At 47.4% G+C, this 71738-nt stretch overlaps 1 protein-coding gene across 1 annotated transcript; it reads left to right on the top strand.

The window, feature by feature from the left end:
- Positions 1–20429: 20429 nt before the first annotated feature.
- On the top strand, positions 20430–66180 carry LOC140468554 (uncharacterized). The gene is made up of 9 exons (XM_072564644.1): positions 20430–23537; positions 23810–23945; positions 25774–25902; positions 40312–40476; positions 45811–45924; positions 46805–46861; positions 50777–50890; positions 56076–56201; positions 65556–66180. The coding sequence occupies exons 1-9, from the start codon at positions 23488–23490 to the stop codon at positions 65610–65612; spliced, it is 948 nt and encodes a 315-aa protein (XP_072420745.1). The 5' UTR covers positions 20430–23487; the 3' UTR covers positions 65613–66180.
- The last annotated feature ends 5558 nt before the right edge of the window (positions 66181–71738 follow it).

The following is a 71738-nucleotide window of genomic DNA, read 5'->3' as shown; positions in this document are numbered from 1 at the left end:
AACGAATAAATCAAAATTCCACAACAAACCTTGAAAGTATAAGTCAGAAATGTGTACTTTTTAAAATGTTTTCTTTTCTGGTCATTAGAGTGACGCCAGGTCAGTGTTTAACCACTGCTCAAATCCCATTGCTCCACACCAACACTGGTTGAGTAGATGCAGCTGAATCGTGTTCAGGAATGGACAGAGGACGGGCGACTTACTGATGGGGGGGTTCAACAAAGAACAGCAACTCTGGGAAAGGGTGCCTCTGGATCTTAAACACGGTCAAAAAGGATGATTGTAACTGGTTAACAAAGAGGAATCTGTTTCCTGGAAAACAGCAGGTCAAAGGTTACATGATTTGCCTGTATTTTTCCAGTTTGCAGCTGATGACCACACACTGACTGACCAGAACATGAACTGTCAAACTCCCACACCTTTCTGGAACACAGAGAGAGGGGGAGAGGGGAGAGAGAGAGGGAGAGGTGGGGGGGAGAGAGAGAGGGAGAGGGGGGGGGAGAGAGAGAGGGAGGGGGGGGGAGAGAGAGAGGGAGAGGGGGGGAGAGAGAGAGGGAGAGGGGGGGAGAGAGAGAGGGAGGGGGGGGAGAGAGAGAGGGAGGGGGGGGGGAGAGAGAGAGGGAGGGGGGGGGAGAGAGGGGGAGGGAGGGAGAGGGGAGGGGGGGAGAGGGGAGGGGGGGGAGAGGGGAGGGGGTGGGAGGAGAGGGGGGGGAGAGAGAGAGGGAGGGGGGGGAGAGAGAGAGGGAGGGGGGGAGAGAGGGGGAGGGGGGGAGAGGGGAGGGGGGAGAGAGGGGAGGGGGGGGAGAGGGGAGGGGGGGAGAGGTGAGGGGGGGGAGAGGGGAGGGGGGGAGAGGGGAGGGGGGGGAGAGGGGAGGGGGGGAGAGGGGAGGGGGGGATAGGGGGGGGAAGGGGGGGGAGAGGGGGGGAGAGGGGGGGGGATAGGGGGGGGAAGGGGGGGGAGAGGGGGGGAGAGGGGGGGATAGGGGGGGAGATGGGGGGGAGGGAGGGGAGAGGGAGAGGGGGGGGAGAGGGGAGGGGGGAGAGGGGGGGAGAGAGGGGGCGGAGAGAGGGGGGAGAGGGGGGGGGAGAGAGGGAGAGGGAGGGGGGAGAGAGGGGGCGGAGAGAGGGGGGAGAGGGGGGGGGGGAGAGAGGGGGGAGAGGGGGGGGAGAGAGGGAGAGGGAGGGGGGGGGGAGAGAGGGAGAGGGGAGGGAGAGGGGAGGGGGAGGGAGGGGAGGGGGAGGGAGGGAGAGGGAGGGGGGAGAGGGAGGGAGAGGGATGGAGGGAGAGGGAGGGAGAGGGTGGGAGGGAGAGGGAGGGAGGGAGAGGGAGGGAGGGAGTGGGAGGGAGAGGGAGGGAGGAGGGAGGAGGGAGGGGGGAGAGGGAGGAGGGAGGGGGGGAGTGGGGAGGAGGGAGGGGGGGAGGGGGGAGGGAGGGGGGAGAGAGAGAGGGAGGGAGGGGGGAGGGAGGGGGGGAGAGAGAGAGGGAGGGAGGGGGAGAGAGAGAGAGGGAGGGAGGGGGGGGAGAGAGAGAGGGAGGGAGGGGGGGGGAGAGAGGGAGGGAGGGAGGGGAGAGAGAGAGAGGGAGGGAGGGAGGGGGGGAGAGAGGGAGGGAGGGAGGGGGGAGAGAGAGAGAGAGGGAGGGAGGGAGGGGGTAGCGAGAGAGGGTGGGGGGAGAGAGTGGGAGGGAGGGGGGGTGTGAGTGTGTGGGAGGGTGGGGGGGGGAGTGAGAGTGAGGGAGGGAGGGGGGGGAGAGAGAGGGTGGGAGGGTGGGGGGAGAGGTGTGGGGAGGGGGGGGGGTGAGGAGTGGGTGGGTGGGGGGGAGAGAGAGTGGGTGGGGGGGTGGGTGAGTGTGGGTGGGTGGGGGGTAGAGAGTGGGTGGGTGGGGGGGTGTGTGAGGGAGGGTGGGGGGGTGAGTGGGGGGGTGGGTGGGTGGGGGGGAGAGTGGTGGAGGGTGGGGGGTGAGAGAGGGTGGGTGGGGGGAGAGAGAGGGTGGGTGGGGGGAGGGTGGGGGGTGTGAGTGGGGAGGGAGGGTGGGGGGTGTGTGTGGGTGGGAGGGTGGGGGGGGGTGAGAGTGGGAGGGTGGGGGGGGAGAGGTGTGTGGGTGGGAGGGGGGGTGAGAGAGAGAGGGTGGGGGGGTGTGAGTGTGGGAGGGAGGGAGGGGGGGAGAGAGAGGGAGGGTGGGGGGGAGAGTGAGTGGGAGGGAGGGGGGGAGAGAGAGAGAGAGAGAGAGAGAGAGAGGGGGGAGAGGGAGAGGGAGAGACAGCGACAGCGACAGCGACCCAATAGAACAGCTGTCAGGCAGAATGAGGCGTGTCTCGTGGCTGACGCTGGTCACAGAGATAGGGAGGGGGCCTGGGGGGGTTATAGAGATAGGGAGGGGGTGTAGGGGATGGAGGGGGCTATAGAGATAGGGAGGGGGTGTAGGGGCCAGAGGGGGTTACAGAGATAGGGAGGGGGTGTAGGGGGTTACAGAGATAGGGAGGGGGTGTAGGGGCTGGAGGGGGTTACAGAGATAGGGAGGGGGTGTAGGGGCTGGAGGGGGTTACAGAGATAGGGAGGGGGTGTAGGGGCTGGAGGGGGGTTACAGAGATAGGGAGGGGGTGTAGGGGCTGGAGGGGGGTTACAGAGATAGGGAGGGGTGTAGGGGCTGGAGGGGGGTTACAGAGATAGGGAGGGGGTGTAGGGGCTGGAGGGGGTTACAGAGATAGGGAGGGGGTGTAGGGGCTGGAGGGGGGTTACAGAGATAGGGAGGGGGTGTAGGGGCTGGAGGGAGGTTACAGAGATAGGGAGGGGGTGTAGGGGCTGGAGGGGGTTACAGAGATAGGGAGGGGGTGTAGGGGCTGGAGGGGGGTTACAGAGATAGGGAGGGGGTGTAGGGGCTGGAGGGGGGTTACAGAGATAGGGAGGGGGTGTAGGGGCTGGAGGGGGTTACAGAGATAGGGAGGGGGTGTAGGGGCTGGAGGGGTTACAGAGATAGGGAGGGGGGTGTAGGGGCTGGAGGGGGTTACAGAGATAGGGAGGGGGTGTAGGGGCTGGAGGGGGGTTACAGAGATAGGGAGGGGGTGTAGGGGCTGGAGGGGGGTTACAGAGATAGGGAGGGGGTGTAGGGGCTGGAGGGGGTTACAGAGATAGGGAGGGGGTGTAGGGGCTGGAGGGGGGTTACAGAGATAGGGAGGGGGTGTAGAGGCTGGAGGGGGGTTACAGAGATAGGGAGGGGGTGTAGGGGCTGGAGGGGGTTACAGAGATAGGGAGGGGTGTAGGGGCTGGAGGGGGGGTTACAGAGATAGGGAGGGGGTGTAGGGGCTGGAGGGGGGTTACAGAGATAGGGAGGGGGTGTAGGGCTGGAGGGGGTTACAGAGATAGGGAGGGGGTGTAGGGGCTGGAGGGGGGTTACAGAGATAGGGAGGGGGTGTAGGGGGGGTTACAGAGATAGGGAGGGGGTGTAGGGGCTGGAGGGGGTTACAGAGATAGGGAGGGGGTGTAGGGGCTGGAGGGGGTTACAGAGATAGGGAGGGGGTGTAGGGCTGGAGGGGGTTACAGAGATAGGGAGGGGGTGTAGGGGCTGGAGGGGGGGTTACAGAGATAGGGAAGGGTTAAGTGAAAGAGGATCGAACACAGGTGCTGGTAGGCCTCAGAGGATTGTTGGAGGGAGAGGGAAGCATAGTTGGATGTCAGTTTATGGTCTAAGATAAATAGATTCTAATATCAGCTGAAGTTTATTCGGGGTAGGTGTTGACAAGTGGGCCCACCCTACTGGGTACAACGTGGTTTTCAAGAAACTCACCGTCAATTCCCTGGAGCACCAGACAAACACCATCTGCTGGTCAACCAGCTGAGAAAGCTTGTCAAGTTTTTGTGGCAATTCATGGAAACATATGTGTAACTGAGCATCAGATGTCAGACACTAACTGCAAACATTGTCTCAGGCTTTAATATATCGTCGCAATCAAAGAATCGCAGTTCAATCAATTCAATTAACCCTCAGCACAGCTCACTGTCGGAGGGTCAGTGCTGAGGGAGGGCCGCGCTGTCGGAGGGTCAGTGCTGAGGGAGGGCCGCACTGTCGGAGGGTCAGGACTGAGGGAGGGCCGCACTGTCGGAGGGTCAGTGCTGAGGGAGGGCCGCACTGTCGGAGGGTCAGTGCTGAGGGAGAGTCGCACTGTCGGAGGGTCAGTACTGAGGGAGGGCCGCACTGTGGGAGGGTCAGTGCTGAGGGAGGGCCGCACTGTGGGAGGGTCAGTGCTGAGGGAGGGCCGCACTGTCGGATGGTCAGTGCTGAGGGAGTGTCGCACTGTCGGAGGGTCAGTGCTGAGGGAGGGCCGCACTGTCGGAGGGTCAGTACTGAGGGAGAGCCGCATTGTCGGACGGTCAGTGCTGAGGGAGGGCCGCACTGTCGGAGGGTCAGTGCTGAGGGAGGGCCGCACTGTCAGAGGGTCAGTGCAGGGGGAGGGCCGCACTGTCGGAGGGTCAGTGCTGAGGGAGGGCCGCACTGTCGGAGGGCCAGTGCTGAGGGAGGGCCGCACTGTCGGAGGGTCAGTGCTGAGGGAGGGCCGCACTGTGGGAGGGTCAGTGCTGAGGGAGGCCCGCACTGTGGGAGGGTCAGTACTGAGGGAGGGCTGCACTGTCGGAGGGTCAGTGCTGAGGGAGGGCCGGACTGTCGGAGGGTCAGTGCTGAGGGAGGGCCGCACTGTGGGAGGGTCAGTGCTGAGGGAGGCCCGCACTGTCCGAGGGTCAGTGCTGAGGGAGAGCCGCACTGTCGGAGCGTCAGTGCTGAGGGAGGGCCGCACTGTCGGAGGGTCAGTGCTGAGGGAGGGCCGCACTGTGGGAGGGTCAGTGCTGAGGGAGCGCCGCACTGTCAGAGGGTCAGTGCTGAGGGAGCGCCGCACTGTTGGAGGGTCAGTGCTGAGAGAGGGCCGCACTGTCGGAGGGTCAGTGCTGAAGGAGGGCCGCGATGTTGGAGGGTCAGTGCTGAGGGAGCGCCGCACTGTCGGAGGGTCAGTGCTGAGGGAGGGCCGCACTGTGGGAAGGTCAGTGCTGAGGGAGCGCCGCACTGTTGGAGGGTCAGTGCTGAGGGAGCGCCGCACTGTCGGAGGGTCAGTGCTGAGGGAGGGCCGCACTGTGGGAGGGTCAGTGCTGACGGTGGCCCGCACTGTCGGAGGGTCAGTACTGAGGGAGGGCTGCACTGTCGGAGTGTCAGTGCTGAGGGAGGGCCGCACTGTCGGAGGGTCAGTACTGAGGGAGGGCTGCACTGTCGGAGGGCCAGTGCTGAGGGACAGCCGCACTGTCGGAGGGTCAGTACTGAGGGACAGCTGCACTGTCGAACGGTCAGTGCTGAGGGAGAGCCGCAATGTCGGAAGGTCAGTACTGAGGGAGCACCGCACTGTCAGAGGGTCAGTGCTGAGGGAGGGCCGTACTGTCGGAGAGTCAGTACTGAGGGAGGGCCGCACTGTCGGAGGGTCAGTACTGAGGGAGTGCCGCACTGCCAGAGGGTCAGTGCTGAGGGAGGGCCGCACTGTCGGAGGGTCAGTACTGTGGGAGTGCCGCACTGCCAGAGGGTCAGTGCTGAGGGAGGGCCGCACTGTTGGAGGGTCAGTTCTGAGGGTGGCCCGCACTGTCGGAGGGTCAGTACTGAGGGACAGCCGCACTGTCGGAGGGTCAGTGCTGAGGGAGCGCAGCACTGTCGGAGGGTCAGTGCTGAGGGAGCGCCGCACTGTCGGAGGGTCAGTACTGAGGGAGCGCCGCACTGTTGGAGGATCAGTGCTGAAGGAGGGCCGCACTGTCGGAGTATCAGTGCTGAGGGAGCGCTGCACTGTCGGAGGGTCATTGCTGAGGGAGGGCCGCACTGTTGGAGGATCAGTGCTGAAGGAGGGCCGCACTGTCGGAGGGTCAGTGCTGATGGAGCGCTGCACTGTCGGAGTGTCAGTGCTGAGGGAGGGCCGCACTGTCGGAGGGTCAGTACTGAGGGAGCGCCGCACTGTTGGAGGATCAGTGCTGAAGGAGGGCCACACTGTCGGAGGGTCAGTGCTGATGGAGCGTCGCACTGTCGGAGGGTCAGTGCTGAGGGAGGGCCGCACTGTCGGAGGGTCAGTGCTGAGGGAGGGCCGCACTGTCGGAGGGTCAGTGTTGAGGGAGGGCCGCACTGTCGGAGGATCAGTACTGGGGGAGGGCCGCACTGTCGGAGGGTCAGTGCTGAGGGAGGGCCGCACTGTCGGAGGGTCAGTACTGAGGGAGCGCCGCACTGTCAGAGGGTCAGTGCTGAGGGAGGGCTGCAATGTCGGAGAGTCAGTACTGAAGGAGTGCCGCACTGTGGGAGGGTCAGTACTGAGGGAGGGCTGCACTGTCAGAGGGTCAGTGCTGAGGGAGGGCCGCACTGTCAGAGGGTCAGTGCTGAGGGAGGCCCGCACTGTCGGAGGGTCAGTGCTGAGGGAACGCTGCACTGTGGGAGGGTCAGTGCTGAGGGAGGGCCGCACTGTCAGAGGGTCAGTGCTGAGGGAGGGCCGCACTGTGGGAGGGTCAGTGCTGAGGGAGCGCCGAACTGTCGGAGGGTCAGTGCTGAGGGAGGCCGCACTGTCGGAGGGTCAGTGCTGAGGGAGCGCCGCACTGTCGGAGGGTCAGTGCTGAGGGAGGGCCGCACTGTCGGTGGGTCAGTACTGAGGGAGGGCCGCACTGTCGGAGGGTCAGTGCTGAGGGAGGGCCGCACTGTCGGAGGGTCAGTGCTGAGGGAGGGCCGCACTGTCGGTGGGTCAGTACTGAGGGAGGGCCGCACTGTCGGAGGGTCAGTACTGAGGGAGCGCCGCACTGTCAGAGGGTCAGTGCTGAGGGAGGGCCGTACTGTCGGAGGGTCAGTACTGAGGGAGGGCCGTACTGTCAGAGGGTCAGTGCTGAGGGAGGGCTGCACTGTCGGAGAGTCAGTACTGAGGGAGGGCCGCACTGTGGGAGGGTCAGTACTGAGGGAGGGCCGCACTGTCAGACGGTCAGTGCTGAGGGAGGGCCGCACTGTCAGAAGGTCAGTGCTGAGGGAGGCCCGCACTGTCGGAGGGTCAGTGCTGAGGGAACGCTGCACTGTGGGAGGGTCAGTGCTGAGGGAGGGCCGCACTGTCAGAGGGTCAGTGCTGAGGGAGGGCTGCACTGTGGGAGGGTCAGTGCTGAGGGAGGGCCGCACTGTCGGAGGGTCAGTGCTGAGGGAGGGCCGCACTGTCGGATGGTCAGTGCTGAGGGAGGGCCGCACTGTCGGAGGGTCAGTGCTGAGGGAGTGTCGCACTGTCGGAGGGTCAGTGCTGAGGGAGAGCTGCACTGTTGGAGGGTCAGTGCTGAGGGAGGGCCGCACTGTCGGAGGGCCAGTACTGAGGGAGAGCCGCACTGTCGGACGGTCAGTGCTGAGGGAGGGCCGCACTGTCGGAGGGTCAGTGCTGAGGGAGGGCCGCACTGTCGGAGGGTCGGTGCTGAGGGAGGGCCGCACTGTGGGAGGGTCAGTGCTGAGGGAGGGCCGCACTGTCGGAGGGTCAGTGCTGAGGGAGGGCCGCACTGTCGGATGGTCAGTGCTGAGGGAGTGTCGCACTGTCGGAGGGTCAGTGCTGAGGGAGAGCTGCACTGTCGGTGGGTCAGTGCTGAGGGAGGGCCGCACTGTCGGAGGGTCAGTACTGAGGGAGAGCCGCATTGTCGGACGGTCAGTGCTGAGGGAGGGCCGCACTGTCGGAGGGTCAGTGCTGAGGGAGGGCCGCACTGTCAGAGGGTCAGTGCAGGGGGAGGGCCGCACTGTCGGAGGGTCAGTGCTGAGGGAGGGCCGCACTGTCGGAGGGCCAGTGCTGAGGGAGGGCCGCACTGTCGGAGGGTCAGTGCTGAGGGAGGGCCGCACTGTGGGAGGGTCAGTGCTGAGGGAGGCCCGCACTGTGGGAGGGTCAGTACTGAGGGAGGGCTGCGCTGTCGGAGGGTCAGTGCTGAGGGAGGCCCGCACTGTCGGAGGGTCAGGACTGAGGGAGGGCCGCACTGTCGGAGGGTCAGTGCTGAGAGAAGGCCGCACTGTCGGAGGGTCAGTGCTGAGGGAGAGTCGCACTGTCGGAGGGTCAGTGTTGAGGGAGGGCCGCACTGTCGGAGGGTCAGTGCTGAGGGAGGGCCGGACTGTCGGAGGGTCAGTGCTGAGGGAGGGCCGCACTGTCGGAGGGTCAGTGCTGAGGGAGGGCCGCACTGTCGGATGGTCAGTGCTGAGGGAGGGCCGCACTGTCGGAGGGTCAGTGCTGAGGGAGTGCCGCACTGTCGGAGGGTCAGTGCTGAGGGAGAGCTGCACTGTTGGAGGGACAGTGCTGAGGGAGGGCCGCACTGTCGGAGGGCTAGTACTGAGGGAGAGCCGCACTGTCGGACGGTCAGTGCTGAGGGAGGGCCGCACTGTCGGAGTGTCAGTGCTGAGGGAGGGCCGCACTGTCGGAGGGTCGGTGCTGAGGGAGGGCCGCACTGTGGGAGGGTCAGTGCTGAGGGAGGGCCGCACTGTCGGAGGGTCAGTGCTGAGGGAGGGCCGCACTGTCGGATGGTCAGTGCTGAGGGAGTGTCGCACTGTCGGAGGGTCAGTGCTGAGGGAGAGCTGCACTGTCGGAGGGTCAGTGCTGAGGGAGGGCCGCACTGTCGGAGGGTCAGTACTGAGGGAGAGCCGCATTGTCGGACGGTCAGTGCTGAGGGAGGGCCGCACTGTCGGAGGGTCAGTGCTGAGGGAGGGCCGCACTGTCAGAGGGTCAGTGCAGGGGGAGGGCCGCACTGTCGGAGGGTCAGTGCTGAGGGAGGGCCGCACTGTCGGAGGGCCAGTGCTGAGGGAGGGCCGCACTGTCGGAGGGTCAGTGCTGAGGGAGGGCCGCACTGTGGGAGGGTCAGTGCTGAGGGAGGGCCGCACTGTGGGAGGGTCAGTACTGAGGGAGGGCTGCACTGTCGGAGGGTCAGTGCTGAGGGAGGGCCGCACTGTCGGAGGGTCAGTGCTGAGGGAGGGCCGCATTGTGGGAGGGTCAGTGCTGAGGGAGGCCCGCACTGTCCGAGGGTCAGTGCTGAGGGAGAGCCGCACTGTCGGAGCGTCAGTGCTGAGGGAGGGCCGCACTGTCGGAGGGTCAGTGCTGAGGGAGGGCCGCACTGTGGGAGGGTCAGTGCTGAGGGAGCGCCGCACTGTCATAGGGTCAGTGCTGAGGGAGCGCCGCACTGTTGGAGGGTCAGTGCTGAGGGAGGGCCGCACTGTCGGAGGGTCAGTGCTGAAGGAGGGCCGCGATGTTGGAGGGTCAGTGCTGAGGGAGCGCCGCACTGTCGGAGGGTCAGTGCTGAGGGAGGGCCGCACTGTGGGAAGGTCAGTGCTGAGGGAGCGCCGCACTGTTGGAGGGTCAGTGCTGAGGGAGCGCCGCACTGTCGGAGGGTCAGTGCTGAGGGAGGGCCGCACTGTGGGAGGGTCAGTGCTGACGGTGGCCCGCACTGTCGGAGGGTCAGTACTGAGGGAGGGCCGTACTGTCAGAGGGTCAGTGCTGAGGGAGGGCTGCACTGTCGGAGAGTCAGTACTGAGGGAGGGCCGCACTGTGGGAGGGTCAGTACTGAGGGAGGGCCGCACTGTCAGAGGGTCAGTGCTGAGGGAGGGCCGCACTGTCAGAAGGTCAGTGCTGAGGGAGGCCCGCACTGTCGGAGGGTCAGTGCTGAGGGAACGCTGCACTGTGGGAGGGTCAGTGCTGAGGGAGGGCCGCACTGTCAGAGGGTCAGTGCTGAGGGAGGGCCGCACTGTGGGAGGGTCAGTGCTGAGGGAGGGCCGCACTGTCGGAGGGTCAGTGCTGAGGGAGGGCCGCACTGTCGGATGGTCAGTGCTGAGGGAGGGCCGCACTGTCGGAGGGTCAGTGCTGAGGGAGTGTCGCACTGTCGGAGGGTCAGTGCTGAGGGAGAGCTGCACTGTTGGAGGGTCAGTGCTGAGGGAGGGCCGCACTGTCGGAGGGCCAGTACTGAGGGAGAGCCGCACTGTCGGACGGTCAGTGCTGAGGGAGGACCGCACTGTCGGAGGGTCAGTGCTGAGGGAGGGCCGCACTGTCGGAGGGTCGGTGCTGAGGGAGGGCCGCACTGTGGGAGGGTCAGTGCTGAGGGAGGGCCGCACTGTCGGAGGGTCAGTGCTGAGGGAGGGCCGCACTGTCGGATGGTCAGTGCTGAGGGAGTGTCGCACTGTCGGAGGGTCAGTGCTGAGGGAGAGCTGCACTGTCGGTGGGTCAGTGCTGAGGGAGGGCCGCACTGTCGGAGGGTCAGTACTGAGGGAGAGCCGCATTGTCGGACGGTCAGTGCTGAGGGAGGGCCGCACTGTCGGAGGGTCAGTGCTGAGGGAGGGCCGCACTGTCAGAGGGTCAGTGCAGGGGGAGGGCCACACTGTCGGATGGTCAGTGCTGAGGGAGGGCCGCACTGTCGGAGGGCCAGTGCTGAGGGAGGGCCGCACTGTCGGAGGGTCAGTGCTGAGGGAGGGCCGCACTGTGGGAGGGTCAGTGCTGAGGGAGGCCCGCACTGTGGGAGGGTCAGTACTGAGGGAGGGCTGCGCTGTCGGAGGGTCAGTGCTGAGGGAGGGCCGCACTGTCGGAGGGTCAGGACTGAGGGAGGGCCGCACTGTCGGAGGGTCAGTGCTGAGAGAAGGCCGCACTGTCGGAGGGTCAGTGCTGAGGGAGAGTCGCACTGTCGGAGGGTCAGTGTTGAGGGAGGGCCGCACTGTCGGAGGGTCAGTGCTGAGGGAGGGCCGGACTGTCGGAGGGTCAGTGCTGAGGGAGAGCTGCACTGTTGGAGGGTCAGTGCTGAGGGAGGGCCGCACTGTCGGAGGGCCAGTACTGAGGGAGAGCCGCACTGTCGGACGGTCAGTGCTGAGGGAGGGCCGCACTGTCGGAGGGTCAGTGCTGAGGGAGGGCCGCACTGTCGGAGGGTCGGTGCTGAGGGAGGGCCGCACTGTGGGAGGGTCAGTGCTGAGGGAGGGCCGCACTGTCGGAGGGTCAGTGCTGAGGGAGGGCCGCACTGTCGGATGGTCAGTGCTGAGGGAGTGTCGCACTGTCGGAGGGTCAGTGCTGAGGGAGAGCTGCACTGTCGGAGGGTCAGTGCTGAGGGAGGGCCGCACTGTCGGAGGGTCAGTACTGAGGGAGAGCCGCATTGTCGGACGGTCAGTGCTGAGGGAGGGCCGCACTGTCGGAGGGTCAGTGCTGAGGGAGGGCCGCACTGTCAGAGGGTCAGTGCAGGGGGAGGGCCGCACTGTCGGAGGGTCAGTGCTGAGGGAGGACCGCACTGTCGGAGGGCCAGTGCTGAGGGAGGGCCGCACTGTCGGAGGGTCAGTGCTGAGGGAGGGCCGCACTGTGGGAGGGTCAGTGCTGAGGGAGGGCCGCACTGTGGGAGGGTCAGTACTGAGGGAGGGCTGCACTGTCGGAGGGTCAGTGCTGAGGGAGGGCCGCACTGTCGGAGGGTCAGTGCTGAGGGAGGGCCGCACTGTGGGAGGGTCAGTGCTGAGGGAGGCCCGCACTGTCCGAGGGTCAGTGCTGAGGGAGAGCCGCACTGTCGGAGCGTCAGTGCTGAGGGAGGGCCGCACTGTCGGAGGGTCAGTGCTGAGGGAGGGCCGCACTGTGGGAGGGTCAGTGCTGAGGGAGCGCCGCACTGTCAGAGGGTCAGTGCTGAGGGAGCGCCGCACTGTTGGAGGGTCAGTGCTGAGGGAGGGCCGCACTGTCGGAGGGTCAGTGCTGAAGGAGGGCCGCGATGTTGGAGGGTCAGTGCTGAGGGAGCGCCGCACTGTCGGAGGGTCAGTGCTGAGGGAGGGCCGCACTGTGGGAAGGTCAGTGCTGAGGGAGCGCCGCACTGTTGGAGGGTCAGTGCTGAGGGAGCGCCGCACTGTCGGAGGGTCAGTGCTGAGGGAGGGCCGCACTGTGGGAGGGTCAGTGCTGACGGTGGCCCGCACTGTCGGAGGGTCAGTACTGAGGGAGGGCTGCACTGTCGGAGTGTCAGTGCTGAGGGAGGGCCGCACTGTCGGAGGGTCAGTACTGAGGGACGGCTGCACTGTCGGAGGGTCAGTGCTGAGGGACAGCCGCACTGTCGGAGGGTCAGTGCTGAGGGAGGGCCGCACTGTGGGAGGGTCAGTACTGAGGGACAGCTGCACTGTCGAACGGTCAGTGCTGAGGGAGAGCCGCAATGTCGGAAGGTCAGTACTGAGGGAGCACCGCACTGTCAGAGGGTCAGTGCTGAGGGAGGGCCGTACTGTCGGAGGGTCAGTGCTGAGGGAGCACCGCACTGTCGGAGGGCCAGTACTGAGGGAGGGCCGCACTGTCGGAGGGTCAGTACTGAGGGAGTGCCGCACTGCCAGAGGGTCAGTGCTGAGGGAGGGCCGCACTGTCGGAGGGTCAGTACTGTGGGAGTGCCGCACTGCCAGAGGGTCAGTGCTGAGGGAGGGCCGCACTGTTGGAGGGTCAGTTCTGAGGGTGGCCCGCACTGTCGGAGGGTCAGTACTGAGGGACAGCCGCACTGTCGGAGGGTCAGTGCTGAGGGAGCGCAGCACTGTCGGAGGGTCAGTGCTGAGGGAGCGCCGCACTGTCGGAGGGTCAGTACTGAGGGAGCGCCGCACTGTTGGAGGATCAGTGCTGAAGGAGGGCCGCACTGTCGGAGTGTCAGTGCTGAGGGAGCGCTGCACTGTCGGAGGGTCATTGCTGAGGGAGGGCCGCACTGTTGGAGGATCAGTGCTGAAGGAGGGCCGCACTGTCGGAGGGTCAGTGCTGATGGAGCGCTGCACTGTCGGAGTGTCAGTGCTGAGGGAGGGCCGCACTGTCGGAGGGTCAGTACTGAGGGAGCGCCGCACTGTTGGAGGATCAGTGCTGAAGGAGGGCCACACTGTCGGAGGGTCAGTGCTGATGGAGCGTCGCACTGTCGGAGGGTCAGTGCTGAGGGAGGGCCGCACTGTCGGAGGGTCAGTGCTGAGGGAGGGCCGCACTGTCGGAGGGTCAGTGCTGAGGGAGGGCCGCACTGTCGGAGGATCAGTACTGGGGGAGGGCCGCACTGTCGGAGGGTCAGTGCTGAGGGAGGGCCGCACTGTCGGAGGGTCTGTACTGAGGGAGCGCCGCACTGTCAGAGGGTCAGTGCTGATGGAGGGCCGTACTGTCGGAGGGTCAGTACTGAGGGAGGGCCGTACTGTCAGAGGGTCAGTGCTGAGGGAGTTCTGCAATGTCGGAGAGTCAGTACTGAAGGAGTGCCGCACTGTGGGAGGGTCAGTACTGAGGGAGGGCCGCACTGTCAGAGGGTCAGTGCTGAGGGAGGGCCGCACTGTCAGAGGGTCAGTGCTGAGGGAGGCCCGCACTGTCGGAGGGTCAGTGCTGAGGGAACGCTGCACTGTGGGAGGGTCAGTGCTGAGGGAGGGCCGCACTGTCAGAGGGTCAGTGCTGAGGGAGGGCCGCACTGTGGGAGGGTCAGTGCTGAGGGAGCGCCGAACTGTCGGAGGGTCAGTGCTGAGGGAGGGCCGCACTGTCGGAGGGTCAGTGCTGAGGGAGCGCCGCACTGTCGGAGGGTCAGTGCTGAGGGAGGGCCGCACTGTCGGTGGGTCAGTACTGAGGGAGGGCCGCACTGTCGGAGGGTCAGTGCTGAGGGAGGGCCGCACTGTCGGAGGGTCAGTGCTGAGGGAGGGCCGCACTGTCGGTGGGTCAGCACTGAGGGAGGGCCGCACTGTCGGAGGGTCAGTACTGAGGGAGGGCCGCACTGTCGGAGGGTCAGTACTGAGGGAGCGCCGCACTGTCAGAGGGTCAGTGCTGAGGGAGGGCCGTACTGTCGGAGGGTCAGTACTGAGGGAGGGCCGTACTGTCAGAGGGTCAGTGCTGAGGGAGGGCTGCACTGTCGGAGAGTCAGTACTGAGGGAGGGCCGCACTGTGGGAGGGTCAGTACTGAGGGAGGGCCGCACTGTCAGAGGGTCAGTGCTGAGGGAGGGCCGCACTGTCAGAAGGTCAGTGCTGAGGGAGGCCCGCACTGTCGGAGGGTCAGTGCTGAGGGAACGCTGCACTGTGGGAGGGTCAGTGCTGAGGGAGGGCCGCACTGTCAGAGGGTCAGTGCTGAGGGAGGGCCGCACTGTGGGAGGGTCAGTGCTGAGGGAGGGCCGCACTGTCGGAGGGTCGGTGCTGAGGGAGGGCCGCACTGTTGAAGGGTCAGTGCTGAGGGAGGGCCGCACTGTCAGAGGGTCAGTACTGAGGGAGTGCCGCACTGTCGGAGGGTCAGTGCTGAGGGAGCTGTACCCCTTGCAGTGTAGTGAGATATCGCCATGGGTGAAATATATTCGGATGAGAAAAATCAGAATTGGGGGTGAAGTCCAGAAATAAATGAAGAATAATTCTCAAATGTGATGAAGTTGCAGTATCTGGGTCAGGAATAGGTCTGTTCATTCACTGTGTGGCCCTTCAGTCCCTTTGCCAATTTACCAAGGAGATAAAATGGCTCCTCTTGCCAAGACCCCAACAATTGACATGAGGGTCATCCACCTCATCTTTGAAAGAAGCCCTGATCTGGCCCCAACCTCCATCGTCCATCTTCCAAACTGACCCTCATTGGTAGCAATAGCTGTTCTAATTCCTTTCATTTTCTTCAGGTCAGAGAGGTGGGCATGGGCACTCACGTAGGCCTCAGTTAAGCCTGTTCCTTTGTGAGTTATAAATGGAACATTCCTTCCTCTTTCCTACTTGGCTGTCTCTCCATAACCCTTTCTTAGGTACTTCAATTACATCATCGGTGCTTTTTCCGCCTGTCAGGAGGAGAAAGTGAGGACTGCAGATGCTGGAGATCAGAGCTGAAAAATGTGTTGCTGGAAAAGCGCAGCAGCATCCAAGGAGCAGGAGAATCGACGTTTCGGGCATAAGCCCTTCTTCAGGAATCCTGTTCCTTGGATGCTGCCTGACCTGCTGCGCTTTTCCAGCAACACATCTTCAGCTTTTTCCACCTCTCATCCAGGAATTGGAAATGTTTATCAATTTTGCCTTCAGTTTCCATCCTGCTCTCACCTTTACTCTGTCTACCTCTGACTCCTCTCTTCCCTTCTTTGGTTTCCAATTCATAGTCACACACCATTCAAACAGGTCCTTTGGCCACTTTCCTCATTCCTGAAGAAGGGCTCATGCCCGAAACGTCGATTCTCCTGTTCCTTGGATGCTGCCTGACCTGCTGCGCTTTTCCAGCAACACATTTTTCAGCTCTGATCTCCAGCATCTGCAGTCCTCACTTTCTCGCAACCCATCCTGGCCAACCAAGTTTCCTAATTCCAACTAGTCTCTTCTCACTCTAAACCTTTCTACCTATCCAAATGTCTTTTAAATGTTGTAATTGCACCCACCACTACCACTTTCTCTGGCAGTTCATTCCATATTGGCACCAAGCTCTTTGTAAAAAAAGGTCCCTTTTATATCTTTCTTTGCACACCATAAACCTATACTTTCTAGTTTTGTATTCCCCTATCCTGGGGGAAAGACCTTGGCTAATCAACTTATCAATGCCCCTCCATGGACTAATTTTATAAACCTCTATACAAGGTCACCCCCTCAACCTGGATGATCACTGAAATCCATCACACACCCACCAACTCCCATAGTTACCTTGACTATACACACCTTGCTTTCTTAAGGACTTCCAATCTGCTGGTTTCTCTGACTCTGTCACACTTATTCCTAGCCTCTGACTTGCTCTTGTAGCCATTACGTTTATGCGGCATGTCCAGGAGAGTTTCTAGTCAATTGTAACCCCCAGGATGTCTAACGTTGGGGATTCACTGGTAACACCACTGAATGTCAAGGGGCTGTGATTAGATTGACTCTAATTGGAGAATAGTCATTATCTGGCATCGGTGTGTCATGTACTCGACCCTACATTAGGAGATGAAATGCAGACTGATTTTGGGAGGGTCAACAAGCTGAATAGCCTCTTGCTGCACATTAGGGATTCTGTTATTGTACCCCATCAATAGAGTAGAATAAATGATTTTGATGAGAATTTAGATGATGGTTCGTACTTTTTTGGGGTTTGTGGGAGAGCAGACAGTGAAAGTTATCTGGGAACACAGCAAGATCTTGATCAACTTTGTCAGTGGGCTGAGGAATGGCGAATGCAGTTTAATGTAGATAAATACCAGTGCATTTTGGTGGGTCAAACCAGGACAGAATTTACGCAGTCAATTGTAGGGCATTGGGGAGTGTTATAGAACAAAGAGATCGATGGGTACAGAATTATAGCCCCTTGAATGTGGAGTCACAGCTAGACAGAGCAGTGAAGACGACTTTTGGCATGCTGGCTTTCATTGGTAAAAGCATTGACTAAACGAGTTGGGATGTCTTTTTGCAGCTGTACAAGATGTTGGGAAGGCTACGTTTGGAGTACTACGTGCAGTTCTGTTCACCCAATTATATGAAGAATATTATTAAACTAGAAAAAGACCAGAAATGATTTACTAGGGCACTACTGGGACTGGACGGTTTGAGTTTTAGGGAGATGTTGGAATGGGCTGGGACTTTTTCCCATGGAGCATAGACGACTGAGGGGTGACGTTACAGAGGTCTATAAAAACATGGGAGGCCTGGGATAAGAGTAGAGAGCCAACAGCTTTTCCCCATGGTAGGGGAGCCTAAAACGAGAGGTGTGGGCTTAAGGGGAAGAGGGAAGTATAGAAGGGTCCAGAGGTACAATTTTTGTTTTTTTACAGAGGGTAGTGTGTCTGAAATGGACTGCAAGAGATAGTGGTGGAATACAATTTCATCATTTAAGAAACATTTGGATAGGTATGGAGGAATATAGACCAAATATAAGCAAATAGAGCAAATAAGTTTAATTGTGAGAACTGGGCAGCATGAACAAGTTGGGCCGAAGGGCCTGTTTGCATGCTGTAGACTTCTCTGACTGTAATGGCATAAATGCCATCCTTTCCTAGCTTCTATCAGCTCTGAGGATGGATCACTAGTCCTGAAACATTGACCCTATTATTCTCTGCATTGATGCTGCCCAGACCCACTGAGTTGTTCCCCCGCGCTGTCGTCAATTCAAATTTCGCGCCACCCGGTGACGTAACGAGGGGAAACACAGCCGGCCGCGTGACGTCGCCGCGTTCCCGACGCGTGCGTTTGCCCCTCAGAGGCGGCGCCCGCCCCCCGGCCAATCCGGGGGTCAGGACCCGGGATGATTGACAGGACGCCTGACCAATGTTCGGTCCTGGGCTTCGGGCGGGTCAACAAAAAGGGCGGGTGTGAAGCTGGACCAGGCGCAGCCGGTCAGGCGGCATCCGAGGACCGGGAGGATCGACGCTTCGGGCCAAAGCCCTCCATTAGGAACGATCTTCCTGCTCCTCGGAGGCAGCCTGACCCGCTGCGCTTTTGCAGCCTCCCCCACTCTCGACTCTGATCTGCAGTCCCCCCCGCACTTTCTCTTCAAAAGGGGTGGGCTCGACCGCGCGTGCGCACAATCCGCCCCACGTCTGGCCGGCGGAATGATGACGTTGGGTCACACCGACCATCCCCCCCCCCCCCCCCCCCCCCAGTTGGGCATGCGCAATAGGGGGGGGGGAGGGGTTAGAGGCGGGTGGCGGTTCCACGCGCTGGGAGGAGGGCGGGAAATTTGAATGAAGGGTTGACCGTTAGAGAGAGTCTCGAGGGCAGGTGGAGCTGAGGGACCTACCTGAGGGAGACCTACCTGAGGGAGACCTACCTGAGGGAGGGAGGGAGACTCACCTGAGGGAGAGAGAGGGACCTACCTGAGGGAGACCTACCTGAGGGAGGGAGAGGGACCTACCTGAGGGAGACCTACCTGAGGGAGGGAGGGAGACTCACCTGAGGGAGAGAGAGGGACCTACCTGAGGGAGACCTACCTGAGGGAGGGAGAGGGACCTACCTGAGGGAGATAGGGACCTACCTGAGGGAGAGAGAGGGACCTACCTGAGGGAGACCTACCTGAGGGAGGGAGAGGGACCTACCTGAGGGAGGGAGAGGGACCTACCTGAGGGAGGGAGAGGGACCTACCTGAGGGAGGGAGAGGGGGACCTACCTGAGGGAGGGAGAGGGGGACCTACCTGAGGGAGGGAGAGGGACCTACCTGAGGGAGGGAGAGGGGGACCTACCTGAGGGAGGGAGAGGGGGACCTACCTGAGGGAGACTCACCTGAGGGAGACCGGGACCTACCTGAGGGAGGGAGAGGGGGACCTACCTGAGGGAGGGAGAGGGGGACCTACCTGAGGGAGACTCACCTGAGGGAGACCTACCTGAGGGAGGGAGAGGGACCTACCTGAGGGAGGGAGAGAGAGGGACCTACCTGAGGGAGAGAGAGGGACCTACCTGAGGGAGACTCACCTGAGGGAGACTCACCTGAGGGAGATAGGGACCTACCTGAGGGAGAGAGAGAGGGACCTACTTGAGGGAGGGAGATAGGGACTCACCTGAGGAAGAGGGAGACCTACCTGAGGGAGACTCACCTGAGGGAGATAGGGACCTACCTGAGGGAGAGAGAGGGACCTACCTGAGGGAGACTCACCTGAGGGAGAGGGAGACCTACCTGAGGGAGAGGGAGACCTACCTGAGGGAGAGGGAGGGACCTACCTGAGGGAGACCTACCTGAGGGAGAGAGGGACCTACCTGAGGGAGACCTACCTGAGGGAGAGAGGGACCTACCTGAGGGAGAGAGGGACCTACCTGAGGGAGAGAGAGAGAGGGACTCACCTGAGGGAGAGGGGGACCTACCTGAGGGAGACTCACCTGAGGGAGGGAGAGGGGGACCTACCTGAGGGAGACTCACCTGAGGGAGAGAGAGAGGGACCTACCTGAGGGAGACTCACCTGAGGGAGAGAGGGACCTACCTGAGGGAGAGAGAGGGGGACCTACCTGAGGGCGACCTACCTGAGAACGAGAGAGGGACCTACCTGAGGGAGAGGGAGGGACTCACCTGAGGGAGGGACTCACCTGAGGGAGAGGGAGGGACTCACCTGAGGGAGACCTACCTGAGGGAGAGAGGGACTCACCTGAGGGAGACCTACCTGAGGGGGGGGGAGAGAGAGAGAGAGGGACTCACCTGAGGGGGAGAGAGAGAGGGACTCACCTGAGGGGGAGAGAGAGAGGGACTCACCTGAGGGAGAGAGAGGGACTCACCTGAGACTCACCTGAGGGAGACCTACCTGAGGGTGAGAGAGAGGGGGACTCACCTGAGGGGGAGAGAGAGAGGGACTCACCTGAGACCTACCTGAGGGAGAGAGGGACTCACCTGAGGGGGAGAGAGAGGGGGACTCACCTGAGAGAGAGAGAGAGGGACTCACTTGAGACCTACCTGAGGGAGACCTACCTGAGGGTGAGAGAGAGGGGGACTCACCTGAGGGGGAGGGAGAGAGAGAGGGACTCACCTGAGACCTACCTGAGGGAGACCTACCTGAGGGAGACCGAGGGACTCACCTGAGGGAGACCTACCTGAGGGAGAGAGAGGGACTCACCTGAGGGAGAGAGAGGGACTCCCCTGAGGGAGAGAGGGACCCACCTGAGGGAGACTCACCTGAGGGAGACCTACCTGAGGGAGAGAGAGGGAGCTACCGGAGACCTACCTGAGGGAGAGAGAGGGAGCTACCTGAGGGAGACCTACCTGAGGGAGAGAGGGATTTACCTGAGAGGGACCTACCTGAGGGGGAGAGAGGGACTTAACTGAGAGAAAGAGAGAGAGAGTCTTACCTGAGGGAGAGAGAGACTCACCTGAGGGAGAGTGACTTACCTGAGGGAGGGAGAGAGACTCACTTGAGGGTGGGAGATTTACCCGAGGGAGAGAGATCCCCTGAAGGAGACGGATTAACCTGAGGGAGAGAGACTTGCCTGTGGGAGGGAGATTTACCTAAAGGAGAGGGACTTACCTGAGGGAAAGGAAGATTTATCTGAAGGGGGGTGATTTACCTGAAGGAGAGATTTATTTGAAAGGGATTTACTGTGGGGCAAGGGAGTGATTTATTTGAGAGGGAGAGAGTGGGTTGTGATTTACCTATTGGAGGAATAGGGGATGATTTACCTGACATAGGGTCAGGAAGTTTTACCTGAGAGAAAGAGAAGGGAGATATTTTTACCTGAGAGACAGGGATAGATTTGCCTGATAGGGACAGGGAGTTTTACTTGAAAGAGAGGGAATGATTTACATGCGAAAGAGGGACAGGGAGTTTTGAGAGAGAGAGTGAGAGAGATTAACCCGAAAGACCTGAGTGAGGATCTTTTATCCAAGACAGTAAGATTGTCCAGAGAGGGGGGCGAAGGGCTTTTGCCTGAAAGAGAGATTTATCTGAGACAAGGAGATTTATCTGATAACGAGGTTGACTGACTGGAGAGATTTTCTGAGGAAATTTCTCTGGGGGGGGGAGGGGGGTGATTCACCTGCAAGAGAGGCACTGATTGATCTGAGGTAGAGAGAGGGAGCAATTTATCTATGAGAGAGGGTGTGATTTAACTGAGAAAGATAAGGCAAAATTTATCTGAGAGAGAGAGATTGTATAATTTATCTGCAAGAGGAAGTAGGATCACCTGAGAGAGAGGTACTTACCTAAAAGGAAGGGATTACCTTTGTAAGAGCACCAGAGAGATTTGCGTCAGAGAAGAATTATCTGTCAGATTGGAAGAATTATCTGTCAGATTGGAAGAAAGAGCGATTACCCGAGGGGTGTAGGAGGGACAGATATACATTTACCTTTGAAGAGAGGGATAGAGATTTACTTGAGGAAACAGGATATAGACGTTTACTTGAGAGTGGGAAGAGTCAGAGGTTTACCTGAGAGAGGGTGAGGAAAGGTCATGGAGATTTAGCTGCGAAAGAGGGAATGGTTATACATATTTGACTGTGAGGAGAAACAACTTAAAAATTGAGAGAGGTAAATGGAGGTAGTTATTTACCAGAAAGAGGGAGAGAGATAGATAGGAATATACCAGAGAGAGAGGTAGGAAGATAGGGATTTGTACGAGATGCGGATTCATTGAGAGTGAAGAAGAAAAGCATTTGCATGTGAGAGAGGGATTACCTGAGACAGGACGAGGACGGGAGGAAGATTACCTGAGAGAAAGGAATAGGTAATGAAATGAGATTGACCTAAAATAAGGGTTACCTGAGGAAGGGAGAGAGGAGGAGAAGGAGGAGGATTACCTGAGACGCAAGCAAAAAGGGATTACCTGGGATAGAGGGAGAAGGGCAAAGGCAGCAACAGAGGTAGGGAAAGACCTCGGCTGAGAGATTGAGGAAGAGAGAGATATCCCAGAGAGGGACACATCATCTGATAGGTCTCTTTGCTCCTCACTATCATCCATAAAAGTGGAAAGCACAGAGCAATATCACCTGAAAGCAAGGAGAAGAGATTGATATCACTTGGGAGTGTGAAGCAGGAGGAGCTATCACCTGAGAGCAAAGAATTGACAGATACATTTCATTGATAGTGGAGGAAATAGATATCAAAAGACCATAGAATTACATCAACTATTAGCGAACTAGGAGAAGGAAGAGGAAAGGTATCACCCACAAGAAGAAAGGGATAATCTGAGAGACAACAAGAAGGAAAAGGAGAATCAACTGATAGAGAGAAGAAAGACCCATCTGAGAGAGAGGAGAGACATTACCTGAGGAGAACACGGGAGCCAGCACCTGACACACTTAAAAGTAAATCACTTCTTGGAGAGAGAGTGTTGCCAGTGACTTGGAATCAGAGGTACCAATACCTGAGGGAGAGAAAGAGCACAGTGCCATCACCTGAGAAATAAATACAGGTAATTCCTTTCTACCTGAAGTGCCACAACCTGAGATCGTGTTGCCAACACCTGAGAAAGACAGTGATACCTAGAAGAAGGTGGAATACCTACCCAAGATGGAATAGGCAGCACCAGAGAGCAAGTGAAACACAAAGTGGTGCCAACACCTGAAATACATTCAATTCAGAGATACTTTTACCAGAGAAAAACAGAAGTCAGCATCAGAGGGAGAAACAGTAGTGCCAATATCTGAGACACAGAGGTGCCAACTAACACCTGAAAGTGAGAGACGGGATAAAACATATGCGAGGGAGAGACATAACAAGCTTTGATACCAATATCTAAAAGAGATAGAGGAGATCACCTCTGAGAGAGAACACTAGATGAAGAAAGTAGATCAATGGTGACAACACCTGAGAGTGGAGAAAACACCCATGAGAGGGAAAACCACAGTTCAGGAAATATACTTCTGAAGGGGATATTGAACTTGAGAGTGAAATATACCTGGGACACAAAAATATCGTGGAGCAGAACTTACGACTAAGGAACACGACAGCATTCAAGGGTGAGGAACGAACATTTGTGAGAGAGGTGACGATATCTGCACCCAGAAACAGACAAGTAAACACCAGCTGAGATAGAGGGAGAAAGTTGAATCTTGAGTCGATCTGTCATGTGGGACTGGAGCAATGACTTGAGAGAGAACTGAAACAGGTGACAGAGAGAGAAAGTAAGCACTTGGGAAGATATTATAGTGCCTGAGACTGAGGAATAACATCCAAGACTGGAACATATCTGTGTAACAGAGCCTCCAGCATCCCAGACAAAGAGAGTAGAGCATCTCCAGGACGGAAGACACTACAGAGAGAGGACATCTCACTGAAAAGTTGAGGTGGAGGATCAAGCAGCTAAGACAAAGAACACACACCAGCTGACAGTGGAGCATTCACAGACTCAAGCACAAAACCTGCTACTATGTCTGAGAGGAGGCCATAGAATACCAATGAGAACAGCACACAAGCTTTTAGAGGAAAAATAAAGTAAGGCAAAAGTAGTTTACATTATTTCCACCTGATACAATTGTGCACATGTAATAGAGGAGCACACATCAGTTGTGGAAGGAGAGTGGAGTAATTGAGAGTAGGGGGAAATACATTTGAGAGAAGAGTATATAACTGAAAAGCAAAACAATACAGCAACGGAGAGAGGTAGGAAACTCCATACGAGGAAACAGCAATTTTAAAAGATTTGAGAATCCATGAAAGGAAAATGTAGCGGAGAAAGCTATAGATAATACCTGAGAAGTGTATGCACACATGAAAGAACACTTGAGAGGCAACACATATCTAAAGGAGTGACATCTACATAAGAACATGGTAAACGCTGAGGGAGGGATACAAACCTGAGTGATATAGACCCAAGCAGAAATATATACTCTTTGAGAGTGATACTACCTGAAGGACTGATATATGCCTGAGTGTGTGATTTACAACTGAAGGGGGGATATCCACTTGAAGCTGTAACAGATACCTGAAAGAATAATATATTCATCTGAGAAAGCCAGAGAGGCATCTGAGAAGCACATATTCCTCCACAATAGTGATATACACCTGACAGAGTGATATACAACATCTCAAACTGATATACAACTCATGGAACAGTGATATGACACTAAAGGGTGACATATAACACTTGACTAAGTGATATACAACATTTGAAAACTAATTATATAGCAGCTGGGAAAGGAGAAGATCAAATCCGAGAGAGTGAATATACCCAAGATAAGATGATGGACCAAAAGGAGGACATCAGTGATCAAGAAGATTCAAGCTCTGAGTAAGTGGTAATTGGGCAAGTCAAACATTTCAAGTATACCAATGCCATTCAGTGTGTGATGTGTTACCAATATTAATAAGCAAGATGTTGCATGTTCTGCAAGTTATGATGTATAAAAGTCTTGTTGAGCTTGTACTTTCAAGTGAAGTTATCTTGAGCAAACTGTTATTTTCTGTTAAAGCACAATTCTGTGAAGATTAACTTCATTTATAAGCAGCATAGGAAAGTTTATTTTTAAACTTGTGGCCTTTTCTTTTAAAATAATTTTACAGTATGGAGGATCCAACTGCAGGCAACTGGACCCATGACACTCCACCACAAACCGCAGAGAGTGCTGGGACAATGCAAAGCCTTAATGCTGACCCTGCAGTGCCACCTTCACCCAAGCCACAGCATCTAACATTCAATGTAAGTATATGAAATAAGACAGAAATTATGTCCTTTAACCTGCAGATGGATTGTTGAACCTTGCTGCATGATCACACAGCATTAGGCATCTTCTCACTAATCCTTCTTCCAGCTCATACATCCCTCCGCCCCATGTCAGCCCCCTGCCTTGCTCATTCTCTGTATGTTAGCAATGATGATGTAATATCCTTAACTCCCATCAAATCCTACTTACCCATGTTTGCTATCCTCCATTGGCTTCTGGTCCAGCATTTTAAAAAGCTCATCCTTTTCTTAAAATTCTTTCATAATCATACCCATCCCCCTCTCTCTAACTCCGGCCCTGTCCTTCAATTCTATGATAATCCTGTTCCCATCATTGGCACTTAATATATTCAACTCTCTTGATCCTAGGCATAGAGTTTCCTGTCTCAAACCTCTTCCTCTTACTCTGTGTCTCCTTTATGAAAGCTCTGTTTGATCAAACTTTATTTTTTTTTATGTGACATGGTGATTCGTTGTTGCACCTGGGATGTTTTACCATGTTATTGTTGCTTGTTACTTTTTTACTTGTATGGCTGGTGCCCACAGAGCATGCCCTGAAATGTGTCCAACTTGGATGCTTGATGGAGCAAACAGCAAGCCAAAGTTAACAGGTATCTGCTCTAATCTTCTTGTTAAGAATTCTTGACTTTTAGTTTGTTTACAGCAGGTGCTATAACAGAAAACTACATATTAATGAGGTGAGATCTGCAGTTAATAAGGTAGTTAGCAAGGAATAATTCCCTATAACTCGCTGCTGCCGACCGAGAATGATGTTTCAATGCCTAGAACTTAGTTAAAAGATGCAATGTGTTGTTCTACATCAAGGTAGATCTTGCTGGACTTACCGTGTGGTTTGGTCACATTTCTCACCACAGCACCCTTTCAGACGCCAGCAAGATTTTGCCCATCATCTTGAATAAAGTGAAATGTCTCAAGGCAGTTCATAATATCCAGTATCTAAAACAAAATTGAACAATGAGCTACATAATGAGTTCTTAGGATGAGTGACCAAAAAGTCCGTCGAAGGGCGAAGTTTTAAGGAAGAGAGTGAGTTGGAGAGTTTTATAGAGAAAATTCCAGACTGAGGGGTCCAGGTGCTGAAGGCATGGCCACCAATGGGGAAGCCATTATATTTGGGCATTGCTAAAGAGGCCTGAATTGGAGGAGCAGAGAGATCACGGAGATTTGTAGGAGATTACAAGGATATGGGGAGTTGTATGAGCTGGAGGAGGTTAGAGAATGGGGAGGATTGTTAGGACTGAAGGAGGTTACTTGGTTGGAAGGTTTGATGTTAATCAGAGAGACAGAGGTTTGTAATAACAGTAGGTAGTTGTATAGACAGGGAAAATTGAAGGATCTGGAGGATAGGGAGGAATCTAGGAGCTGAAAGAGGTTATTGAGTAAGGGTTGGGAATAGAGGAGGCTACAGGGATAATAAACTGAGGTGAGACCACGGTGAGCTTTGAACTCAAATATGGAGAATTTTAAAATAGAACTAGTTATCAGTTCAGGAGGCAAGACTTATTGTAAATTAGAAAACTGGGCAGTAAGTTTCTGGATGCTATCATCTTTACTGGCATGTCCACCTTTTGCTCGAAACTCAGTCCACAATTTTTCCCTCTGCAATTTATAAGAACAAATTAACAGAAAGCACTCCAGGATAGAAAGTGCACACTGCTCATGCATCTCATCTGTCACATTCACTGTTTGTGAAAATTACCATTTCAGAGATTTCTAGGAAAATAACCCCTGAAAACACAGGATTTTACAGCATTTAAAAAATGGAATCTCTTCTGTCTTCTAGCCAGTTGTTCAGGAACGCCAGGTGCAATTGGAGATGGAAACAGTAGCACCAGAACCAGTGACAACACCAACTCCTCATTTCACCAGGATTGCACCAAGTATTCCACAGCAAAATCCACAGCAGCTAACAGTAAGATTTCTCTACCATTTATAGATGTAAACTGTTAGTGATGTAATTTGTAAATATACCTGTTTATTCCTTTCTCACCCTTTTAGTGATGATTTAATTTAACCCAGTTTATATGCTATTCTCTCCATTTGCCAGCAATGTCTAGTATTTTTGCATTTTTTGAGTTTAATGCTTTATTTTATTCATTCCTTTTAATAAGTGTGTCACTGACAAATCCTGGTTTGTGTTGCCAATTCCTAATTTAGAACATAGAACAGTACAGCACAGAACAGGCCCTTCAGCCCACGATGTTGTGCCGACCATTGATTCTCATGTATGCACCCTCAAATTTCTGTGACCATATGCATGTCCAGGAGTCTCTCAAATGTCCCCAATGACCTTGCTTCCACAACTGCTGCTGGCAATGCATTCCATGCTTTTACAACTTTCTGTGTAAAGAACCCGTCTCTGACATCCCCTCTATACTTTCCTCCAACCAGCTTAAAACTATGACCCCTCGTATTAGTCATTTCTGCCCTGGGAAATAGTCTCTGGCTATCGACTCTATCTATGCCTCTCATTATCTTGTATACCTCAATTAGGTCCCCTCTCCTCCTCCTTTTCTCCAATGAAAAATGTCCGAGCTCAGTCAACCTCTCTTCATAAGATAAGCCCTCCAGTCCAGGCAGCAACCTGGTAAACCTCCTCTGAACCCTCTCCAAAGCATCCACATCTTTCCTATAATAGGGTGACCAGAACTGGACGCAGTATTCCAAGTGCGGTCTAACCAAAGTTTTATAGAGCTGCAACAAGATCTCACGACTCTTAAACTCAATCCCCTCGTTAATGAAAGCCAATACACCATATGCTTTCTTAACAACCCTGTCCACTTGGGTGGCCATTTTAAATGAACTATGTACCTGCACACCAACATCCCTCTGTTCCTCCACAGTGCCAAGAATCTTATCCTTAATCCTGTACTCAGCTTTCAAATTCCACCTTCCAAAATGCATCACCTCGCATTTATCCAGGTTGAAGTCCATCTGCCACCTCTCAGCCCATCTCTGCATCCTGTCAATGTCCCACTGCAGCCTACAACAGCCCTCTATGCTGTCAACGACACCTCCAACCTTTGTGTCATCTGCAAACTTGCTGACCCATCCTTCAATCCCCTTATCCAAGTCATTAATAAAAATTACAAACAGTAGAGGCCCAAGGACAGATCCCTGTGGAACACCATTCACCACTGACTTCCAGGCAGAATATTTTCCTTCCACTACCACTCACTGTCTTCTGTTGGCCCGCCAATTCTTTATCCAGACAGCTAAGTTCCCCTGTATCCCATTTCTCCTGACCTTCTGAATAAGCCTACCATGGGGAACCATATCAAATGCCTTGCTGGAGTCCATATACACCACATCCACAACTCGACCCTCATCAACTTTTCTAGTTACATCCTCAAAGAACTTGATAAGGTTTGTAAGGCATGACCTGCCCCTCACAAAGCCGTGTTGACTGCATTTAATCAAGTCATACTCTTCCAGTTGGTCATAAATCCTATCCCTCAGAATCCTTTCTAACACCTTGCAGTGAGACTTACTGGTCTGTAATTGCCGGAGATTTCCCTATTTCCTTTCTTGAAGAGAGGAATTACATTTGCCTCTCTCCAGTCCGCAGGTACAACTCCAGTAGAGAACGAGGATGCAAATATCTTCGCAAGTGGCGAAGCAATTGCATTTCTTGTTTCCCAAAGCAGCCGAGGACAAATCTGGTCCGGGCCTGGCGACTTGTCAATTTTAATGTTTGACAAAAGTTTCAGCATATCAGCTTCCCCTCTATCTCTATCCATTCCAGCATGCACACCTGCTCTTCAAAGGTTTCATTCACTACAAAGTTCGTTTCTTTCGTAAAGACAGAAGCAAAAAACTCATTTAGGGCTTCCCCGACCTCCTCAGACTCCGCACACAAATTCCCTATGCTTTCCCTGATCGGCCCTACTCTTTCTTTGACCATTCTCTTATTCCTCACATAAGTGTAAAATGCCTTTGTGTTCTCCCTAATCCGTACTGCCAAGCCTTTCTCGTGCCCCCTCCTGGCTCTCCGCAGACCATTTTTGAGCTCCTTCCTCGCCTGTCTGTAATCCTCTGGAGCTGAGCTTGACCCTAGCTTCCTCCACCTAATGTAAGCTACCTTTTTCCTTTTGACGAGAAGCTCCACCGCTCTCGTCATCCAAGTTCCTTTATCTTACCACTTCTTGCCACTGAGAAGATGAGTGGTCTTGTGTTGTAGTTCCTTTTAGGGTAGGGGGGATGTGGTAGTGGTGGTGGTGTCAGTACATCACAGTGCTGTTCAAGAGGGAGTTTCAAGATTTTAACTATTGACAGTGAAGAAAAGACAAAATTCCAAATGCTCAGGCTTCTAAATGGAAAGCAAGCCAATGATTTTCAGTGTTGAATCGTCACTGGAGTCAAAATATTAACTGTTTTCTCTCCATAGATACTACCAGACCTGCTGAATTTCTCCAGTAATTTCTATTTTTGTGTGCTTCAGACATCCAGCATCCATTATTCTTTGTTTTACTTTAGTGAGGTGCAGGGTTCAATTCAAGGGAAGTTTTTTCAAAAAAAGAGCAAAGGTGTCTGGTCACGACAGGCAACTGGAATTCAAAGTGTGACAGGATCAATTAGAAAATATATGCAGAAGAATGAGTAGAATTAGAACCAGAGTAAATATCAGTTTTAAAAAAATTAAGCCCAACATTCTTTCCCTGATGAATTTTTAACAAGATGGATGTGTTGACAGCAGAAATAAAACTGTGACTGTGACTTGTTAGCTACAATGGAAATGTGATTTCAAGGTGACCGTGACTGGGATAAAAGCAAAATGAAAAGTGGAAAGCTCTGAAGGTGAGTCATGCTAAACTCAAAATATTAACTCTGTTTCTTCCTCTACAAATGCTGCCAAACCTGAGTTTTTCCAATGTTCTCTGTTTTTTCAAGACTGAACTCTTTTCATGGGTATTCGATATTCTGGAAGATTAGGCAAAAAGAAAAAAAGTTGGGGTAGCTTTGTTAATAAAGGACAGCATCAGTGCAGTGATAAGTAGATCATGATAAGGAATCAGTTTGAGTGGAAATAAGGAATAGTAAGTGAGCGATGTTATGGGTGGGAGTTGTCTATATATTTCTAAAGAGTTACCTCACTAAGACAATGCATACTTTGAGAAATAATGGAGGCAAATTACAATTGTTGTGGTTGATTCTAATGTGCACATTGACTGACCAGACAAATCAGATGAGAAGGGTAATGTAGAAGTTAAATGTAGAGCAGTACAATGCAGAACCTACACGGGAACAGGCAATTTTAGATCTAGCAGGATTAAGAAGAGATCTCATCGACATTGCCGGGGTTAGCAATCACAGCATGATAGAGTTTCAAATTCAGTCTTTGGAAGAGTAGATTGGATACCAAACCAGTGTCCTCAACTTGAATTAGAGCAGGTAAGAGGTGTTTGGAAAGAATTGTCTAAAGCAGGCTTAGAAAATATAAGGCAAAAGTCAATGGATGAGCAGTAGCAAGCATAGATTTAAGCAGATATCTCATAACATACAGCAGAAATATTCTGGTCAAAAAGAAGGATTCTATGGAAGGATGAACCACCTGTTGTTGACAAAAGCAGTCAAAGAGTGTATCTAACTAAAAACATGCAAAAGATATAGAGCAGCAAAAACTAGAGATAGACCAGAAGATTGGGAACTTATTTACAAATCAACTAATTAATGAGAAAATTTATGAAAACAAAGTGTCAAATATAAAATCAAACAGCAAGAACTTATTTATGTAAATAGAGAGAGAAGTATGTGTGGGACCTTTGGGGAACAAGGAAAGGCAAACTATTGAAACCAATATTTTGCATTGGTATTCATGGTAGAAGACATTATTAACATTCTAATATTAATAGATAAACAAGGTGCTAATGAGAAGGAAGATATTGTATAAATATAATATAATACAAAGATATAATTTGAAAGAAATGGCTTCAGAGATAGTGGAGGCATTGGTTTAAATATTCCAGAACTCGCTCAATTCTTGGAGGTTGCCAGTGGATTGAGAAACCTTTAATGTAATCAAGACAGAAAACAGGAAACTATATCCCAATTAGTCTATGTGACTTCAACTTTGAACTGGTGCTGCAGATAGCTCTAGAAAGAAGCTATGGTATGTCTGCTTAAATGTATTTAGCTTAAAGTAGCCTCATCAGCACTTTATCCCAACATATACCTGTCGTTGGGAAAATGCTCAAGTCCATTTTTAAGGAAGAAATTGCAGAATGTTTAGAAAAGCTTAACATAATTAAACAGAATCATTATAGTTTTGTGAAAGGGAAAGCACATTTAACAAATTTCCTGGAGTTCTTTGAGAATGCGACAAGCATATTTGATAAAGGGGAATAGTAGATTAGTTTATTTACATTTCTGCAAGTCATTTGATAAGATGCCATATAGAAGGTGATTGCACAATACAGGAGCTCAGGGTACTAGGGAAAATATACTAGCATGGTTTGGTTAACACTCAGAAGACAGAGTTAGGACTGAGGTGTCTTTTTCAGGTTTGAAAGAGGTAACTAGATTAGATTACTTACAGTGTGGAAACAGGCCCTTCAGCCCAACAAGACCACACCGACCCTCCAAAGAGCAATCCACCCAGACTCATTCCCCTACATTTACCCCTTCACCTAACACTACGGGCAATTTAGCATGGCCGATCCACCTAACCTGCACATTTTAGAACTGTGGGAGGAAACCAGAGCACCCAGAGGAAACCCACACAGACACACAGGGTGAATATGCAAACTCCACACAGACAGTTGCCTGAGGTGGGAATTGAACCCGGGTCTCTGGTGCAGTGAGACAGCAGTGCTAACCACTGTGCCACCATGCCACCCACTAGTGGAGTACCACGAAATGTTCTTAAGGCCTCAATTATTTATTATCTATATTAATGCGGAGGAGGTAGAGTGTAATGTTTTCAAATTTGCTGACTACATAAAAATAGGTCAGAAGGCATGATGTTTGGAGACAATAAGATACCTCGAATGGAATACAAATAGGTTGTGCAAGTGGCTAAATCTTGGCTAATGAACTTCAATGTAAGAAAGTGTGAGGTCATGCACTTTTTTATGAAGAATTGTTATGACCCCAGCTAATGATATTCTTGGACAATTTAGATCCCAGACAGGAGTTTGGCATGACAGATCATATTTTGATCTGTTTAGGTTTTAGTGAAGTGGTATCTCACTGAATCATAAACATGCAATGCAGCAGATTTTGTTTTAACAATAAAATAAGTTTATTAACTAAAGAAATAAGATAAGATCGAATGAACCAAACAATAATACAAATAATGCAATACAAATTCAAAGATTTTTAAATACACAGAAAATGTAAAATTATTAAAACCAGCATTTTTTCAGATCGTTTAGCTCAGTGGTTAGCATGGCTGCCTCACAGCACCAGAGACCTGGGTTTGATTCCAGACTCTGGTGACTGCCAGTTTGGAGTCTGCAAGTTCTCAATGAGTGTGCAAGGGTTTCTGCCAGTACTCTGGTTTCCTCCTACAATCCAACGATGTGGAAGTTAGGGTGGATTGGCCAGGCTAAATTGCCCATAGCATTTGGGGATGCTTAGGGCAAGTGCATTAGTCATGGGAATTATGGAGTAATAGGGTAGAGGAATGGATCTGGGTGGAATTCTCTTCGGAGAGTTGCTGTGAACTTGTTGGGCTGAATCGCATGTTTCCACGCTGTAGGGGTTCTCTGATGACTCTAAATTGAAAGGTAACAAAATTAGCTTTTGTGTAGTACCCATAACACGTTCTTGGTGATACACTACCCAAAACATCACTTGTACAATACCCGCATCTGAGTCCCTGTATCTAACAGCTCAGGTTTAAATTACTTGTGACTTGAACATTTAGACTCAAACAGCAGGTACAGATAGTTCTATAATGCTGTAGTTGTGTTCCAGTGAAACCTCACTTAATAGCAAATCGTTTATTGAAATAATTCGGCCTATGGGAAAAGTGGGGTTGGGGCAGAACAGCAAACAAAACCATTCGTGTTCATCAACAATCATGCACAAGTCTAATGCAAAATATAGTACGGCCTGAATTAAGGTTGAAATCATATTTATTAACAAAAGTAAATTTAATACAGTACATCTTAAAATGTAGGTAAGCTGCTCTCTGTATAGTACCTCTTGCAGAAAGCTGCTCTGTGGGCAGCTGACATCGGCACATGCGCTGAATGGCACAAAGACTGGCACTGACATCAGGCATGTGCAGAATGGTGCAGAGACTTTGGCATGAACATCGGCGCATGTGCAGAACGAAGCATGCGCACTGATCCCTGCTGGAATAGTGCTATTGCCGTTGGAGGTAAGCATTTTCCAAAATACCGTTCCCTAATTCTTCAGCCACATTATTGCCAAATTGCGCTGCCAAAATGCACATTATCCCAGAATTACCTGTAACTTCTTCCTGGAGCTATCATACACCTGCTTAAACACACTCAGCTTGAAGTAAGCCCACCAGGGTTTTATCCTAACTCTTCATTCTAAGATAACCTCATACACTATATATCCTTTCTTTCTCAGGAGTACTGGTCTATACAACTATCTTATTCCAAGGAGTGCTCAATACTCAGTCCAAAAGTGAAACTAAAAGTCACCCTTTCTAAGCTATTTCCCTTAAACATAAGTTTAAAAATGTCAAGTTCCAGAAGTCTCTGACAAATGTTGACACCCTATTATTTATCCTTCTGATCACTCCATTAGTAGTGCCATTCATCCCAAAGCTAGGCCTCAAAACTATATTAAACAAAATCATAATGACTCCAAAAATGATTCAATTGCGGACACACTGAAAGCCCACTGGTTTCCAACTCAAAAACCAGAAACCCAAACTCCCCACAAATGATCTTAAAAAGAAAAACACACAGTTTACATCACTGAATCAAAGAGCAAACTATTATTTAAATAGAAATAGAGTCCAAAAGTATGTAATCTGGGGGATCTGGTGTGCAGGAAACACAAAATATTAGCGTGCAAGTGCAGCAAGTCATTAAGAAGGCAAATGAAATTTGGCTTTTATTGTTGGGGTTTGAAATTTAAAAATAGTTAAGTTTGGTTACAGTTTTACAGGGGTGGGTAACGCGAAATTGTGTACAGTTTTGGTCCTGGTATTTAATAAAGGGTGCACTGGCATTGGAGGCAGCTCAAAAGAGAGACTTACTGGACTCATTCCTTGGATGAAGGGACTGACCTATCATGAACAGCTAAACAGTGGAGCATTTTATTTACCTGATTTTACAACAATGAGGCGGCTACTCCTGAACTGAGACACCCGGGTTCAAGTTCCACCTGCTCCAGAGGTGTGTAATACCAACTCTGAACAAGTTAGGTTAGAAAAATAGATTAATTTTAAAAAACTATAAGAATTAGGCAAGGGCTGCTATGATACATTGGTAGTGTGCCTACCTTTGAGCCAGAAGGCCTGGGTCAAGTCCCACCTGTTCCAGAGGTGTATAATATCTTTTAATAGTTTAGAAATGCAAGGTGCTGCATTTTGGGAGAGCAAATCTTCGCAGGACTTATACACTTAATGGTGAGGTTGTTGAACAAAGAGACCTTGGAGTGCAGTTTCGTAGCTCCTTGAAAGTGGAGTCACAGGTAGATAGGATAGTGAAGAAGGCATTTGGTATGCTTTACTTTATTGGTCAGAGTATTGAGTACAGGAGTTGGGATGTCATATTAAACAAAATCATAATGACTCCAAAAATGATTCAACTGTGGACACACTGAAAACCCACTGGTTTCCAACTCAAAAACCAGAAACCCAAACTCCCCACAAATGATCTTAAAAAGAAAAACACACAGTACAGGACATTGGTTAGGTCACTTTTGGAATATTGCATGCAATTCTGGTCTCCTTCCTATCGGATGGATGTTGTGAAACCTGAAAGAGTTCAGTAAAGATTTACAAGGATGTTGCCAGGATTGGAGGGTTTGAGCTATAGGGAGAGGCTGAACAGGCTGGGGCTGTTTTCCCTGGAGCATCGGAGGCTGAGGGGTGACCTTATAGAGGTTTATAAAATCATGAGGGGCATAGATAGGGTAAATAGACAAAGTCTTTTCCTTGGGGTGGGGGGAGTCCAGAACTCGAGGGCGTATAGTTATGGTGAGAGAGGAAAGATATAAAAGGAACCTATCGGCAACTTTCTCACACAGAGGGTGGTGCGTGTATGGAATGAGCTGCCAGAGGAAGTGGTGGAGGCTGGTACAATTGCAACATTTAGAAGGTATCTGGATGGGTATATGAATAGGAAGGATTAAGAGGGATATGGGTCAAGTGCTGACAAATGGGACTAGATTAGGTTGGGATATCTGGTCGGCATGGATGAGTTGGGCCGAAGGGTCTGTTTCTGTACTGTATATCCCTATGACTAATAGGTTGATTCAAGAAAGCTTTTTAACAAAAATAAGGCCAGGACTTTGTGGCACAGGACTGGGAGGGTTGGGCCCAAATTACATATGCTAAAGAGGTGTGTAATAATATCTCTGAATACATGGACTAGAAAAATAGGTTATAAGAATGAGGTAAGGAGGTTTGTGGTAATTTAGTAGTGTTCCTACCCCTGGACCAAGAGAGACAGGTTCAAGACCACCTGTCCTAGAGATGTATAATAACATTTGAACAGATTGATCAGAAAAATAGTTTACATTAAAAAGAATGAAGTGGGGTCTCTCATGGCACAGTGGTAATGTGAGCCAGGAGACCAAGGTTCATGTCCCTCCTACACCAGAAGTATGTAATATCATCTCTGACAGGCTGATTCAGAATATGTTCAAGAATGAGGCATGATCTTACTGACATATGCACAATTCTGTGGGGGCTTGATGCGGTAAATGTTGAGAAGATGCTTCCCCTAGAAGGTGAGTTTTAAGCTAGGGGACATAGAGAATACAAGCTAGCAAATGTTGGAGAAACTCAGCTATCTGGCAGCATCTGTAGATAAGAGAAACAGTTAACATTACAAATCCAATATGACTCTCTCAAAACTGTACTGAAGATATGTACTGAAGAAACTGAAGACTTCAAACAGCAACTTTTTTTTCCTCTCGCTCGAATGCTAAGTTTCTCCAGCATTTTCTGTGTTAGTTTCAGATTTACAACATCCACAACATTTTTCTTTTATTTATAGTTACAGAATAAGTGGACACTCCTTTCATTTTCTAATATTCATTTAGAATATATGCATCACCTGCTAGCCAGCATTTATTGCTATTCTAATGACCCAGAGATCAGTTAAGAGTCAACCACATTGCTGTGGGTCTGAAGTCACATGAAGGCCACACCAGGTAAGGATGACAGTTTCCTTTTCTAAAGGACATTAGTGACAATTGTTAGTGTCGTCATTAGCTCCTTAATTGCAGATTTTTATTGAATTTAAATTCCATCATCTGCCAGAGGAGATTTCAATCTGGATCCCCAAAACATTCCCTGTGGTCTCTAGATTATCAGTGTGCAATTAAACCAATAATACCACCTCCCCCAAATACTGAGATACCAAGGAATTTCTTCTCTTAGAGAGGATAGTGAATGCCTGGAAACATCTACCCCAGAGAGTTTTGGAGGCTACATTACTGAAAGTATTAAAAGAGAAAGTATTTTGAAATATTAGGGAGTTCTGAAAGAACTGTTGAAACCTGAGATAGATCAACCAGGATCTTATTTGAATGGTGCTGTTGGTTCAAAGGACTGAATGGCATATTCCTGTTCTGATTTTTTTATGTTCTTGGCCAGATTTATTAACAAATTGGGTATTGTCTGGAGTGGAACTGTTCAGTCAAGTGGTGTAAATGTTCCTCCCAAATTGTTGATGGAAACCAAACAGTTTACATTGTCCTTTATCAATACAATGTCATGCCATTTAGAATGTAAAATGCACTAGTAACATTCTAATGATTAATCAACAATATGATTAAAGTTCATGCAGTGTTACAAAAGTCTTTTTTTTGTTGTATCAGTCAACATAACTTGCTAATTTTTAGCAAGTCAATTTTAGTGACAAATTTGTGTGTTCAATTCGTTCAATGCAGTCCTTCAAACTTGGGGTTGATTATGACTGCTTTTGTGACCACAGTAACTTTGCAATAATAAATACAGAATCTTTGTGATCCATCTGCTTTCAATACCACCATGATAAGCATGCTATGGCAATTATGTCTCTGTTCAATAATGTTATTGTCCTTCATTAATTTCATCTATTCCCTCACTTGAGCTAATCTCTCATTGTATGGGTGTTTTTATAGATTCTACAGCCCCCACATTAACGTCACGAACAGCCAAAACTATGTGGAGTTTGCACATTCTCTCCGTGTCTGTGTGGGTTTCCTCCCACAGTCCAAAGATATGCAGCTTAGGGTGGATTGGCCATGCTAAATTGCCCATAGTGTTAGGTGCAGGTGCAAATGTAGAGGAATGGGTCTGATTGGGGTTGGTGTGGACTTGTTGGGCTGAAGGGCCTGCTTCCACACTGTAGGTAATCTAATCTAATCAGTTTGTGAATCTGTAATATTCTTCATAAGTTACTTTGGGCTTTTTGAAAAATAAAATATCACAATGTCTAACCATTTTAAAAACATCCAAATTATCAATTTAAGTACTGGAGGGTCACCTTTGACATTTTCAATTTGTGATTCATTCTTTAATTGTTTTGATATTTTTCTTTCACTTCCTATTCCTTTCACTTTCATAAGTACATTCCTTTCATAAGTACATTTTTTCATGAGTATCATCCCTGTCATAATACCTCTGTAACGTGAACATGACACACCCACTGATAGATTTTACTGTCTGGAGTATTCACTAAAAATCTGCATCGTAGATTTCTTTTTGATTTGATAAGATCCAGTGAACCTTGCTTTAATAGCTCTCAGGAGATAGGTAACAGCACCAACACCTTGTGTCCAGCAGTTTTAGCCTTTTTTATTTGCGCTAGTTTTTCATTAGTTAAAGGTTGCTTCACAAACACTTCAGCCAATTCACATGCATTTGTCAGTTTCTCCATGAAGCTTGGAAAAATAGGCTGGAAGTATAATTTCTGAGCTTCGGTTAATCAATTTTTCTTTAATCAATTTAAGTGGTTCACTCGTCTCATGTCCATATGTGGGTTCAAAAGGTCTAAATCCTGTGGACTAATTAGGAACATGCCTAATGGCAATCAGAGCTGAAAATGTGTTGCTGGAAAAGCACAGCAGGTCAGGCAGCATCCAAGGAGTAGGGGAATTGACGTTTCGGGCATGAGCCCTTCTTCAGGAATGAGAAAAGTGTGTCCAGCAGGCTAAGATAAAAGGTAGGGAGGAGGGACTTGGGGGAGGGGCGTTGGAAATGCGATAGGTGGAAGGAGGTCAAGGTGAGGGTGATAGGCCGGAGAGGGGGTGGGGGCGGAGAGGTAAGGAAGAAGATTGCAGGTCAAGAAGGCGGTGCTGAGTTCGAGGGATTTGACTGAGACAGTGGGGGGAGGGGAAATGAGGAAACTCCAGCTTCCTCATTTCCCCTCCCCCCCTTGTCTCAGTCAAATCCCTTGAACTCAGCACCACCTTCTTGACCTGCAATCTTCTTCCTTACCTCTCCGCCCCCACCCCCTCTCTGGCCTATCACCCTCACCTTGACCTCCTTCCACCTATCGCATTTCCAACGCCCCTCCCCCAAGTCCCTCCTCCCTCCCTTTTATCTTAGCCTGCTGGACACACTTTTCTCATTCCTGAAGAAGGGCTCATGCCCGAAACGTCGATTCTCCTGCTCCTTGGATGCTGCCTGACCTGCTGTGCTTTTCCAGCAACACATTTTCAGCTCTGATCTCCAGCATCTGCAGTCCTCACTTTCTCTCCTAATGGCAATCAGAAACAAGCAAATTCTTTTATCCCTATTCTTGACCGTAGACTATATTCATGATCTTCAAAGTTTGGTGATATATAAATGATGTAAACTTTTATTCTCAAAACTAGTTGTCATTTATTTCAATATTAAATTTTAAACTTTATCTGATTCCATTTCTTGTAAAACAAAAAGAACAATGTTGTCTACTATCACTTTTGTAGTAATACTTCCTGAAGTCTCTGCATCAGGGAATTTTGAAGAATGTATCTGATAATCATCTCCGTTTCATTCCATGTGCCTGAGATCTCGTTACAACAGAGGAAATAAACCAGAATATTCCTCTTGTAACATTTCCGTTTCTTTCATCTCACTGATTGTACCACCAAGCAGCATTTTCTGTTTTAATTTCAGATTTCCAACATCCTCAGTATATTGCTTTTATCCTTGCAATGTCACAACTAAAATGAGCTAAGTTGCAGTGAGAAATGAAAAGGCTCAAGTTAGAAAAAAAAGAATTGAGGGAAGGGTTGGGGGAGGGGAGAAAAGCAGAGAGTAATGAAAAGGGACATAGAGTTCAGAACAATTGAATTAGAAAGGGAGGAAAAAGAAAAACAGAAGAGATTAATTAAAACAACTTGAACTCCAAAGTGATAGAGAGCTCAGGCAATAAATTGCCCAAAGATAAGCTGAAAGTAAAGATAGAAAGAGGAGGTATTAACTCAGAATGCCTCTGATTTCAAGCAAGGATTTAACTGAACTAAGAATTAATTCAGCTAAACCATTATGCTCAGTGCTTAAAGCTACTTAGGAGGGAGTTGAAAGGTACTTTATCTTATTTGAGAAGACAGCTGAATGGATGAAGTGACCAAATGAAGTTTGGATCTGAATATTGCAAAGTACTATGACTGTGCCAGGATCAAGGACATTAAATTAGATTAGATTACTTAGTGTGGAAACAGGCTCTTTGGCCCAACAAGTCCACACCGACCCTCCGAAGAGCAACCCACCCAGACCCATTCCCCTACACCTAACACTACGGGCAATTTAGCATAGCCAATTCATCTGACATGCAGATTTTTGGACTGTGGGAGGAAATCGGAGCACGGAGGAAACCCACGCAGACATGGGGAGAATGTGCAAACTCCACACAGTCTCTGGCGCTGTGAGGCAGCAGTGCTAACCACTGTGCCACCGTGCTACCCCTCTCGGAGCAGTTGTAGCAAATTCTCAAAGCTTCTCACGAGCAGCTAGACATCATTGCATACATTGGTACCAACGACACAGGTAGAAAAAGGGTGAAGTTCTGAATATAGGGAGCTAGGCAAGATGTTGAAAAGCAGGACCATAAGGGTAGTAATCTCTGGAGTACTCCTGGTGCCATGTGCAAGTCGGAGTAGGAATAGGAGGAAAGGACAAATGAATGCATAACTAAGCAGCTGACGCGGGGGCAGGAATTCAGATTTTTGGATCATTGGGATCTCTTCTGGGGCAGAGATGACCTGTACAAGAGGGACAAGTTGCACCTGAACTGGAGTATAGCAATATCCTGACAAAAAGAATAACTAGACCTATTTAGGAGAGGTTAGATGAGTCTGGCGGAGGGGTGGCACCCTAAATGGTAGTGAACCATGAGAGAAGGTTGAGGCTGGTGCACATGTTAAAGACAGCAAGTTAAATAAACAAGGCAAGCAAAAGCACTGTAGTGAACGAGGGAAGGCTGATGAATTAAAGTGCATTTAATTCAATGCAAGTGGCCTGACGGCGTAGGTAAATGAACTCAGCATGGATGGGAACATGATATCATCACAATTACAGAAACATGGGATCAAGAGAATCCCTTGAGCAGTAAAAGGGATGTAGGAGTACACTTAAGAGGGAAATCAGGAAGGCAAAAAGGGGACATGAGATGGCTTTGGCAGATAAGGTTAAGGAGACTCCAAAGAGATTCTACAAGTATATTAAGGTCAAAAGGAGGGTGTGGGTGAAACGGCGTTAGGAATGCCAGTGCCGAACACAAGACTCCTCTAAAAGAGAGAGACAATTTACTTCAGGGGATGGAGCGTGATGCTGAATCATGGAAATGACTCTGTGTAGGTAAGAGGTATGGTCCTGTGAGGTCAGGTCCCATGATGTACAAAGTTCAGGTCAGTGAGACGGTCCTGAGCAAACTTGTGGACCACATAAAAGCTGCAAACTTGCAAATGAGGCAGGGGGAACATATAGTCTGCCCCTCGGAGCAGCTGGAAAGGCTGTTGGATCCCATGGGTTCTCCCCCTCCGTCTACCATTGGAAGGAATGTATGGTATTTTGAGAGAGTTCAAGGATATTGGCCTCGCCAAAAGTGGTAGAACAATTAGCAGAAAATGGAGTTGAGTAGAAGATCCTCTCCTGTTCTATTGCTTCTATTCGAAAATGTTCATGTCCCAATTCCTTTCTTCAAGATTAGTGTAAAACCTAATAGAAGGATGACTGATGTGTTTTTTTCAACAGAAACTGTCCATCCCCACTCCACCTGAAGGGAGAAAGGTTGAAGAGAAAACTCATCATATGCTGAATGAAGCTACAAGAATCCCAGTGGCAGTACAGGTTAACTCCACAATGTCTGCAGCCTCATCTGAGATGTGGATTCTCAGGAGAGAACTTAAAGCTTTAGGAGTAAACATCACATTTTTCTCCTTCATAAATGTGAAACTGTGGCAATCCCTGCCATGCATTTGCCCTTTTCTGTGCTCAAAGTGTGAACTTTATGAGGGGTTGTTAAAGAACTATTTGTTCCTGGACATTGGTTTGATTGATCTTGAACTTAATTAAAATATCCAGTTTACATTCATAGAATTATAGAATCCTTATAGTGTGGAAGCAGGCCATTTGGTCCATTGAGTCCACACCCCTTCAAAGAACATCCCAACCAGACCCGTCCCTGTAACCCTGCGTTTCCCATGGCTAACCTACCTACCCTGCACATCCCAGGACACTATGGGCAATTTAGCACAGCCAATCCAGCTAACTTGTATACTTTTGACCTGCGGGAGGAGACCGGAGCAAATGGAGGAAACCCACGCAGAATGTGCAAACTACAGTCACCCAAGGCTAAAATCGAGCTAGGTTCCTGGTGGGTGAGGCAGCTGTGCTCACCACCGAGCCACCATGCCACCCATTCATTTAAATTTTATTTGTTCAGCTAGGATTACCAAAAGTTTGTCTTATTTCAAGCATTAGGTGATTCAAAAGTACAGCAAATGCAAGAAGCGAAGTGATAGTCTCCTGGCGAAAATGGACAGTTTGATAGTGTGTGCGAACTTGTGGCAGATGAACTTCACATGGTGAAATAATTAATTAGGGTAGCAAGAACAAGGGGAGGCAACATCAAATCTTAGAATCATACAGAAGAGGCTCTTTGGCCCTTCAAGTCTGCATTAACAAAACTACTCTAAATCTACACTAGTCCCACTTCGCAGCAGTTGGCCCATAGCTTTGAAAGTTATGATATGTCAAGTGCTCATCAAAATATTTTTTAAAGGTTTGTAAGACTTCCTACATTCTAGTTTCCCACCAGCCTCTGAATGAAAATATATCACCTCAAATTCCATCCTAAATCTCTTAAGCTTTTCACCTTAAAAGTTTGCTTTTTTGTTATTGACCCTTCAAATATGAGAAACAGCTGTTTTCTAACCATCCTGTCCATCCTCCCCTATAATATTATAAACCTCAATCAGTTCCCCTCTTAGCCTTCTCTATTCTAGAGAAAATGGTCCAAGCTTATCCTGCCTTTCTCCATAGGTAAACTGCTCCATCACAGACAATGTTCTGATGAAGCTCCTTGGCACCTCCACTAGTGCAATCACATCCTTCCTAAAGCGTGGTGACCAGAAGTGCGCACAGTACTTCAGTTGCAGCTGAACAAAAGTTTATGGAAATCCATCATAACCTCCCTGCTCTTATAATATGTGTCACAACTGATAAAGGCAAGTTTCCCATATGCCTTTTTAACTATCGTATTAACCTACCCTACTGTCTTCAAGGATCTGTGGATAAGTATCCCAAGATTCCTTTCAGCTTCCAGGTGTCCTATTATTAATTGAGAACTCCCTTGTCTTGTTACTTCTTTCAAATTGCAGCACCTCACACCTATCAGGGTTAAACTCCATTTGACCAATGGAGTCTTCCGGTAACCTAAGAAGTTCTTCCTCACTGTCAACCACCTGGCCAATCTGTATATCAACAGCAAACATACTTATCATTCACCCCACATATTCTTCTATATTGTTTACATATTACAAACAATAAGGGTCTGACCCCAGTGGTATGACAATGGATCTTGGCCTCCAGTCACACAAACAACCTTCCACCATCCAACTTAACAAGTTATTCCGGATCCCATCTGCTTTTACCTGTTTATCAGTCTCCCATATGGGTCCTTGACAAAAGCTTTACTGAAAACCACATAAACTACTTCATCAACTGCACTATTCATCTGCACACCCAGTTACCTCCTTGAAAAATTCAATCAAACTTGTTAATTTTGATCTCTGTCTGACAAAGGATTTACTGACAATCCCTAATCAAACCTTCCCTCTACAAATGGAGATTAATTCTATTCAGAATGTTCTCCAATAGTTTCTCTACCACTGATGTGAAACACACTTGTCTGAAATTCCCTGGTTTAACACTACCACCCTTCTTGAAAACTGAAGCAATATTTTCCTCCATTCCTCTAGCATCTCTCCTCTGACCAGAGAGGAATTAAAAAATTGCATCTGAGCCCCTATAATTTCCTCCCTCATCTCTCACAGCAGCCTGGGATACAACACATCCAGACCTGGGAATTTATCCACTTTTAAGATCATGAAAATCACTAATATGTCCTCGCCCCTATGTCAAAGTGCTAAAGGAGTTCACAGTCCATTTTACTGAATTCTGTACGGACATCCTCTTTTTCCGAAGTGCAGACTAATATGAAGTACTTGTTTAACACACAGCCAATGCCATCCAGCTCCACATGCAGATTTCCCTCTCAGCTCCGAACAGGCACTACTCTCTTCTTGGTTATCCTCTTCGCCCAGATATACTTATACAATATCTTTGGATTCTCCCTAATCTTACAGAATAGAACTTTTTCATGACCAGTCTTTGTTCTCCTAATTGCTTTCTTAAATTCTCTATCTCCCCATATTTTCCACATTCCACTAAGGCCTCATTAATTTGCTCCTTTTGTAATTGTTAAAAACCTCTTTAAAGGGTACAGTTCTAAAGGGGCTGCAGGAGTACAGGAGCCTGAGTGCATAAACCATTGAAGGTGGTACAAAAAGCTGAGAGAACAGTTAATTCTGTTCCTGGGCTTTAACAATAGAGGCATAGAGTCAAAAAGCAAGAAAGTCATGACAAACACTGGTTCAGTTTCAGGCATTGACACCAATTCCAGGAAACATAATTTGAGGAGGCTGTAAAGGCTTTAGGGAATATGCAGAAAAGGTTCACAAAAAAATTAATGATTGCAAGAATTTGGACCATCTGGGATCTATCTATGAAGACAGCTTGGAGAAGCTACTACTTTTCTCTTTGGGGGTGAGAATGTTGAGAGGAGATTTGATAGAGGTATTCAAATTTAGAAGGGGTGTGGGCAGAGTATAGTAAGTAATTAATTTTCAACCACAAGGGACCTTAGTGAGAGAGGCAAGTGGTTAAAAAGATTGAGCAGTGATAGTCTGCACTAAGGAGGAGGTAAGCCAGGGAGACAAACCTCCATGAATTACTGCAGAAATTAAAACACATTGTCGCCATCTAGTTTGCTGAGAAAGATGACCCCCATGGAATAGAGAGGGAGAAACTTTTCCTGTTGGCAGAAGGATTGAAAACCAGAGTTCACCAATTGAAGGTCATTGAGAAGAAAAAAAGCAGTTTGAACAAATATGTTTTGTGCAGCTAGTGGTTAGGATCTGGAAGCCCTGCCGAGAGGCAGACACAGATGTGTCTTTCAAAATGGAATTCGAGAATCACACAAGAACAAAATCTGTGGAGCCACAGGGAAAAGACAGACAATTGGGACTCGATGAATTGCTCTTGCAGACAGCTGGCGTACACAGAAATGTCTAATGTTCTCCTTCTGTGCTGTAACTATTCTGTGTTTCATCAAAAGTTTTGTGGAAGTTTAAATTCTGTTTCCTGTTTTTTTTGGCCTTGTGGAACTGATTCATTCTTGCTAGGCATGTGAATAATAAAAACACATGGGACAGGCAAACATTGAGGAAGTGATTTGAAATTTTCGATTCACATATTTTAAACCAACTTGTTCAGATATGTTATGACACACCGCTGGAGCAGGCGGGACCAGAGCCCAGGCCTTCTAGCCTAGAGCTAAGGACACTACTACTACACCACAAAAGCCCAGAACTTTGGATTCATCCACTCCTCATCATTTAAGATTCAGCTTTTTAATACTTCCAAATGTTCTAATAGTAGGAGGAGCACTCCATTAATAATATTGGTAGAATTTTACAACATGAAAAGAAAGTCCTTCAGCATCATATCTGCACCAGTCATCAGGCACCTATCTTTTCTAGCAACATTTCCCATAACTTGGCCCTTGCATTTTGTGTGTTTCAAGTGATTATCTAAATACTTCTTAGGTGTTTCAAAAACCTCTACCCACTCTTTCAGGCAGTGAGTTCTAGATACCCACCACCATATAGGTGGAAAAACATTTCCTTAAATCTCCTCTAAATTTCTTGTTCCTTTCATTAAATCTATGAGAGCGAGTTACTGATTTCTCTACTAAAGGGAGAAGTTTACTCCTGCCCTGCCTCTCTACGCCCATCATAATTTTGCACACATCAATGAGAAAAGAAAACATCCGCAGCCTATCTAATCTCTTTGCTTTGACCAGCTTTTTTGGAAGCACATGCAACATTATTCTTTTTCATCCATTTTACGTGGAAATAAAAATCAAGGCTAGCATATAAAGGAGAAGCAATTCATCAAGAGCTCATATGGTACTGTTGGCAAGCACTAATTTCTGCCCCAGAGCAGTTAAATTTAGATAAATGCGAAGTGCTGCATTTTTGAAAAAAGCAGATCAGAGCAGGACTTATACACTTAATGGTAAGGTCATGGGGAGTATTGCTGAACGAAGAAACCTCGGAGTGCAGGTTCACAGTTCCTTGAAAGTAGAATTGCAGGTAGATAGGATAGTGAAGAAGGCATTTGGTATGCTTTTCTTTATTGGTCAGATCTCAGGGAGGTCATGTTGTGGCTGTACATCATTGGTTAGGCCACTGTTGGAATATTGTGTGCAATTCTGGACTCCCTCCTATTGGAAGGATGTTGTGAAACTTGAAAGGGTTCAGAAAATATTTACAAGGATGTTGGCAGGATTAGAGGGTTTGAGCTACAGGGAGAAGCCGAACAGGCTGGGGCTGTTTTCCCTGGAGCATCGGAGGCTGAGGAGTGACCTTATAAAGGTTTATAAAATTATGAATGGCCTGGATCTGATGAATAGACAAGGGAGAGTCCAGAACTAGAGGGTATAGGTTTAGGGTGAGAGGGGAAGGATATAAAAGGGACCTAAGGGGCAACTTTTTCACACAGAGGGTGATGCGTGTATGGAATGAGCTGCCAGAGGAAGTTGTGGAGGCTGGTACAATGACAACATTTAAAAGACATCTGGATGGGTATATGAATAGGAAGGGGTTGGAGGGACGTGAGCCAAGTGCTGGCAAATGGGAGTAGATTAGGTTAGGATATCTGGTCAGCATGGACGAGTTGGACCGAAGGTCTGTTTCCGTGCTGTACATCTCTATGACTCTACAAGCACCAGTAGAACAAGCTTATATCAATTCCAACTTACAACCATCTATTAAGGTTCTTTCCAAATAGCTTATAGCCTTTGTTACTCTTTTTATTTTTATCTCAGCAGTTGTGGGGTGGTGGGGTGGGGGGGGGGGGGGGGGCGGGGTGAAATAAAATTATTTATCTGTTTTCTCTTCACTTTAGGTCACACAGATATTGGTTGGCATTATACAGCTTATCTTTGGCATCCCTCTATCTGTTTCTCTGGTCTATTCCGTTGCGGGAAGGGCTGGCGTGGCTTTTTGGACTGGAATTTGGGTCAGTTTCGCTTGGTTATATTGTGGCAGTCTTATGTGATGAAGGTAACAAAGGCTTGTTATGCACCACAACAAATTGCTGCCCTCACAGTGAGGGCTAATCAAAAGTTTGGTAAGAGGGAGAGAGGACTCCTGATAAAATTGGGGACAGTTTACAAATTAAAAATTAGAAAGATGCTCCTTTGCATAACAGCTATCAAAACTTTGTTATTCTTGCCCACAAAAGCAGCGGATGGCAGCTTAATGAATAATGCTAACCCAGTAGCACTTAATGTGTTTTCAAGACATGGGCAGCATGACATTTCGGGTTGAAAGTAGTTGGGTAGAGTTAAGAGAGAATCAGCCAGAATTTTGTTGAATGGTAGACCAAGTATGAAGGCTTGAATGGCCAACTCCTGTTCCTATCTCCTGCACACCCTTGTGAGGTGAGATTGCATGCCAGAAATTTGGGTATTGCTGGGTAGCCACTGGGGAGATGGACGATGACTCAAGATAGGCTGACCACCCAGTCTGAACTCCAGCCATGCCAACTCCTGTACATCTCACGAAAAAGTGTGTGTTTGGAGCTCCTGTTGTGCTGAGCATAACTTAACCCTGAAATTCCTCAACGGTTTGCACTGATTCAGATAAATTGCCCAGGAAAACCCGAGGAGACGAGTGAGGCTTCTACCTTCTTATTTGGGTTTTGCTAAATTGTGGGGTTGAGATTTCACTGTGTGTGATTTGTAATGCATCCATTGATGCTTTAATGCAAAATATAGGAGGAGCACAGGAAGAATTTGCAATCATTATTGCATGTTAGCTCCAACAGGTTTCTGGGTGGCTTTGAAGTAACTTGAACCCCGTTGTAACATTTGTCATCTGACTGGTTTCTTTTCCAGTATATTATTTCAGGGTCCTTCACCGTTGAGCTGAAGAGGAGACCGACCAGATTTATTGTAAGTAGCCCGGAGTTTATGTTGAAATTTGAAGTTATAAATAAGCATGTCCAGATGCTGATTCTACGAGGCGCCGGTATGCCCAATTTACAACTAATTAAAATCAAATTACAAAATAAGCATAGAGTCATAGAGATGCACAGCACCTTCGCTCCAACTCGTCCATGCTGACCAGATATCCTAACCTAATCTACTCCCGTTTGCCAGCGCTTGGCCCATATCCCTCTTAAACCCTTCCTATTCATATACCCATCCAAATGCCTCTTAAATGTTGTCATTGTACCAGCCTCCACCACTTCGTCTAGCAGCTCATTCCATACACGTACCGCCCTCTGTGTGAAAAAGTTGCCCCTTAGGTCCCTTTTATATCTTTCCTCTCTCACTCTAAGCCAATGCCCTTTAGGTATGGACTCCCCCACTTCAGGGAAAAGACTTTGGCTATTTACTCTATCCATGTCCCTCATGGTTTTATAAATCTGTACGGGGTCACCCCTCAGCCTCCGACGCTCCAGGGAAAACAGCCCAGAAACAAATTTATGCACCAAGTCATTATAATTTGGAAAATGCTTCTTGAAAGGGTGCTGAAAGCAGGAAATGCTAAAAGGACTATTGATCAGTACATAAAAGCCAAACATTTAGTTGACTGATGGAAAAGAACAGGAAAGTGAATAACTCCGTGGAAGAGGTAGCAAAGACACAATAAGTCCATTCTGTGTAAGATCATGTTTGAGGAGGTAATTTATGACTCTTAGCAAAAATATATCCCAATATGAGGAAAGATTCTAAGGGAGGAATAAACCAACCATGGCTAATCAATGAAATTTAAGAGAATATAAACAGAAAGAAGAAGCATATATGGAGGCAAATGTCAGTGATAGCCCTGAAGACTGGGATAAATTCAGAATTCAACAAAGGAGAATTAAAAAGAGAGTAAATAAACTATGATGGCAAGGAATAAAAAAAACTGACACTAAGAACTTTAAATAATAAGACACAGAACTGGGGAGCTAATTATGGGGAACAAGGAAATGGCGAAGGAAGTAAACAGATATTTTGTATCAGTCCTTATAGCAGAAGATACTTTGAACATAAGTCCCATCACCACCACTAGAGTAGTATCAGACAAACTAATGAGGCTAAAGGATGGCTACCATCCAAGAATCCTCAAAGAAGTAGCAACAGAAGCAGTGGACGCTTAGGTTGTAATTTTTCAAAAATCGTTGGAGTCTGGAGAAGTACCAGAAGATTGAAAAATTGCCAATGTGACACCTTTATCCAAAACGTGAGGGAGGCAAGAATAGGTAACTCTCCGCAGATTAGCCTAAAATCTATTGTTGGAAAAATGTTGGAATCAATTATTAAATAAGTAATAGCAGCACATTTAGAAAATTACAATCTAATCAAGCAGAATCAGTCTGGCTTCATGAAAAGGAAATTGTGTCTAACCAATTTATTAGAGTTAAAAATCACACAACACCAGGTTATAGTCCAACAGGTTTAATTGGAAGCACAGTAGCTTTCGGAGCGACGCTCCTTCATCAGGTGGCCATCATCAAGGAAGTCTCAACATGAACAGATCGACAGGAATCAGTAGATGTGCTGTATTTGGATTTCTAAGAGGCATTTGACAAGGTGCCACACAAAAGGTTCAGTCAGTAGATCATGGTTTTGGAGTTCGTGCGTTGGTAAAGAATTGGCTAATGAGCAGGAAACAGTGGGGATAAGGCACAAAAATAAAAATTTCTGGCAAAATTTAGCAGGACTGGCAGCATTTGTGGGAAGAAAGTAGAATTAATGTTTTGAATCCAGTGACTCTTCATCAGAACTAGTGAGTCAGCGATTTCTGTTTTTGTTTCAGTTCTCTAGCATAGAGTCATAAACATAGAAATATATAGTATGGAAACAGACCCTTTGGTCCAACTCGTCCATGCTGACCAGATATCCTAACCAAATCTACTCCCATTTGTCAGCACTTGGCCCATATCCCTCCAAACCCTTCCTATTCATAAACCCATCCAGATGCCTTTTAAATGTTGTACCAGCCTCCACTTCCTCTGGCAGCTCATTCCATACTCATACCACTCTCCAGAAGTTCCAGAGAAAATAACCCCAGCCTATTCAGCCTCTCCCTGTAACTCAAACCCTCCAACCTCGGCAAAATATTTTCTGAACCCTTTCAAGTTTCACCACATCCTTCCTGTAGGAAGGAGACCAGATTTGCACATAATATTCCACTGTTGGGTACAGCTGCAACATGACCTCCCAACTCCTATACCCAATGCACTGACCAATGAAGGCAAGCATAACAAACACCTTCTTCATTATCCTATCCACCTGCAACTCCAAGTTCAAGGAGCTGTGAACCTGCACTCAGTGTATAAGTCCAGCCCTGATTTGCCTTTCCAAAATTCTTTGTTTTATTTTAGTGGGCAATATGTTTTTTTTCCCAGATTGGCAACCTGTAACTCGTGGGATTTCATAGGAATCATATATGGGACCACAACTGTTTATAATATATATTAATGACTTTGAGGAAGAAAGCGAATATATTGTAGCCAAATTTGCAGATGATCCAAAAATAGGTGAAAAGGCAACTTACAAGAGGGATACAATCAGTTTTACAAAGAGATATTGATAGGTTAAGTGGGCAAAAGGCTCGCAAGTGGAGTATAATGTGGGAAAATGTAATATTTGGAAGGTGAACAAAAGAACAGAATATTTAAATGGTGAAAATCCACAGAAAGCTGCAACACAACGGGACTTGTGGGTACTTGCGTGTGAAACAGAGGGTTTCCCCACTATAAAGAGTATGGAAATCTTACTGCAACGTATAAGGTGCTTCTGAGACCGCCTTTAAGTACTGAAAGTAATTTTGGTCCCCTTAAGGAAAGGTACCATTTCATTACAGGAGAAAGTGAGGTCTGCAGATGCTGGAGGTCAGAGTCGAGAGTGTGTTGCTGGAAAAGCACAGCAGGTCAGGCAGCAGCCGAGGAGCAGGAGAATCGATGTCCTGGGCTGAAGGGCTCGGGCCCAGGACATCGATTCTCCTGCTCCTCGGATGCTGTCTGGGCTGCTGTGTTTTCCAGCAACACACTCTCGACGTCATTTCATGAGAGGCAATTCAGAGAAGGTTCACAAAGATGATCTCTGGTATGGAGAGATTGTTTGATTAGCAAAGACTAAACAGGTTGGGACTCTACTCACTGGAATTTAGAAGAACCAGAGGTGACCTCATTGAGACATACAGGATTTTTAAGAGGCTTGACAGGATAAATGCTGGAAGATGTTTCCCTTCACGGAGGAGTCTAGAACCAGACGGCACAGACTCATAAGTATAGGGGTGCTGACTTGTGATTGAGATTGAAAGGAATTTGTTCTTTCAGAGGGTTTAAAGCCTTTGGAATTCTTTGCCACAGAGAGCTGTGGGGATTGGAGTCTTTGTGTATATTTAAGGTTAGATAGATAATTGATTAGTGAGGAAATGAAAGATTTCAGGGAAAGGATAGGAAGGTGATGTGAGGAACGTTGGATCAGCCATGATCTCTGAGCCCACAGCAGGCTCAAGGGGCTAAATGGGATATTCCTGTTTCTATTTCTTCTGGTTGTTATTTGGTCTGTTTTAAAAGAACTGTTCAACTACATGTGTTAAAAAAAACCATAGAATGAGAAACAGGAGCCAAAAGTATGGGAGAGAATACATGTAACCCTGTATGAATAACAGATCCTCCTCAGCCCCATCGCTTTCCAATCAAATCCTCTCTCCCTCAAACCAATTGAGCATCGCAGAATTTGAGGATGAGTAAAATTTTCTTCTTCCATTTCTGTGAAAGGCTGTAATAGGTATTCAGTTATTGCGAGATTGATATTCCAGATCCTATTTGAAACGTTGTATGTTCTGTGTTGTATTGTACTTAGATGAAGGCAGGGCTACTCATGAACGGCGTCAGTGCTGTCGCAACAGCCATTGGCATCATAATTTATTCCATCTCGCTACTTTTTACTCCAGCACCCGACCTCGTGTATTTTTCTGTAAGTAATATATTCCATGATTCTTACAGTACAAACAGAAATAATTTTGCCTTATTCACTGGAAACACTTCACCCTTTTAAGGAACTTGGTTACCAACCTTTCTCTTTTATGTTTTAAGTTAACCTTATTTAATGGCAATATTTGCTATAAAAAAGTACCCACATGCTGTAAAAATAAAAAAATATGAAATATGAAATCATTTTTTGTAGCCTCCTCCAACCCCTCCAACTCTTTCCATTTCCTAGGAATCAGGCTGCACATATCCATACACTAAAAGAGTGGGGCTTCACACATTGACACAATGAGGTGGTGGGGCTACAGATATTAACATACTGTCTAGATGAGGCTGTGTATATTGAGCTGCTGATTTTAATCTTTGTTCATGGGATATTGGTGTTGCTGGCTATACAGCCCATACAGAAGTTGGTAACCAGCTGCTTTCTTGAATTGCTGAAGTCTTTGGGCTATGAGTATACCCTGACTGCTATCAGGAAGATTTTACTTTAAAAATTTTGACCAGGAGACAGTGAAGGAAAAACAATTCTAATTCTAAGTCAAGATGTTGTGTGTCTTGGAGGTGAACTTGAAGGTGATGGTTTTCATATGTATCAGCTGCTATTTTTCCTGTAGAGGTCGTAGGTTAGATGAGGAAAAAGCCTTGGCGAATTGCTGTGGTGCATCATTTAGATGCTTTACACTTTTGTCTTTGTGCCTTGGTGGTGAAGGGAATGGATATTTAGTGGTGGATGTGTGCTACTAAAGCAAGTAGTTTTGTCCTGAATAGTGTTTGTTCTGTATTGTTGGAGTTGCACTCATCCAAGTAAGTAGAGAGTATTCCATCACAATCCTAATTCCTGCCTTATGGGTGTGAAAAAGCTTTGGAGAAATAGTAGATGAGTTACTCGTTAGCCTTTGAGCTGATTGTGTAGTCACAATACTCCATGGCTGATTCAGTTCTGGTCAGTGGTAGACCCCAAGAGGTTGACAGTGAATGCGGCATTGGTAATGTCATTAATGTAAAAGGAGAGGGTCAGGCTGTCTTTTGTTTGTGATGGTCATTACCTGGCACTTCTGAGGCATAAATGTTACTTGTCACTATCTGTCAAAACTTGGATATAGCCCAGGTGTTGCTGCATATGGAAGCAGACTCTTTCCATATCTGATAAGTCCCAAATGGTGCTGAACATTGTACATTAACATCCCACTTCTGACTTTATAATGGGGGGAAGATCATTGTTGAAGCATGTCCCAAGCCACTACCCCGAGGAACTCCTACAGTGATGTCCTGGGATTGTGATTGACTTCCATAATCACAACCATTTTCCTCTGTGATAGTTATAATTCTAATCAGTGTAGAGTTTTTCCCTGATTCCCATTGATGCCAGTTTTACCAGGGATCCTTGATGTCATTCCCTGGCAAATGCTCCCTTAATGTTTAAAGGTCAATTGTTGTTAAAAAAAACATTTGTTTTGTACTCTTCATTATGCACTAAAGTGGAAAAAGGACCGATTTTAAAAAACACAAAGATTTTGGAAAGAATTATTGTAGACTTTAAAAGCAAGCTACGGATCCTCATTGTAATTGGTGTTTACATTGTTGCTTTGTTCAAGCTGTGGAGGAAAGTTGGTTGCAGATGGCCAGATACTGGGGATGTGTACAATACGAGATTTGGCCAGCCACAAGTAGTTGCTCGTTTATGGAATGATGACCAGTTGTTGATGACAAACCCTCCTCCCAACTGCCTAACAATAACTATCTCATAGCTAAACAGCTTGAGGATATGAATGATATGGCCAAAATCTGTAGGCTCTCCACAGTCTAAAAATACTTAAAGTCCAAAGAAAGCCAGTTTGTTATCCCGTACCAGTTGCAGTAAGCTGTGGCTTTTAACTAATGATGAAAAAATTCTGATATTTGTGGATTAATCACTGTGTGCATCCCGCAAGGAAGTGAAAAACACCAGAAGAGAAAGAGAGATTGAAGAACAGCAAGTCCTGAATGAACGGTGTTGAACTGCCTTCCCAGGTTTTCCCTCCAGCTTTAATACCAATATTTTTTTCATCTGTCTCTGTGTTTAGGGACAATGCTATAAGGAAGTTAGAGTTGTAGCTCCTAATATACTATTATAGGTCAGTAGCTCATCACTGTTTTCCTATAGCTAGAATCTATTTATTTATAAAAAATAACCAGGCTTTCTGTTAACCTGCACGTGAAAGGACATATAAATTGGAGAATTTTACAGACTTAAATCTTTAACTTGTGTGCACACTCCAGGAATTGGAGGGCTTGATTCCAGCATGCTATTCCAGTGCGATCCAATTCCAGTGGCAAAGAAACCTCAATGACTTGGGGTTTCAGTTTTCATTCACTGTTGCAACTGTTTATATCACATAAGTACCTTCCACCTGGATCACTGTTCAGAACTTTGTTTTGGATTGCATTTGGTCTGGTTCCTCCCCACTGAGTGTGTGGCCCTGCGAAGAATTGGGAACTCCTGATGCCATTGCTGTCAGGATGAGCAGAGACTCAAATTTGACCCTGAGAGCAAGGTAGAAATTGATGGAAAGGACATCATTCTCACCTCATCTCTAATGTGTCTGCGCGCAGGACATGTATGGGTAATGTTCTACGTTGTCAGGTGAATGCTAGAGTTGCATCTCTGCAGCTTGGCTAGCCATTTGTCAAGTTCTGTAGCACAAATCTTTAGCACTATTGCTGGAATCAGAGTCCATATCCTTTGCAGTATTCAGTGCCTTCAGCTGTTGATTGATACCATGTGCAGTGAATTGAACTTGCTGCAAACTGGCTCTGTGACACTACAGGCATCTGGAACAGGCCTAGATGGATCATTCATTTTGCATTTCTGGTTGAGGATTGTTGTGAATCATTCAGTCTCATCTTTTACATTAATGTGCTGGGCTCCCCCATCCTTAAAAATGGGAGATATTTATGGTGCCTCATAGTTTAGCTATTTACCACAATTTACGACTAGATGCGGCAGAACTGCAGAGTTTCGATCTGATGTGGTGGTGCAATTGTTTAGCTCTATCTATCACTTGCTGCTTATGCTGTTTGGCACACACACACAATCCTGTTTTACGATTTGGAGATGCCGGTGTTGGACTGGGGTGTACAAAGTTAAAAATCACACAACACCAGGTTATAGTCCAACAGGTTTAATTGGAAGCACAGTAGCTTTCGGAGCGACGCTCCTTCATCAGGTGATTGTTAATCCTGTTTTACAGTTTCACCAGATTGACACTTCATTTTTAGGTATAAACTGACATGCCCTCCTGCATTCTTCATTGAACTGGGTTTGATGGTAATGGTAGAATGGGTCACAAGACTGCAGATTGTGTTTCAGTATAGTTCAGCTGTGAATTCGGCAGTTCGAAGTCTTTAGCAACTATTGCCTTTAGCAAGGCAATAGTGATGAACAACAAATGGAGGGTATCCTCAATGTGAAAAAGGGACTTTGTCTCCACAATAGTGGCCACTCTTTCTGATACTATAATGGACAGATGCATGTGCGACAGGTAAATTGTTGAGGACGAGAGCCAAAAGAACTGCAAATGCTGTAAATCAGAAACAAAAACTGAAGCTGCTGGAATAGCTCAGCAGGTCTGGCAGCATCTGTGAAGAGAAATCAGAGATAACATTTCAGGTCTAGTGACCTGTTCTGAGGAAGGGATACTGGACCCAAAATGTTAACACTGATTTCTCTTCAAAGCTGCTGCCAGACCTGCTGAAGTTTTCCAGCAAAGTCTGTTTTTGTTTTCCATAAGAATGAGGTTAAGCACATTTTTCTTTCTGGTTGGTTGCCTTATCATCTGCCTCAGACCCATTCTAGCAACTCCGTTCTTTTTATAGAGACAAAAAAGCTGCAGATGCAGGAATCTAAGGCAGACTTGCAGGAGGCTGGAAGAAAACAGCGAGTCAGACAGCACTGGGAGATGGGAAAGTTGACATTCTGGGTGTAACCCTTCTTCAGGACTGGGAGTGGGTGGAAGGAGAGCTGCAAATAAAGGGGGTGGAGGTGGCAGAGTGATGAGGTGGGGATAGGTGAAGACTGGTAGACTTGGTTGGTCGATGGGAGGGATGAGTCCGTAGGTGGCTGAGAGGAATGGAAGGGAAGGGGAGGGGCTAGGAAGGGAGGGAGGTTATTTGAATTTGGAGAAGTCAATGTTGAATCCTCCGGGGTGTAGGCTGCCCAAGCGGAAGACGTGATGTTGTTTGTCCAATTTGCAGTTTGATTCGTCTTTTTGGGGCTATGAATGGAGGTGAGGGGAGGGGGGGGGGGGGGGGGGAGTGTGGTGTGCCAGCAGGTTTTGCATCTTTTCTGGTTGCAGGGGTACCTAGGGTTTTGGGGGGTTTGATGGGGAGAATGGTGCAAACCAAGGACTGGCGAAGGGAACGGTCCTTGCGGAAGGCAGAGTGCTTGGGAGGGGAAGATGTCCTTGGTGGTGGGGTCTAGTTGGAGTTGGCGGAAGTGTTTAAAGATGATGCACTGGATGCGGAGACTGGTGGGGTGGTAGGTGATAACGGGGGGAGCGGGGTTTTGTCTTTATTGCATTTGGGATCAGGTGTTTGGGGGGGGTGGGGGAGGTGGTTTGGAACTTGTAAGCTAACAGGGGCTGTAAAATACAGAAACCTCCAGCTGCCTAGGCACACAAATGTCATTCATCATTTACCCCCATGGGCCCTCTTCTTGCATCTGCAGGCTCTAGACAGACTGATGTTCCAATACACTCCTGTAATAACAAGTTGCTTTTATACAGTACCTTTAACATCATGAAATCTCCTAAGGCATTGCACCAAAGCATAGTTCAGATAAAATTTGACCTTGAACCACATAAAGAAAGTTCCTAACAAAGTTTCTCCAAAGCGACAGGTTGTAAGGATCATCCAAAATTAGGAGGAAAACAGAGAAGTGGAGAGGAATGAATGGTTCCCTATGAAGGAGCAATGGCAATCAGATTGCCACAAAATACCAGCATTTGGAGGAGTGCAGAGATTTAATGATGCTGAAGGAGTTGATGTTAAAACTATTTTAACTTCAAAAACAGTCTGTTTTTGTACTATTCATTCTCACTTTAGCGAAATGTTCATAATCTCTAACTTCATCAACAGAAATACCATGAGATCAGTATTTTGTTTTATCAAATTCTTCCTCTTTTCTACAGACATCAACATTTTCTTTAACAATAGCTCTCCTACTGTTCACTGTGTTGGAGATGGCCATCACGGTTATCGTTGCCTTTTATAACTACAAGAGTTTGTATCACTTCCAGAATGCTTACACCGTCTTGGTAAGAATGTTTTGTACAGAGAATGGGGTTGGGGGGGGAGAGGAATAAGGACAATAATTAATCAAACATTGCTAACAATGCATCAATGAAAAAATTGAGAAGAAGTACTTGTTTAAAATGTATTAATATTAACAGCACAGAAACAAGCAATTCCATCTCAATGCACTGTGCATGTGTCACTGCTCCACATTTGCTTCATTTCACTATTCCTTCATCTCACCCTATCAATATGTCCTTCTTTCCGTTCTCCGTCACGTTTCTAACCAGTTTCACCTTAAATTCATCTACAACATTTTCTCCCTGTGGGGGAGAAAATCTCACCATCCTTGACATTCAATGGCATTATCATTGCAGAATCTCCCACTATCAACATCCTCAGGGGTTACCATTAACCAGAAACTAAACTAAGCCTGCCATATTAATACTGTGGCTGTAAGAGCAGATCAAAGGCTAGAGATTTTGCTGCACGTAACTCACCTCCTGAATCCCCAAAGCCTATCCACCATTTACAAGGCACAAATCAGGAGCATGATGGAATATTCTCCACTCACCTGGATGAGTGCAGCTCTAACAGCATTGAAAGAGCCTGACACCATTCAAGACAAATCAACCCGTTTGATTGGCAGCACATCTACAACCTAATCCTAATTTACACTGCTGTCACTGAGTGTCAGTGGTAGAGAGAGTGTACCATGTACAAGGTGCGCTGCAAAAATGCAAGATTAGAGTGGTGCTGGAAAGGCACAGCAGATCAGGCAGCATCTGAGGAGCAGGAAAATCGATGTTTTGAGCATCGGGAATGAGGCAGGGAGCCTCCGGCGTTGAGAAATAAATGAGAGGAGGGTAGGGCTGGGGAGAAGGTAGCTAAGAGTGCAATAGATGGATGAAGGTGAGGGTAAAGGTGATAGATCGAGGAGGAAGGGCTACTCTAACAGCACCTTCCAAATCCTGACTTCTATCACCTAGAAGGGCAATGGCAACAGCTTTGTGGGAATACCACCACCTGCAAGATGATCTCCAAGCCAAACACCATTCTGATTCGGAAGTGGATCACCATTCCTTCACTACCACTGGGTCAAAATCCAGGAAATCCCTTCCTGACAGCACTGTGGCTGTCCCTAAACCCAAAGGACTGCAGAATTTTGCCAGCACTTATCCAAGGAAGTTAAGGATGGACAATAAATGCCCACCCAAATGAAACTCACACCTTATGGATACATTTTTAAAATTCTTGGCCTCCTCCTGAGATCCTCAGCATCACAGATGCCAGTTTGGATAATACAAATGTTATGAGTCCTGACAATATTTCAGCAATATTACTGAAGACTTGTGATTAAAGACATGCCACACTCCGAGCCAAGCTGTTTCAGCTATGACACTGACATCAACAAGCCAATGTCGAAGATCGCCAGCTATGTCCTGTTTATAAAAAGCAGGACAAATCCAACCCAGCAAATTACTGCTACAGTCAACTCCCCACTATCAGGCCTGTTTAGAAGGTGCTATCAAATAGAATCTGCTCACGGACTGAGATTCTGCCAGGGTCACTCAACCCCTGACCTCAAACATGAGCAAAAGAGGTGAATTTCTGAGGTGAAAGTGAATTCCTTTGACATCGAGTCCACACTTGATCAAGTGTGGCATCAAGGATATGTAACCTAGAGTCAATGAAAATCAGGGCGAAACCTCTCCACTGGTTACAGTCATACACAGCACAAAGGTTGAGGCTTTAGAAAAGTCAGTCATCTCAGCTCCAGGACATCTCTGTACTAGCACCTCAAGGTGGATCATTTATAATCAACCTGTTCAGAGATGTTATTACATACATCTGGGGAGCAGTTGGGATTTGAATTCAGGCCTCCTAGCGCAGAGGTATGAGTGGTACCACTATGCCAAAAGTGCATTAGTTCCTCAGGATAGTCTTCAGCTGCTCCAATGATCTTCCCTCCTTTATAAGGTCAGAATGGGGCTGTTCACCGATGACCTGCACCAATCACGACTCCTCAGATACTGAAGCATATGCAATATGACCTGGATGATATCCAGGCAAGTATTATTCACATTTCACAAGTAATAGATAATGTCCATTTCCAACACGAGAAAGTGATCTGGCATTATTCAATTGTCCTTTGAAAGTTATTACTGAATCTGCATCCAACACCCTTTCAATCAATATGTTCTTTTGGATGTAAGTTTGCTCACTGAGCTAGAACATAGAACATAGAAAAGTACAGCACAGAACAGGCCCTTCAGCCCATGATGTTGTGCCAAGGATAATTCCTAATCTAAAATGAAATAACTTAACCTACACACCCCTCAATTCAGTGCTGTCCATGTACATGTCCAGCAGTCACTTAAATGTCCCTAATGACTCTGCTTCCACCACCACCGCTGGCAATGCATTCCATGCATTCATAACTCTCTGCATAAAGAACCTACCTCTGACGTCTCCTCTATACCTTCCTCCTAATATCTTAAAGCTATGATCCCTCGTGCCAGTCAGTCCTGCCCTGGGGAGAAGTCTCTGGCTATTGACTCTATCCATTCCTCTCATTCCCTGTATACCTCGATCAGGTCACCTCTCTGCCTCTTTCTCTCCAGAAAAATGTCTGAGCTTAGTCAACCTCTCTTCGTAAGAAGCCCTCTAGTCCAGGCAGCATCCTGGTAAACCTTCTTTGCACCCTCTCCAAAGCCTCCAAATAATAGGGTGACCAGATTTGGACACAATATTCCAAGTGTGGTCTCACCAGGGACTTGTAGAGCTGCAGCAAAATCTTGCGGTTCTTAAACCTGATCCCCTGTTAATGAAAGCCAAAACACCATATGGTTTCTTAACAACCCTATCCAGTTGGGTAGCAAATTTGAGGGATCTATGCACTTGAACACCCAGATCCCTCTGTTCCTCCATACTGCCAAGAATCCTGTCTTTAATCCTATATTCAGCATTTGAGTTCGACCTTCTAAAATGCATCACTTCGCATTTATCCAAGTTGAATTCCAGCTGCCATTTCTCAGCCCATCTCAGCGTCCTGTCTATGTTGCGCTTTAGCATGCAGTAGCCCTCGATACTATTGATGACACCTCCAACCTTTGTGTCATCTGCAAATTTACTAACCCACCCCTCAACCTCCTCATCCAAGTCATTTATAAAAACTACAAAGAGCAGAGGCTGAAAAACAGAGCCCTGTGGGATACCACTTACCACTGACCTCCAGGCAGAATACTTTCCATCTACAACCACTCTCTGCCTTCTGACAGCCAAGCAATTCTGAATCCAGAGAGCCAAATCTCCCTGTATCTCATATCTCCTGACTTTATGAATAAGCCTACCATGGGGAACCTTATCAAATACCTTGCTGAAGTCCATATACACCATTCACTGCTCAACTTTTGTTGACATGTCTTGTCACCTCCTCAAAGAACTCAATAAGATTTGTGAGGCATGACCTTCCCCTCACAAAGCCATGCTGACTGCCTTTAATCACGCTATGCTTTTCCAAATAGTCATAAATCCTATCCCTCAGAATTCTTTCCAAAACCTTGCTGACCAGATGTAAGACTGACTGGTCTGTAATTGCCAGGGATTTCCCTAATACCCTTCTTCAAAAGAGGAACAACATTCGCCTCCCTCCAATCCTCTGATACGACTCCTGTGGAGAGTGAGGAAGCAAAGATCTTTGCCAGCAGTTTAGCAACCTCCTTTCTTGCTTCCTGGGATAAATCTGTTCTAGCCCCGGGGACTTATCAATCTTAACGTTTGCTAAACTTTCTGCACATCAACTTCTTCAATCTTGATCTGTTCCAGCCTGTTTCCCAACTCCTCAAAGTTCTCATTCACAACAAGGTCCCTTTCCTTAGTGAAAACCAAAGCAAAAAACTCATTTAGGGCTTCCCCTATTTGCTCAGACTCCATGCAGAAGTTTCCTACACTATCCCTGACAAGTCCTACCTTCTCCCTGGTCATTCTTTTATTCCTCATGTATGAGTAAAATGCCTTTGGGTTCTCCCTAATCCTTCCTGCCATGCCTTTTTCATGCCCTCTCCTGGCTCTCCTCAGTCCATTTCTGTGCTCCTTTCTAGTAAGCCTGTAATCCTCTAAAGTTGTGCTAGATCTTTGCTTCCTCCACCTTACGTACGCTGCCTTCTTCCTTTTGATGAGAAGCTCCTCTGTTCTTGTCATCCAAGGTTCCTTAATCTTACTCCTTCTTACCTGTCTCAGAGGAACAAATTTATGCATCACTCGCAATACCTGCTCCTTAAACAATCTCTACATGTCTGTTGTGTCCTTTCTGTGGAACAATTGCTCCCAGTCTGTACTTCCCAACTCCTGTCTGATAGCGTCATAATTTCCATTTCCCCAATTAAATATCTTCCCTCGGTAACTGCTCCTTTCCCTCTTCAAGGCTACAGTAAATGTGAGGCAGTTGTGGTCACTGTCACCAAAGTGTTCTCCCACTGCGAGATCTGACACTCGTCCTGGCTCATTCCCAAGTACCAAATCCAAAATGGCCTCTCCCCTCGTCAGTCTGTCTATATACTGAGTGAGAAAACCCTCCTGAACAAACCTGACAAAAACACTTCCATCCAAACCATCTGCACTAAGGAGGTTTCAGTCAATACTGGGAAAGTTGAAGTCACCCATGACAGCAACCCTGCTACATCTGCATTTTTCCAGAATCTGCCCACCTATGAGTTCTTCAATCTCCCTCTGCTATTAGGAGATCTGTAGAAAACCCCCAAGGTGGTGACTGCTCCCTTACTGTTCCTAGCTTCCACTCATTCTGACTCAGTAGAGAAACTTTCTTCAACAACCTTTATTTCTATAGCTGTGATGCACTCTCTGTTTAGCAATGCTACACCCCCTCTCTTTTCACCCTCCCTGTTCTTTTTAAACGTTCTAAACTCTGGAACATCTTTAGCAACCATTCCTGCCCCTGTGCAACCCACGTCTCCATTACGGCCACAACATCATAGTCCCAAGTACTGATCCATTCTCTAAATTCATCACTCTTATTTCTGACACGCCTTGCCTTAAAGCACAGACTTTAATCGATCCCTTTGTTTCATCGCGCGAAAAACCTTCCCAATAGATTCACTACATCCTGTCACTGCCCATTCTACAACTACCCCCCCCCCCAGATATGTAGCTCTGTTTCCCACCCCTTTGCCAAACTAGTTTAAACCCCCCTGAACCACATGGACAAATCTCCCACCCAGGACATTTGTGCCCCTCCAGTTCAGGTGCAACCCATCCTTCATGTACAGGTCACACCTTCCCCAGAAGGTATCCCAATGGTCTAAGTATCTGAAGCTCTCCCTCCTGCACCAGCCTCACAGCCACGTGTTAAGCTGCACTCGCTGACTGTTCCTCACCTCACTGAGCCGTGACACCAGTAGCAAACCCAAGATCACTACTCTACTCGTCCTGCTCTTCAGCTTCCAGCCTAGCTCCCTGTAGTCACTTTCAGATCCTCAATCCCCTTCCTGGCTATATCATTGGTGCCAATGTGTACCACGATTTCTGGCTGCTCACCCTCCCCCTTCAGAATCCTGTAAATTCAATCGGTGATATCCTGGATCCTGGCACAGGGGAGGCAACATACCTCTGGAAGTCCTGATCCTGACCACGAAATCTCCTGTCAATCCATCTAACAATTGAGTCCCCTACCACATGTGCTTTTCTATTCTCTCCCCTTCCCTTCTGAGCCACAGTGCAAGAGACCTAACAACTATGGCTTTCCCCTGTTAGGCTGTCCCCACCAGAAGTATCCAAAATGGTATACTTATTGCTGAGGGGATCCCTGCTCTATCTATTGGTTCCCTTTCCTCCCACGACTGTAATCCAGCTGTCCTCATCCTGTGTCTGAGGATTGAGTACCTCCCTGTACATCCCTCTCAATTTCTCCCTCAGCCTCCTGGATAATCTGCAGTTTATCCAGCTCCAGTTCCCTAACTTGGTTTTCGAGGAGCTGAAAGATGTGGTCGGCAGAGACATGTGTTGTGTCTCTCGCCTGCCACATTCTGCAGGAGGAACATGCAACTGCCCTATCAGTCATACCCCGACAATCTGAAAGCTGACACAGGACTAAACAAGGAAAAGAAAGAAAAAGATGAGAAAACCTGAAAACTTACTGAGTTTTCAGACTCTTAGTAAGGTTAGAGGAGGTGGGTGGGAGGGAGGCCCTATGGTGTAGAGTGTCAGGTTTAGATATCACCCACTTATAAACCTGTATAAAGTCACCCCTCAGCCTCCGACACTCCAGGGAAGACAGCCCTAGCCTCTCCCTATAGCTCAAATCCTCCAACCCTGGCAACATCCTTGTAAATCTTTTCTGAACCCTTTAAAGTTTCACAACATCTTTCCAATAGGAAGGAGACCAGAATTGCATGCAATATTCCAACAGTGGCCTAATCAATGTCCTGTACAGCTGCAACATGACCTCCCGACTCCTGTACTCCATACTCTGACCAATAAAGGAAAGCATACCAAACACCTTCTTCACTAACCTATCCACCTGCGACTCCACTTTCAAGGAGCTATGAACCTGCACTCCCCAGGACCTTACCATTAAGTATATAAGTCCAGCTAGATTTGCTTTCCCAAAATGCAGCACCTCACATTTATCTGAATTAAACTCCATCTGCCACTTCTTAGCCCATTGGCCCATCTGGTCCAGATCCTGTTGTAATCTGAGGTAAACCTCTTCGCTGTCCACTACACCTTCAATTTTGGTGTCATCTGCAAACTTACTAACTGTACCCCTTATGCTCGCATCCAAATCATTTATGTAAATGACAAAAAGTAGAGGTCCCAGCACCGATCCTTGTGGCACTCCACTGGTCACAGGCCTCCAGTCTGAAAAACAACCCTCCACCAGCACCCTCTGTCTTCTGCCTTTGAGCCAGTTCTGTATCCAAATGGCTAGTTCTCCCTGTATTCCATGAGATCTAACCTTGCTAACCAGTCTCCCATGGGGAACCTTGTCAAACACCTTACTGAAGTCCATATAGATCACATCTACTGCTCTGCCCTCATCAATCCTCTTTGTTACTTCTTCAAAAACCTCAATCAAGTTTGTGAGACATGATTTCCCACCTACGTGTTTAGGTTTCCTTGGGTTAGTGATGTCATTTCCTGTTCTTTTACTCAGAGGGTGGTAAGTGGGGTCCAAGTCGATGTGTTTGTCGATAGAGTTCCGGTTGGAATACCATGCTTCCAGGAATTTGCGTGTGTGTCTCTGTTAGGCTTGTCTTGGGATGGATGTGAAGTCCTGTCGAAGTGATGTCTTTCCTCAACTGTATGTAAGGATACGAGTGATAGTGGGTCATGTGCTTTTGTGGCTAGTTGACGTTCATGTATCCTGGTGGCTAGTTTTCTGGCTCTTTGTCCAATGTACTGTTTGTTACAGTTCATGCAAGGTATTTTGTAAATGACATTAATCTTGCTTCTTGTCTGTATAGGGTCTTTTAAGTTCATTAGCTGCTGTTTTAGTGTGTTGGTTACCATGATGCCAAAAGGTCTGAGTAGTCTGGCAGTCATTTCTGAGATGTCTTTGATGTAGGGGAGAGTGGCGAAGGTTTCTGGATGTGTTTTGTCTGCTTGTTTGGGTTTGTTGCTGAGAAATTGGCAGACTGTACCCATTCTTTTTGAATATGCTGTATAGGTAATTTTCCTCTTTGTAGTTTGACGTAGTAACTAACTTCGTAGTAACTAATGCGAATACACCAGTATTCTTACATACAGATGAGGAAAGAATTTATTTCAACTGAGACAACACATTTGTCCTAAGTCAAACCAAACAGAGGCACGCATGAGAATTCCTGGAAGCATGGTATTCCAACCGGAACTCTATCAACCAACACATCGACTTGGACCCCATTTACCACCCTCTGAGAAAAAGAACAGGAAATGACATCAGCAACCCAAGGAAACTTAAACACATAAGTATAAAGCAGGTAACAGCATCAGTGCTTCACTGGAGGCTCACTGATGATGTTACTTAGTATGGTGACAAAACATCTGAAAATGAACCTTTCAGTTCAGCGAGCAAACTTACATCCAGAACTTCTACCTGAGCTACAAACCTTCTGAAAACTTGCTAACATTGCCTATCTGGAGGTATAAGTGGAATTTGGAGTGACATTTCCTTGTGGTGTAATGTGACTGAGTTCAATATTGTCTCGCCAGGCTTTTGCGCTGGTACATATCACACATGTGTCTGTGCTTTGCTCCTCCTATTTTCCCTCTTTCTGTTCCAAATAGTTGTCATATCTTTTACCCCCTGTTCGTTGTTGCTTGGTAATTGGAAACCCACTTTGTTTCCTTGTCCTATTCTCAGTTCCTCAAAATCATCCCTCTTCCTATCTATTAACTTGGTTTTCAATATGATTCTGACCTTCTTTATCACATTTTAAAGTGCACTAGTGACTGAAGGGTGACTTCATAGTGGTTTATAAATTCACGAGGGGCATGGATAGGGTAAATAGACAAGTTAATTTCCCTGGGATGGGGGTGTCCAGAACTAGAGGGCAAAGATTCAGGGGAAGATTTAAAAGGGACCTTTCAAAAAGAGAGTGGTACGTGTATGGAATGAGCTGCCAGAGGAAGTGGTGAGGCTGGTACAATTACAACATTTAAGAGGCATCTGGATGGGTATATCAATAGGAAGGATTTAGAGGGATATGGGCCAGGTGCTGGCACATGGGACTAGATCAGATTGGGACATCTGGGCGGCATGGACAAGCTGGACCGAAGGGTCTGTTTCCGTGCTGTACATCTCTATGACTATGTTCTAACATCAACAACATGCCACATAAAAATACACTTGTTCATATCGTCCTCTGGATCTTTTGGCAATCATCTTAAATCTGCATCTTCTGGTTACCATTGGAAATAGTTTCTCTTTATTTACTGTATTTAAACCTCTCATGGGTTTGAACTCCTCTTGAATCTCATGTTTCAATTCTGATAGGGATTTGTAAATCAAAATGATTACATTTACCACATGATTCACAGATGGAGAAGTTACCAACAAGATTTCATTTTATTTAAACTTTTACTTTGTTACATTCCAACTAATCAAGAATTAATTTGCAAATCCCCAATTCATACAAATTACAAATTGTCCACAGTCTTTATTTTATCTGTCATTCTATCTCATTGCCTGTAAAGGTCTGGGTTCAGACTGTGTCTGTGGACTGACTGATCAGATGTTATATTTTACAACTATCTAAAGTGAAATTTAATTCTCTGCATTGCTTCCGAAACATTTTTGAGGAGTTTTTGAGTGATGGAAAAGTCCTTTAAGTCTGAAACCCATGTCTCATTCTATTTTGTTCTTTTTTTAAAAACAGCATGATGTCATTGCAAAGCATCCAAGCCATTCCAGAGGAGTGCAGACTGCATTTTAGAAACATAGTTTGTTCATTGGTGAATGTACTTTGGGAAGTGGTACAGGATTTATTCTGGGACAGCAAGGCAGGATGCTTGAATTCTGTTGCATGTATCACTGCTACACAATCCATTACTGAATCATTGTGGGTTTGAAACGAACTGACTGAGCACTCTGCTCTCTGAATGGTTCATGAGCTTATCCTGTTCAGTATAAGTTACAAAGCTTTTCCTAAATATTTGGGTAGATGGTGTTTCCCACCCACACTGCACTGGAGGAATTCTTGCATTATTGTGTTTTAGATATGGTGAGGTTGAAGCAACATATAAATCTTCAAATTGCTACGAATTAAATGTATATGAAGAGATTGCATATTAATAAGGAAAAGAAAAACTTTCCTTAGTGCTGGCTGCTTCACGTACAGAGAAGAAGCTCATCAGAAAGACTTGGTGTTCAAGGTGTTACACAGTAATAATTATTGTTAAATGGTGCAATTGACAGGAAGGAAAAGACTGAGCAGTTAGATTCCAATTTGTGAAAACTGCAGCATATGAAATACATTCAATGCCTCTTTCACTGTCACGAGGTCCAACAGATTAGTTTGCAAGTTAATTTTTGGCACGAGAGTGCAAGCTGTTATTGCAATAACAAGGCAGAATGCCTTAATATATCTCTCAATTGACAATTGGATCACTCCATTTCATACTAGCTTCTAATTTTGTGTGCATCTTGCTTTTTTTAAATTGTTGTAATGTTACAATTTCAATAAATCTTTTATCTGGCTGTGGAATTTAAAGCACATGAATCTCATTCTTTAAAAAAATGAATACATAGGATGTGGATGTCACTAGCTAGGCAAACATTTATGGCCCATCCCCAATTGCCCAGAAAGCAGTTAGGAGTCAACCACATTGCTGTGGGTCTGGAGTCACATGTAGGTCAGACAAGACAAGAATGGCAGATTTCCTTACCTAAAGGACATGGGTGAACCAGGTAGGTTTATCTTGACAATGTAAATGGTCATCGTTAGATTCTTATTTTCAGATTATTATTGAGTTCAAATTCTACCATCTGTCATGGTGGGATTCAAACTTGGGTGCCCAGAATATTGCCTGGGTCCCTGGACTAATAGTCAAGAGTGTGGTGCTGGAAAAGCACAGCAGGTCAGGCAACATCCGAGGAGCAGGAGAATTGATGATTCAGACATAAGCTGTTCATCAGGATTCTTGATGAAGGGTTTATGCCTGAAACATCGATTCTCCTGCTCCTCAGATGCTGCCTGACCTGTTGTGCTTTTCCCGTACCACACCCTTGACGCTGATCTCTAGCATCTGAAATCCTCACTTTCTCCTCTCTGGATTATTAGCCAAGCAATAATACCATCTGGGCATTATCTATCCAAATTTATCATTTCTGGGCACTGTAGAACAATGAAAGAGCCAGGAAGAATGAATGCACAATTGGTATGAACAGGACATCCTCAAAGAAATCCAGAGGTGGGACATCCCATTTCATTCATAAATGCAATCATAAATTCTATCCATCAATTTGGTAGTCATGTGACAACACTGGTAAAAATTGCCCATGCGTATGTCAAAGAAAAAAGTCAAAATTTTCCTACATTTAATGAAGATGTTAGAAACTAATGTTTGAATTCTAATCTCCCTTTAAATCTCCTTACGTACATACAAAATACATTGGTGTTATGAGTGGAGAGAATTCAACATTACCTGTCAAAAGCATTTACTGAAATTATTCTCTTACATCTACAAGTGTTCTCAGTCAGGTGTCTATGAAGCTTATAGTTATGTTATATGGTCCAGTATCTATAATAGAAGATATTCCCACTCTAGTGTTTACAATAGAAGTCTGGTAGTATTCGAGGTCTGATATCCTGTAAGGTATTCAATAAATGGTTTTTGTAGTCTTCTATCACAAAGTGTATTTGCAGTCAGGCTGCTTTAAATATGTGGACAGGTCAGTTTGTTCAGATGGCTGGTCAACTGGTTTGCAATGCAGCATGCTGCCAACAGTATGGGTTCAATTCCTGCACTGGTTGAGGTTACTATAAAGGTTCCACCTTCTCAGCCTCACCTGAGATCTGGTGACCATCAGTTATCTCTTTCTAATGAGAGCAGCCCGAAGACAGGCTGGGGCTGTTTTCCCTGGAGCGTCGGAGGCTGAGGGGTGACCTCATAGAGATTTACAAAATTATGAGGGGCATAGATAGGGTAAATAGACAAAGTCTTTTCCCTGGGGTGGGGGAGTCCAGAACTAGAGGGGCATAGGTTTAGGGTGAGAGGGGAAAGATATAAAAGAGACCTAAGGGGCAACGTTTTCATGCAGAGGGTGGTACGGGTATGGAATGAGCTGTCAGAGGATGTGGTGGAGGCTGGTACAATTACAACATTTAAGAGGCATGTGGATGGGTATATGAATAGGAAGGGATTGGAGGGATATGGGCTGGGTGCTGACAGGTGTGACTAGATTGGGTTGGGATATCTGGTCGGCATGGACGGGTTGGGCCGAAGGGTCTGTTTCCATGCTGTACATCTCTATGACTGCTAGGACTTGGTTTAAATGTGTTCTCAGGCGATTAGCAATAAAAGAGGTTTGATTTGAGGCATCTACCAAGTAATCTCCAGCCACCACAAATCCAGTTCTCTTCTAATCTGCAACATCTCCTGTCTGTAAGCTTCTCTAGTCCTGCAATTCTTTGACATCTTTGCATTCCTTGTGTTAAATATTTGTCTAAGCCCTAATCAATGTACAACCTGATCCTTAAACCTTTACACATTTTCCTGTTGATGGAGTTCACCAAGCGTTACTGCTTTCACCGTATTTTTTGGTTAGCTTGCCCAAAAGGCTGTTTGTGTGTCTTGGTGTCAAAATGCTGTGTGAGGCCAGAAACAGAAGAACAGAGATATCCTGGAGGGAGCGTGAGGCAATGCCATGCCTCACAGCGGCAGTGAGCTGGAAATCAAACCTCACTATTCCTGAAGTCATCACAAAAGCTAAAAATGTTATTAAAGTATGCAGAATTCCACAATTTACCCATCTTTTCTGTTTCTATACTTAACAAGAATGACTATTTATTACAAATAAACAGATTCTTGCTACAGGTAAATGATTATCAACATATAATAATATTGGTTAAAGTTCTAATCTTTCAAATCACCCTTACATACATAGACAAAATACATTGATGTTAAGAGTGGTAGGAATTCAACATTATCTGCCTACAGTATTTGCTGAAATTATTCTTTTGGCTTGCTGCCCCTTAATCTCTGTTCTCCAAGTACTTTCATTTGCTGACAGTCACTTTCTTCAAGCTTCAGAGAATTACTTTCTATTGCAGAGACAGCCTCCCTTTTCCAGGTGTCAGAAGTCTGGTACCTGATTGTTCATACTCACTTAAGTTAAAAACCACACAACACCAGGTTATAGTCCAACAGGTTTAATTGAAAGCACCAGCTTTCGGAGCGTCACTCCTTCATCAGGTGATAATAGACAATAGGTGCAGGAGTAGGCCATTCTACCCTTCGAGCCTGCACCACCATTCAATATGATCATGGCTGATCGTCCTTAATCATTATCCTCTTCCTGCCTTATCCCCATAACCCTTGATTCCACTAGCTTTGAGAGCTCTATCCAACTCTTTCTTAAATGAATCCAGAGACTGGGCCTCCACTGCCCTCGGGGGCAGAGCATTCCACACAGCCACCACTCTCTGGGTGAAGAAGTTTCTCCTCATCTCTGTCCTAAATGGTCTACCCCGTATTTTTAAGCTGTATCCTCTGGTTCAGCACTCACCCATCAGTGGAAACATGTTTCCTGCTGCCAGAGTGTCCAATCCTTTCATAATCTTATATGTTTTAATCAGATCCCCTCTCAGTCTTCTAAACTCAAGGGTATACAAATCCAGTGGCTCCAGTCTTTCAGTGTAAGGTAATCCCGCCATTTCAGGAATTGACCTCGTGAACTTACACTGCACTCCCTCAATAGCCAGAATGTCTTTCCTCAAATTTGGAGACCAGAACTGCACACAGTACTCCAGGTGTGGTCTCACCAGTGCCCTGTACAGCTGCAGAAGCACCTTTTTGCTTCTATACTCAATTCCTCTTGTTATGAAGGCCAGCATGCTATTAGCCTTCTTCACTGCCTGCTGTACCTGCATGCTTGCCTTCATTGACTGGTGTACAAGAACACCCAGATTTCTCTGTACTGCCCCTTTACCTAAATTGATTCCATTGAGGTAGTAATCTGCCTTCCTATTCTTGCCACCAAAGTGGATAACCATACATTTATCCACATTAAACTGCATCTGCCATGCATCTGCCCACTCACCTAACTTGTCCAGATCACCCTGTAATCTCTTAACATCCTCATCACGTTTTACCCTGCCACCCAGCTTTGTATCATCAGCAAATTTGCTAATGTTATTGCTGATACCATCTTCTATATCATTAATATATATTGTAAAAAGCTGCGGTCCCAGCACGGATCCCTGCGGTACCCCACTGGTCACTGCCTGCCATTCTGAAATGGAGCCGTTTATCACTACCCTTTGTTTCCTATCAGCCAACCAATTTTCAATCCAATACCATGTGCCCTAATTGTACTCACTAACCTCCTGTGTGGGACTTTATCAAAAGCTTTCTGAAAGTCCAGGTACACTACATCTACTGGATCTCCCTCATCCATCTTCAGAATTACATCCTCAAAAAATTCCAGAAGATTAGTCAAGCATGATTTCCCCTTCATAAATCCATGCTGACTCTGACCTATCCTGTTACTACTATCCAGATGTGTCGTAATTTCATCCTTTATAATAGACTCCAGCATCTTTCCCACCACTGAGGTCAGACTAACTGGTCTATAATTTCCTGCTTTCTCTCTCCCACCTTTCTTAAAAAGTGGTATAACATTAGCCACCCTCCAATCCTCAGGAACCGACCCTGAATCTATCGAACTCTGGAAAATAATCACCAACGCATCCACGATTTCCCAAGCCACCTCCTTCAGTACCCTGGGATGCAGACCATCAGGCCCTGGAGACTTATCAACCTTCAGACCTAACAGTCTCTCCAACACCAAATCCTGGCAAATATAAATTCCCTTAAGTTCAGGTCCTTCAGCCACTGTTACCTCAGGGAGATTGCTTGTGTCTTCACCAGTGAACACAGATCTGAAGTACCCATTTAATTCTTCTGCCATTTCTTTGTTCCCCCTAATATATTCCGCTGTTTCTGTCTTCAAGGGCCCAATTTTAGTCCTAACCATTTTTTTGCCTTGCACATACCTGAAAAAGCTTTTACTATCCTCCTTTATATTATTGGCCAGTTTGTTCATACTCACAACCTCGGGTTCAGTTACCCGAGAGCCAAATGCAGAGTTGCTGGCAGACAGGGGGCCTTTGTCTTTGACAGCTGGTCACCTGCACAGATCAATCAGCTGAATCTCCATTTGCACACACTAACTGGCTCCAACTTGTTTGATCTAATCTCTGCTCACCACTTGTTTAACAAGCAATGAAGAAAGTGTCACTAGATCACAGAACCTACATAGAGTGTTGGGAGGCTGCTTTTAAAAAAGTGTTAACCCTTCCATTGTCTTTAAAACAACCCCTTTTCCAAATCAGCCCACAATCAGAAATATGGAAAAAAAAACAGGAAAGAAAATAACTCCACAATATCTACTCTTTTCATAGCTCTAATATTTGACTTGCAATTTCATTTTTAAGTAGTCTACTATTTTCTATTAAACTGTAGGTTAACCATTGTTTTGAGCCTTTGGTATCTACCATAGACTTCCTTCCCACCCCCACAATCCCTTACAACTTGTTAGAAACAAAATTCAATAAAATTTAGATGAGACCGCAAAAACTGGAAACAAGACAATTTATTCTACGATCTTGCAAGAAAGGACCCCAATTGCAAAGAGCAATTGAAGTGATGATTCCTCAAACTACTACACAGTTACACTTTTGAGCTGTGTGAGGTCACCTCTTCCGATCCCTACATTACCCAATCTTTCTTACTATTTCACCTCTGCCCATCTATGCTCCACGCCCATTGCCCCCTTCTTTCCAAGGTGGCAATTTTCCCCCTTTGCACGTGCTGTCATAAGGCTAAACTCTTATCTC

Source organism: Chiloscyllium punctatum, chromosome 47 (assembly GCF_047496795.1).
Source record: "Chiloscyllium punctatum isolate Juve2018m chromosome 47, sChiPun1.3, whole genome shotgun sequence".
NCBI classification, from domain to species: domain Eukaryota; kingdom Metazoa; phylum Chordata; class Chondrichthyes; order Orectolobiformes; family Hemiscylliidae; genus Chiloscyllium; species Chiloscyllium punctatum.
The sequence above is the reverse complement of the archived record's forward strand: the minus strand, read 5'-3'. Positions and strand labels throughout refer to the sequence as shown.

What these genes read in the sequence shown, in the direction of transcription:
- LOC140468554 (XM_072564644.1), top strand. Translation starts at nt 23,488, where the DNA reads ATGATGGACCAAAAGGAGGACATCAGTGATCAAGAAGATTCAAGCTCT. An exon ending in AAAATCCACAGCAGCTAACA is followed by an intron (nt 25,903 to 40,311) that starts GTAAGATTTCTC and finishes TTTTTTCAACAG; the next exon opens with AAACTGTCCATCCCCACTCC. An exon ending in GGAGACCGACCAGATTTATT is followed by an intron (nt 46,862 to 50,776) that starts GTAAGTAGCCCG and finishes TATTGTACTTAG; the next exon opens with ATGAAGGCAGGGCTACTCAT.